The sequence below is a fragment of the Coptis chinensis genome, chromosome 2 (genome assembly GCF_015680905.1).
Source record: "Coptis chinensis isolate HL-2020 chromosome 2, ASM1568090v1, whole genome shotgun sequence".
Lineage (NCBI taxonomy): Eukaryota > Viridiplantae > Streptophyta > Magnoliopsida > Ranunculales > Ranunculaceae > Coptis > Coptis chinensis.
This window is the reverse complement of record NC_141457.1, coordinates 58,705,672-58,777,760: the sequence shown is the minus strand read 5'-3', so window position 1 is coordinate 58,777,760 and position 72,089 is coordinate 58,705,672. Positions and strand designations below refer to the sequence as shown.

At 36.0% G+C, this 72,089-nt stretch overlaps 1 protein-coding gene, 1 long non-coding RNA gene and 1 other non-coding gene across 4 annotated transcripts; 1 reads left to right on the top strand and 2 right to left on the bottom strand.

Moving 5' to 3' along the window:
• Positions 1-15,876: 15,876 nt before the first annotated feature.
• On the bottom strand, positions 15,877-15,985 carry LOC147516850 (small nucleolar RNA R71). Its single transcript, XR_015214605.1, has one exon. It is a non-coding gene; the product is annotated as a small nucleolar RNA R71 (small nucleolar RNA).
• Positions 15,986-27,943: 11,958 nt separating this feature from the next.
• Positions 27,944-31,279, bottom strand: LOC147516849 (uncharacterized). Of its 2 annotated transcripts, XR_015213752.1 has the most exons (5): positions 31,155-31,279; positions 30,910-31,044; positions 29,463-29,644; positions 28,326-28,394; positions 27,944-28,245 (listed from the first exon to the last, which is right to left on the bottom strand). It is a non-coding gene; the product is annotated as an uncharacterized LOC147516849 (long non-coding RNA). The 2 variants fall into 2 exon arrangements; XR_015213751.1 differs by having other exon boundaries at positions 27,944-28,394.
• A 24,824-nt stretch (positions 31,280-56,103) lies between these two features.
• On the top strand, positions 56,104-59,378 carry LOC147516848 (uncharacterized). Its single transcript, XM_086589327.1, has 3 exons — positions 56,104-56,200; positions 56,874-58,501; positions 58,609-59,378. Exons 2-3 carry the CDS (start codon positions 57,436-57,438, stop codon positions 58,710-58,712), a joined length of 1,170 nt encoding a protein of 389 aa, XP_086445453.1. The 5' UTR covers positions 56,104-56,200; positions 56,874-57,435; the 3' UTR covers positions 58,713-59,378.
• The last annotated feature ends 12,711 nt before the right edge of the window (positions 59,379-72,089 follow it).

Sequence of the window (72,089 nt, the reverse complement as noted above, 5' to 3'; positions counted from 1 at the left end):
ATGACACCAGAGGTCGCCTTTTTCAAGCCTAGTCAAAGTCAATTCGGGTAGAAAATAAACCGAAAAGTCAACAGAAATTCAAATAGGCATATCTTTGGACTCGGGCCTCAGAATTGGTCCTACTTTATGTCAAAACGACCGGCTCGGAATAGCCTTTACAATGGACCCATCCCTGCCACAATCAGAGCTGAAAAAGTAGACGAAAAGAGTACTGAAATAATTTCCAGCAATTGTGGCCTTTGTAGACTTAACCTAATGGACTTTGGGCTTACTTTAGAGGCCTAAAGTCTCCCTTTTTGGCACATGCATGAAAATGTAATCCTAACCCTCTCCTATATAAAGAGGGTTAAGGCTAAACATATTCTCTCTTTCCTCTCTTAGTCTCTAATTAGGTTAGTTTAGTTGTAGTTTAGTTTAGGGTTAAGTAATTAGGGTTTATTCTTGTAGCCTCCACCTCCATTAAACCTCCATTAATAAAGCTTAGTTTTATTCAATTTATTGTTTCAATGTCTTTCATTTACTATTTTGATATTTTTCATCCAATGAAACAAGGCTAAACCTCCATTAGAGGAGGTTTATGAAGTCATGTGAGGATGATTGGTAATTAGTTTTGTTATTGTTTTGCAAAAGAGTTTCAAGTTTGATTTTCATGGTTGTTTAGAGATAAAAACCATAAGAATTGAACTAGAGTTTAGAGCCACCATCAAAGAGATTTGTGGTGGAGTTAATCTCTAATGCTAGTGGAACCTTGATCCTAGAGGACTTGGTGTTCACTAAGGATCAATAGGCAATTCGATAATCAACCTAATGGTCAATCGAATTGCGTGGTAGACTGAATATTCTCTATACCCTTTTATCATCATTATATCTACTATTTTGTCATCTTATTTATTGTTTTCATATCATTATTACTCTCTCATTAGTGAAATAGTTTTTTTGTCTAACTCGTTACAAGTACTTACAAGCAAGAGTGGTTCGAACACGACTACTCTCCTTTTCAACTACACATGTTTTAGAGAGTATAATTATAACTTGATTAGAATGATTTTAGCATGTTAGAACTATTGTTTTCACATCATAATTTATTTATCTTGTCAAATGGCGCCGCTTTCCATCTTGCCTTGTTACGTATAGCGTGTTTAGCATAAGCAAAACTGTTTTCACTATTCACAAAAACCAACACTAAAAACACTGTTCATATTTTTTCACAATTTTTCTGCTACTGCTCGAGAGCATATGAGTTGCTCAGCCAACTCCCTACCCTCCCGTGACCTGGCCCTAAAAATTTGAAACCACAGTTTTAACTCACAAGCGCGCGTACGCCCTAAAATTGCCTTCACTGAGCACGACCCGCGCCCAATATAACTAAATTCTAAGCACGCACACGCCCTAGGTTAATTAGCTTAAATTAATTTTTTTAATATTATTTCCAATCTTATCACAAGAGTACATTACAATACTCATATGCTATCAACTACAAAATTTTAAAAAATTATTTTTCTTCATTCTAAACGGTGTCAAGAAAACTGAAAGAATTTGGGGTTCTCTAATTAAGGAACGTGCACGCACAGACAACCTCCCTCAAATTCCTAAGTGACTTGGCCATTGGTTTGATAAAAAATACAAAAAAATTAATTAATCCTAGTTAAATTTGTAAGCCCACCCACTACCAAAGCCCGTTTCATAGGCCTAACATTCAGGCCCAACACGAAGCCCATAGTAAAAAGCATTTTCCTAATTCTTAAAATTTTTAAAACTAATAAGGTTAATCTTTTTACAGGACTTCACAATCCACACCGTGTACCCAGACCAATACTCGTATAATTGTTCAAGTACCATAGACGTGCTTCAAGGCTGTTGAAGACGTTATTTATACGCGTAGCAAGGATGCTCTAGGTAACACCTATATACATCCTCGAATCTACTATCAGAGGATTATATTTCTAGTAATAATCAGGCTATTTTTGCATACTCATTAGGAATTGCCTATTAGACTTAAAACTTGCATAAGATTAAGATCTAGTACGCATAAACCTGCCTTATTAGTTTATCATAGACGCAAAAATAATCGCCTATCTAGAAATTCACATATCACCACACATATAACGCCTACACCCACCCTAACTACATCTGTAGCAATAAGTGGAGAAATAGCAGAGAGACCCCTTTCTGATTTTTATAAGGCTTTGAATGATAGACCTGAGTCCTGCATAATTCTTGCAGATACTACAGGAGATTTTCGAATCCGCCCAAATATATTTAATTTGCTACCTGTTTTCCATGGGTTAAACCATGAGAAGCCTTATCAACACTTATGCAGGATACAACAAGTTCTTACTATATTTAATCATCCTAACGTAACACCTGAACAAATAAAGCTAAGGGTGTTTCCTTTCACCCTAGTTGGCAAAGCAACAACTTGGCTAACATCACAAAAGCCAAACTCTGTCGACACAAGGGAAAAACTAGTTAAATTATTTATGAAACAATTTTACTCGCCATAGAAGACTGATGAAATGTTATCATATATTCATTTCTTTCGCCAAAAGCCTCAAGAATCCTTTTCTGAGGCTTGGGATCGTTTCACTGATCTTCTAGTAGAATGGCCGCATCATAATCTTGGTAAAGACACACTAGTTTGTGTCTTCTTCAAAGGCCTATCCCAACACTATAAGGAGACATTAAACATCATGAACGGAGATAATTTCTTTAGTAAAGGAGCCACATATGCCTATAACTTCTTAGATAATCAATCCAAGAAAAGTAACAACTGGGGAGGTAATGATTACTCCCGCTCCAATACTTCTTTTTCAACAGTTAAGGCAACCAGTATGATTGAGGTAAAACCTGACCATGAACTTAAAACTCTTATTGAATCCCTCTCTGTGCATAAACAAGAAGTGATACCCACTCCAGTCATGAACATCAACTCCCCTCCAAGTAATGTATGTTTTAATCCCAACCATACCAATTCCTTTAGTCCCTTACTCTACGGTTCACCACCACCACAACTCGCAGATAATTACGTTTTCACCAACCCTAACACACAGTGGATGCAAGACAATAATTATAATCAACAACAACAACCTACACCAACAGGTATTAATTATCAAAATGTTAGGCCCACTACAAACTTCCACCAATTTAACCAACATCTAGGACAAGGTGATTTAGGCGACCAGAATAGAAGTTTCGTGCCCGTGACCCAGAATGATCAACATCAAGACATGACCACGCACCAAGCCTTAGTTCCAGTCACTCCACCTGTTAAACCATCTACAGAGGACGTAGTAGTGACCTTCCTGGAAAAACAAAATCAAATTATGCAACAAAACTCCAACTTGATGAAAGATTAGCATGATCAAAACGCTAACATGCTACAACAAATGATGCAAATGATGCAGTCTTTGTGCTAAAAGGTTATTGACATGTCTCCTAACCAAAATAATAACCAACAAGGCGTGTTTTTCAGGTCAAGTTGTGCCTAATCCTAAGTTAACAAACACTGTCTTCGAAGTAAACAGTATTCAAAGTAAACCAAGGGGACCTACATGCAGTCACTACCCTTCGTTCAGGTAAAGTAGTTGATAACCAAGTGACTATGCCCCCTAAAGATCACCCGCAAACTAAGAATGAAACCATACCAAATACTGTCATAGAAACTGAAGACCCTACAACTGTAGAAGTACTAGTTTAACCACAACCAAAAAGAAAAACCTTACAATACCCCATAATAGAAATTGATGATCCTACACTTGTAGAGGTTCCAATATGGAAACCTAGTTGGAAAACGGCAAAAGATAAAAACAAGGTTAATACTTATGTTAACCCATATGCTAAGTATAGAGAAAAATCACCGTTTCCCGAGAGACTAGTTGTGCCTAAAAAGGACGAGAATTTTGATGAGATTAGGAAAGTGTTTAAAAATTTGACTATAAACTTACTTTTTCTAGATGCTATAAAAAGTCTACCTAGACACGCTAAGTTTCTAAAAGAGTTGTGCACCACGAAGAGGAAAGCCAACATACCCCATGAATCCTTTTTAACTTAACAATATCCCTCTTTATCTGAACATAACAGAATTGTTAAATATAAAGACCCTGGTCGTCCAACTGTACAATGTACCTTAGGCGATAACTTCATAACAACTACACTATTAGACCTAGGGGTGAGTGTTAACTTACTCCTTTTTTATTTATATAAACAATTAGGTCTCCATCAACTTAAACCAACCAAAATGACTTTGTAGTTAGCCGATCGTTCTATTAAGTATCCCAAAGGCGTAGTTGAAAACATTCCAGTTAAAGTTCAGGATATTTACTACCCGGTTGATTTCGTTAGTCTTGACACCGAAGTTGCTCATGATTTTATTCTCATCATCTTAGGGCGTCCTTTTTTGGCAACTGCCAATACCCAAATCAATTACCGGGATGGATCAATGACTCTTTCCTTTGGAAATTTGTCTGTAGAAGTTAACATATTTAGACTCAAGCATGGACAACTAGGTTTTCCTATTGAAGGAGAAGTGAAGTCCATTGAGAGTTTTTACTCTCACATTAGTACTCCCACACTAGTAGATACCCTTCTTAGGGAAGGAGATAAAGATCATAATTTCGAGTCCTTGGACATAGATGAAATAGAGGAAGATTTCCTTCGACTATTTTGTAACCCTTCTTTGCCACCTCACAAGTCCCCTCCTATTAACATCCATTCATCCCTTGATACCATGACGGAAGAAGAATTTTTCACCCTCTATCCCAGTGATTCTTCTAACCCAGCTATTAAGAAATGTCTTACATATCTCAAAGCCCCTGATAATATATAACTAAGAACACTAGCTGAGCACCATTCACCCACCTCACATCTTTATTCACCTTCCATCACCAATGTTCCCTGTCCTCCACCTTTTCAAAGGAACCTTGAGTTTTCACTTGACCTTCTTGCTTCTCCTATGTTTCATGAATTTCTAAGCCCATCTGGTAAGGAAATAATCCCTAAGGACAAGCCACCCAATCCTTTCATTTTCCAATGTGAGACAGTACAGCCATACCCTTTCAAAATGTATCTATATCCCACATATATTCCACAACCATCCAATTTCTCACGATCATTCACATAGCCACCATTTTATTGGAGGAAAGTGAAGAGAGTACACGCTCGATTAAGTTCTAGATCAATTAGATTTCACTCTCATTCTGCTAAGCCACGCTATAGGAAATCTTGGTGCTTGACTCAGTGTATTCTTTGGTGTACTCCATTTCACTTCATATTTCATGGGAATGCACCCTTCATGTAACTCACGCATTCATCTCTTACACTTTTTCTCGTTATTTGAGTAGTGTTTCTCTATGGAGTGAGTTTCATTTTTATTTCTTCATCGTAATTTTGTTTTTCCAAAAACAAAACATATAAAAATTAAAAAAAATTAAATACATAAATATATATTAATAAGTCTAGGGAATCTGACTTTAAAAGACCCAAGATTTGTACAATACCACCTTTCTGGAGTATAGGCCAAACAAAAAATTTCAAACTTAAAAAATATTTTCAAATTTTGTTTGGGGGTGGCGTATTTTGGTATTTCATTTCAAAACTTTTTGCCACCGTTTGCCTGTCATGTTTACTCCAGTAGAGTCTACATTAGTTAGTTACATAATTTAATTGTGATATTGATTTATTCCATGAACCCCCTTCTCCCAAATTGTTTGGAGGAGGTATATTTAATTTTATCACATTGTACGTTCACGTATTCAAATTGCATGTATAAATATCGAAATATAAAACCTATGGGCCTTGTTGATTTAATAATGTAATTAATTAGGTATTTAATTTCGTTAAATTTTACTATTTTGCGGAATTTCGGAAGCTAATCTTATAGGAGCCATGATATGCGCATGCTTGATTTGTGAACGTATGGTATTATTATTTTATTTATGAGTCCGCTTACGTCCCAAGCGCTATTTATTATTTCATGGAACTCATATAGGAGTTGCATATATTTTTATTCCTTTATATTAGTATAGATTAATCTTCTTCTTTAGGTACTCCCATTTACAAGCACGTTTCTATGGTACTCTATATCCTTTATTTTCATTCCATACTTTGGGGACAAAGCATGATTCTGTTTGGGGTGGTATAGAAATATGTTGTAAATGTTTAAGCACATATTAGGTTGTATATTACGTATTATTTGTCGTATAAAAAGTATAAAATCATAATAATAGTTTATACTATGCACTTAGTGATAATGGTATTGTTCCCTTCTCCATGATGATATTAGTCTAGAAATCTCACGTAGTACTTGAATTAGGATTTAATTTTTGAAACTTATATTAATATGTAGGTAATAGTCATTGCATCTTTTCTTGAATATCTTGTATGAGCATCTATGATTGTACTTGGTAGTATTTTTTTGAGACCTAGGTTATAGTACTTAATCTATATCCAATGAGCACCAATCCTAAAAGCCTCATATGAGTGAAATGTCTGAGTGATGACACAAAGGAGAAGTAAAATCCGAGTAGAGAAATCACACATCCACTTGCTTGATCACCATACCATATCCTAACCGAGAATTTAGGCCATTTTTGGATCGATATAGCCAGAAATTCTGACCTAAGTATATTTTCCGCTAGTCACCCCACTAGGCCTTTCATTAGCCTTTTCCACAACCACAAATCCTTTACCCAATAAAACAAAATAAAAAATAAAATTAACCTACCTATCTGGATAAGTCTGAGAAATCGGATGAGTGAAGAAAAGATAAGAGAAAAACTTGTGTAAACAAAAATTAGTTAGTTGCTTTAAAAGAAAAAGAAATAGAAAAAAGAAAAGAAAATAAAGCTTCCATCCAAAGAAAATAAAAATTTAAAACTCCAAAAATCAAAGGAGTTAAAAGCCAAAACAAAAGGGCTAAGGATGGAAACAAAGTGTAGAAGCAAAGTAAGAACATGGTTTTCTCTAATTAAATGTAATTGAAGACCCTATTATCTCAGACTTGTTTATTTGAATATCCATTCCGTTTCTTCTTAAACCATCACCTCAGCCCCATATCACCAAATAAAGACATTTAGCTCAATTATGATTAATTTGGTATGATAGTAAGTGGTAGATGTGTTTGATCTATCTCGACTTCCTTAGATTGTCATTGAGATTGTGAGAAAACATGTGCCCACTGCACACTGAAGTTAGCAAACTTGAGTGGAAAAATCAGAGTATTATGTGTCTTGACACATTCCTTGTGAGAACCTACTTAGGCATGCTACCCAAAAGTTTCAGAAACGGACCTGCCATTGCATTTCATAGCATAGTTCCCTGTATAGTTGGTTATCTTAAGATGATTTGATTATTATGCATGTATTAATTTAGGAGTTAGATTGATGATCTTTTTTTAAATGCTAGTGAGATGTATAGATATCTGAGATAAAATTAGGAGACAATTACTTTTATTTCTTAGTCGTTGTAGTATAAATGAAGTTTATGAGTATCTTCTCTGAAAAACTCTCACAAGGCTATAGCTCACTAGGGAATTCCTATTGGTTTAAAGCCTTATTGCAGATGGTCAATGCAATCGTACTCTGCGAAACGAGATTAGTTAGGACCACATTTTTGGCCACTTATCTGTTTTTGTTTCTCATATTTGATTGAGGACAAGCAAAATTTTGTTTGGGGGTGGTGTGATAAGCACCCAAAAGTGTAGTTTAAACCCCTTAATAGTATTATATTTAGGCTAATTATGTTTATAATAAATAAAAGTTAGTAATGTTTTTGTGTTTTTGTGTATTCTAGGTCTTAAAGTTGTTTATGTACTTAAAGACGCCATTTTGCATGGAAAACGAGTCAAGATGATTGTTGAGAAAGTTCTACGTTTAAAGCCCAAGAATCATGAAGAAAAGCCTTTTTCAAGCCCAGTCAAAGTCAATTCGGGTAGAAAAAGAACAGAAAAGTCAACAAAACTTCAAATAGGCATATCTTTGGACTCGAGCCTCAGAATTGGGCCTACTTTATGTCAAAACGATCGGCTCTTAATAAGCTTTCCAATAGACCCAACCCTGCTATAATCAGAGTTGTAAAAGTGGACAAAATGGGCACTGAAGTAATTTCCAGCAATTATGGCCTTTTTAGACTTAACCTAATGGACTTTGGGCTTACTTTAGAGGCCCAAAGTCTCTCTTTTTGGCCCATGCACGAAAATGTAACCCTAACCCTCTCCTATATAAAGAGGGTTAAGGCTAAACGTATTCTCTCATTCCTCCCCTTAGTCTCTAATTAGGTTAGTTTAGTTGTAGTTTTGTTTAGGGTTAAGTAATTAGGGTTTATTCTTGTAGCCTCCACCTCCGTTAAACCTCCATTAATAAAGCTTAGTTTTATTCAATTTATTGTTTCAATGTCTTTTATTTACTGTTTTGATATTGTTCATCCAATGAAACAAGGCTAAACCTCCATTAGAGGAGGTTTATGAAGCCATGTGAGGATGATTGGTAATTAGTTTTGTTATTGTTTTGCAAAAGAGTTTCAAGTTTGTTTCTCATGGTTGTTTAGAGATAAAAATCATAAGAGTTGAATAATGTTTAGCACCACCATCAAAGAGATTTGTGGTGGAGTTAAACTCTCATGCTAGTGGAACCTTGATCCGAGAGGACTTGGTGTTCACTAGGGATCGATAGGCAATTCGATAATCAATCTAATGGTCAATCGAATTGGGTGGTGGATTGAATCTTCTCTATACCCTTTTATCATCATTATATCTACTATTTTGACATCTTATTTACTATTTTCATATCATTATTACTCTCTCATTAGTGAAATAGTTGTTTAGTCTAATTCATTACAAGTACGTATAAGCAAGAGTGGTTCGAACACGACTACTCTCCTCTTCAACACATGTTTTAAAGAGTATAATTATAACTTGATTAGAATGATTTTAGCATGTTAAATAACCTATTTTTACATCTAGTTTATTTATCTTGTTAATAAGTTCAAAGTATTTGATTGAGGTTCACCATAAATTGTTTAGAACTTGGATAGGATGGGAGTTGTGAAGGAGAAAAGGTAGTATTCTTTAGCTTTTAGGACTTGTTTTTGTTAACTCTATTTGTATTGAATAAACACTTTGGAAAAAAACAATTCAACTTGAATGACTGAAAAAAAACTTGAAAAAAACTTGTTGATTGAGTGATTGAAAACACAAACTTCAAAGAAATAACTTGATTGAATTGAAAAACATAAACTTTGAAAGAAATAACTTGATTGAAATGAAGAACAAATTAAAAGTAAAACAACTTGAATGTAAATGACTTGAAAAATAAATCCTACATTACTCCTACATGACACTAGAATAAGTCTAGCTTAATTACTATCACAATTCAGGGCTAGGGTGATGGTTTAGAAAGAAAATGGAAGGGAAAAACAAAAATATGATAAGTTGAGAAATTGGGTTTTTAAGATACTTGTAACTAGAGAAGAACCTCGTTTTGTTCTTTGCTTCCGAATTGTGATTCATTTTTTAGCCCTTTGGCTTTATGACTCCATATGATTTTGAAATTTTTGGAGTTCTAACTTTGCTTTTGTTTCTTTTTGTTTTTGTTTCAGATATCGTCTCCTTTTGATTTTCAACTTTTAGGAGATTTGATTTCTAACTCCTTTGAATTTCTTTGGAGTTTTGGTTTTTGATGGGTTTTTCTTTTCTTTTCTTTCATTTCTTTTTGAAACAACTAACTGATCTATTTTTGTACAAGGTCTTCTCTTCTCTTTCTCTATTATCCATCCAATTCTCAACTCGTTAGCTGGGTAAGCTTTTTATTGTATGTTATAACTGGTCAGGGATTTGTGGTGAAGAATAAAAAGGCTTTTAGAAATTAGAGAAGGCTCAAGAGGGGTAACTAGAGGAAAAACTATCTTGTTTGGGTTTTTAACGTTTATTTGGCTATATCAATCCAAAAATGGACTAAATTATATCCTAGGATATGGCATGGTGATCAAGCAAGTGGACGTGTGGTCTTTCTATCCAAACATCCTTTGTGCCATCACTCAATAATCATTCAGATGAGGCTTTTGCCTAGATTCTCATAGGATATGGAACTTAATTGTACTAACCTTGGTCTCGAAAACTCACTGTTATATACAATCAAATGCTTATGCATGCCATTTATGAAAAGATGCAGAAACTATTGTACGTTGATAAGCACCCAAAAGTGTAGTTTCAACCCCTTAATAGTATTCTATTTAGGTCAATTATGTTTATAATAAATAAGAGTTAGTAATGTTTACGTGTTTTCGTGTATTTCATGTCTTGAAGCTGTTTATATGCTTAAAGACATCATTTTGCATGGGAAATGAGTCAAGATTATTGCTAGAAAAAGTTCTATGTTTAAAGCCCAAGAATCAAGAAGAAAAAACATTTTTAAGCCCAGTCAAAGCTGGGAAGTCAAAGTCAATTCGGGTAGAAAAAGAACATAAAAGTTAACAGAACTTCAAATGAGCGTATCATTGGACTCGGGCCTCGGAATTGGGCTTACTTTATGTCAAAACAACCAGCTTGGAATAAGATTTCTAATGTACCTAGCTTTGCCCCAATCATAACTCTAAAAGTAGATGAAAGGGGCACTGAAGTAATTTCCAACAGTTGTGGCCTCTTTAGACTTAACCTAATGGACTTTGGGCTCACATTATAGGCCCAAAGTCTCCCTTTTTGGCCCATGCACGAAAATTTAACCCTAACCCTCTCCTATATAAAGAGGGTTAAGACTAAATAAAACTTGACTACTCCCCTATTTCGTTTAGTTGTAATTTAGGGTCCTCTCTCTCTCCCTCTTTAGTTTAATTTAGGGTTAACTAATTAGTTTGTAGTGTAGCCTCCATTGAAACCTTTCAATAAAAGCTTTAGTTATTAATTTAATTCTTGTCTTTTATATTATGTCTTTATTTTATTATTTAGTTAGTATGATTCCAATGAAACAAGGCTAAACCTCCATTAGAGGGGGTTTATGAAGCCATGTGAGGATGATTAGTTCTTAGTTTTTCACTGTTTTTGCAATAGAATTTCAAGTCCTTTGTTGTGAGTTTCTAGAGATAGAACTTATAACAAAAGGCTAGAGATTAGAAACCCTATCAAAGAGATTTGTGGGGGTGCTAATCTCTCATGCTAGTTAGACAATGACTATAGAGATGTAGGTTGTTTGCTAGGGATCAAGAAAGGCGAATTGATGAGAAAACTAATAGCCAATCGAGTCGTATGGTGGATTAACTTCTCTCTAATCTCTTCTCATCATTAAATCTACTATTTTAGCATTTAAATTTACTTTTTTCATAGTCTAAAATATTACTCTCTCATTAGTGAATTAGTTTGTTTAGTCTAGATTCGTTTTAAATACGTGTAAGCAAAAGTGGATCAAACACGATTACTCCCATATATCAACATGTATTGAGAGTATTATTATATATTAATTAGCATATATTGAATAAATTACAAACAGTGTTTTCAGTGCTTTGGTTAGTGAATAGTGAAAACAATTTTTATAATCTAAACATGCAATATGTAACAAAACAAGATGGCAAGCGGCTCAAACACGACTACTCCCATATATCAACATGTATTGAGAGTATTATTATATATTGATTAGCATGTTTTAGTATTGTTTTTATCTTATCAAAAATTAGTTATTATATGTATATTAATCTAAGTTTGAAGAATGAATCCTTACTCTATTGCTATAATGAGACTTCAAAACTTTTTATTCGTCATGGAAAAAGGAAACAAGACTTTTAATACTAAACAAAAAAATCTTTTTGGTCTTTTTTCGGAATTTTTTTTTAAAGAAAGGAAGAAATAAACTACTATATCTAATATAACAAATGTCTAGTTTTTGCAAAATATTACTAAACCACCCCCCAAATAAAAATATGATTTGTCCTCAAAGTATGAAGAGATAAGGAAAGAGATTACCATAGGATCATGAGCAAAAACGACGATACACCTATATTATGTTCTTCATGATGAAAATATGTCACCCTCAAATAAGTTTGGGGCGTGGGTTGTTTGATATAGAACGAGAAATACATGGTTTATTGTATTATGGATAATTATTCTACTATAAACTTTTTGGGTTTTTGTATTTTTGAAAACATATGTAATGCAGAAAAAAGAAAAATGGAAAATTTTAGCATGATGTATTTGTATTACCTTCTACTCATATACCAAATTCCACAAGAAAAACAAATAAAACAAGCAAACAATATTAAAATTACTACTAGCTATAATTATACATAAGTGTTGAAAAGAAAACAAACTGAAAATAAAACATAAACTATAAACTATCTATACGGACACTAGGGAGCTACCTAGTCAAAATCTGTGCGTGACTCATCACGACGTTGAGAAGATCCTTCTCCTTGCTGACATCGGGTCCTAGGGTGTCTATTGCTACGCGGGAGTGCATCTCTAATGTATGTAGTGTCCTTGTGACACTGTGCTGAAAATGTCGCTGCTCATGCTAGAAAGACTATTGCTCCTCTCTGAGGTTCTGCTAAGCCGTTCTAATAACTTGTTGACCTTGCCTAAGGTGGTGGATGGTGCTAGTGCAGAATCCTATGGGCCTTATGGAGGAAATGAATTATGTCCATGGGCTGAGTGAACTGTCGAGTGACACCTTCAATGAAGTAGTCTACTCGGTAGGGCGTGCTTGCTCGGCAGCAGGTGGATGCCAGAGTTTCTGGACTCAGTGGGCATAGATAGGACCTATAGTAGTGTCTCTTAACTCTACTAGAGTGTTTGTAGCATCAAACCCCCAGTGCTGCATGATCCTAGTAACCAGCTGATAAGTGCTCAAAAGTAATGATTTATAACCCCAATTATGTGTATGTTAGTCTCCATTTTATATTTAAATATTCTAATATGATGCAATTTGAGTTTTTGCAGGTAAAAGAACCTAAATGTGAAATATGGAGGGAAAAGAAGTCAAACAAGTCAAAAAGGAGTCATTGGGAATTACACTAAAGGCCTAGGGGCAAAAATGTCATATTTGTCTCCATAAGTGCCAAGCCTAATGGGACTCTAAAAGAGGATAATAATTGAGTTAGAAGAGTCTTCAATCTAATCTCAAAGCCTTAATTTCGACTTCATAGGAAGATGAGATCAACATGGAAAATAAGTCAGACTTTCACAAGAATTAGAAAACCGAAAGTCACCGCTTTAACTTGGGAAATAGCCCTTGAGGGCAAAGTGGGCCCGCCCAACTTCGGTCCAACCGAATCTAACTTTTCCAGGATTGCTTCTAGAAAGATTACAAAGAGTTTGACACCAAATAAACATAGGATTCGGATCTCTATCCGCATCGAGCATGTAAGCCAATATATAAGGCACAAAAATCTCAGTTTACATCATCTAGGAAATTTAGTGTTTGCATCTTAGATCTAGAATTAAGAGAGAAGAAAGTTCAGACCTTTTCACCATTAATAGCTATAAAGATTATTCCTTTTCATATTGTGTTCATAGCAAAGTATGAGGGGCTAATCTCCCTTCTTTTGGGAGGGGAGATGAAGCCTTTTTCGTATGTTTTAGTTTAGTTCTTCTTCTATCATGTTTTAGTTTAAATCCCTCATTGAGTTTCTTCTTATTCGTCCATTGATCTAACGCTCCTGTGGAGGTTAGGAGGTCTTAGAGTAATTCAAGATTGTGTAGAGCCAAATACCACAAACCCTAGATTCTTTTCTTCTAGTTTTTAGTGTTCTAGTGTGATGATTGGATTCTTTATGGCACCTCAATTAGTTGTATGGTTAATGCCACATGTGGATTTTCCATAGCACCTAGAGTTGTATATTGAATGACACTTAAAGCACAATTTAGTTAGATAGAAGATATCATTGGAGATTGAAGAAGTATTTGATGGAAAGATAGAAAGCACGTTGAAAGCCACATATTATCATCATGGTTATGAGCATAAGGTTTGTAGGTATGGTGAGTTTCTATTGGTGATTTATATTAAGCATGATAGGTAGATCTATTAGACTAATTCTATGATTTTGGTGGATTCATCTCTCCCAAGATATTCTCTCTCTTGATTCATATTTATATATTTAATTTAGTTTATTTTATGCATAGCTTAAATCTCAAATCAAATCAACTATATATTAATTATTATTTAGCCACATTTTTTACTTGCATCCATTAGAGTAATTTAGATTAGGAATTTCTATTATCATCACTTAGTTATTTAGAGTAGGATTGATACCTTGCTAGCCACTACACTAATCAATATATATTAGGCTAATTAAGATTTGCAAAAGATACGTAACACAAACAACGACATAAATAATAACGTGTTGCGTGCTTTTTCAATGGCGCTGCTGCCCGCTCTAAAGTGATTAGGTGATATAATATTTAATTTAGTTTACTTTAATTTAGGAATTCATATAGTATAAATTGCATATTTAGCATAATTAGATTAATTTAGCATACTTCAATTAGATTTGCATAGTAGAAAGTATTTTCAGAAAGTTTAGTGTTTGTTTAACAGAAAAGAATAGTACAGAAAACATATTTATAAATTGCAAAAAATTCTAAAATTTTACAGAGTTGATCTGTACAGTATCGGTAATTTATTGAAATTTTTTGGAATTTTTAGTACTTGTCTTACCTGAGTACTAACATCGTCTTTGAAGTACTCCGTTTTCAGTTTTCAGGACGCAAGCATCTGTAAAAACAGTCGAGCAGAGTTATTTTCAAATTATCAAAAATTCTAAATTTTTTACAAGAGGAACCTCAATTCGTCAGAAGCTTCCCCTAAAAATTTAATTATGTTTTGACCTGTTTTGACCACTTAACTAGTTGCTTGTTTTCAGTGTGTTTCTGCAGCTTTTTAGGACCAAGGTCTCTGGAAGAACAGTCGAGAAGAAGAATTTGTAAACCTTCAAATAATCCAAAATTTTTACAAGATCATTCCTGACACGTCAGGAGACTCCAGTAAAAATTTCGTAATTTTTAGTTCTCTTTTACGTATTTATTCAATCAATTGTTTACAGTGTGTGCAGAAAACTTCTTCACTGGACTCTGCAGGATTTAACAGTACAGAAGAGGGACTTAGCAAGCTCTGATTGCTCTGAAATTTTACAGGCTACTTTCTGGACGTATCAGGTAGCTTCTATAAAAATTTCAAATTTTTTGGACTTGTTTTGCTTGCTATAACAGTAAGTGCTTCTCTTCTACCGTGAATCCCCTGTTAGCGGTTTCATAATTAGCATTAATAGTTAGCATCATATAGTTTGATAATATAATTTAGTTAATTAAGTGCATATTAGATTATTTTACATAGCTTTATTATCTAGTGCATGAAAACTTGGTTTTAAGTGATTAAGCCAGAACGCGTTTAATCGGAAGAGCTAATTCTTGTAACAATCTTTCAATTCTGGTTTTGGAAGAGACCACACCATCAAACTCAGGATCTGATTCTGATTCTGAAACACACACACCACTAGTAAACTTAGAGGATACACCAGAGAGAGTACCATTAGCCGCCATGGCTGATCAAATAACTCTTAGCACCTTGTTTCAACATATCGCGGTTCAACCACCAAACTGCATAGTGATGCCCGACAATAACAATAACTATGAGATTAAGCCCACCATTCTTAATATGTTGTCAAGATATTATGGAAAAACAAATGAAGAACCGTATAATCATCTAAGTAAGTTCTTGAGCATATTAAGTACTTTTAAAGCACCTCATCTTTCCCCTGAAGAGACTAGATTAAGGTTGTTCCCCTTGACTTTTGAAGATGCCGCACTACGTTGGTATAGATCCCTACCCTCTAATTCTATAACTACTTGGGAGCAACTATCACAAAAGTTTATGAAACAATATTACCCTTTACGTAAAACTGAAGCCATGCAATTGGCTATTTCAACTTTCAAAGGAAAACCTAATGAAGAGTTTCATACAACATGGGATAGATTTAATGATTTACTTGTCCATTGTCCACATCATGGTTTTGACATACTTAACATCGTACATTACTTTATAAAAGGTCTTTCACCTATGAATCGTCAGTTAATTGAATCAATGAATGGAGGAAGATTTACTAGTCTTACTCCTGATGAAGCATACACTTTTTTGCAAAACTTTTCTGAGAGTTCTAAGGATTGGGCCAATAGTAGTGACCATGAGGACATGGCACGGGTAGATAGGGGGATAAGTTTTAATAAACCAGGTATGTATGAGGTTAGAAATGATAGTGATCAAGAATTAAAAGCCACACTAGTTAGTTTAACCACAGGAATCGAAAACTTAAACAAGAAATTTGATTCATTCACTTTGAACCCTCCAATGAATAATCAACCTCAACAAGCAATGAGTGCTAATCAATTTTGTGAAAGTTGTTTCGCCACAGACCATGATACACTAATTTGTCCAGTATTTGTTGCCCATAACTTTAGTAATAACTATAACCAAGATCCACGAAATAATTATCAATGGAGACAGAACATGTCTCCACAACAAAACCAATATGGTTTTCAGGGTTATCAAGGGAACAATAGGCAACAATACATGAATAATAGAGGCGCAGTAGTACCTTCTCCACAGTATTATCCACAACAACAACAACAACAACAACAAACAAACATGAACAGAGAATTAGCTATTGATCATATGGCTAATTACCAAACCAAACCCAACACCGCAGATGAAAGCATGAAAGCTTTAGCCACCAAAACCGAGAATGAATTCAAAAGAATTGACCAAAAAATTGATATTATGGCTCAACAAATAACTCAACAGATAAGCCAACAATTCAATCAGATACTAGCTAGTCTAGCCGAGAGACCCGAAGGAACCTTACCAAGCCAACCTGAACAAAATCCAAAAGATAGAAATGTTTATCAAGTTGAAACCACCCCTTCATCCGCACCCACAGAGGCAGTTAACTCAATATCTACCCTTAGGTCAGGAAAGAAAGTAGATAACAAAGTTGACATACCTGATTCTGATGAAGTTGTTATAACAAAAGATAAGGAAAAGCCAGTTGAAACTGAGAAAACCAAAGAGCAGGTAACTGAAAAAATTCCACCCGCACCATTCCCCTCTAGGTTAAAAGATAACAAAAAGGAAGCACAATATAATGAGATCATGAATATTTTTAAAAATCTACATATCAATATTTCTTTTCTAAGTGCAATTAAACAAATGCCTTCCTATGCCAAATTCATAAAAGACCTAGTAAAAAAGAAAACAAATATCCCAAAAGAAGTTTTCCTTGCACAAGGGTGTTCATCCTTTCTACAGAACCAAGCCGTAGTAAAACATAAGGACCCCGGTAGTCCTACAGTTATGTGTAGAATAGGAGACGACTACACTGATCAAGCATTATTGGATTTAGGTGCTAGTGTGAATTTATTACCATACTCAGTTTATAAACAGCTAGGGTTAAAAGACTTGAAACCAACAAATGTTAGACTACAGTTAGCTGATAGATCTATTAAGATTCCACGAGGAATAATAGAGGATGTGATTATCAAGGTCTCTGATTTTTATTACCCCGTTGATTTTATAGTTCTTGACATTTTACCTACAAATGGAAACCAAATTCCTATCATCTTGGGTAGACCATTCTTAGCTACAACAGAAGCTTTAATTAATTGTAGGAATGGGAACATGTCCATCACTTTCGGGAATATGAGAGTAGATGTAAACATCTTTACATTATTTAGAAACCCTGACGATGATACGGAAAAGATGGATGATCTATGTGCAATACACACAATAGTAATAAAAGTTTTAGGAACACTCACTACAAAGATCCATTTTTATCATGTGTACCACAATTAGGCATGAATTATAACAAGGATAGTGTTATACACCAGACTAATGCATTGCTAGATGCAACCCATCCACTAGACACTGGTCAACCTCATAAAAAAATAGAAAACATTCGAGCATCTTTATGTCAAGCTACTTTTAATTGTAGATTTATCAAAGATTTAATTAAGATGACTCGCTCTCTACTAAAATGTATAGGCCACGCATGGAAAAGAAGAAAGATAAAAAGAGCAAAAATTGGATTACAAACAAGTTTTAAGTCTAGGGAATCTGACTATAAAAGACCCACAAATTAAAAAAAAAAAAAAAAAATCAATTACCTAAGCTAGTTAGGGGGGTAACCTTAAGTTTCCCCCCTCTGTGTCGGCTGGCGACATTAAACGTAGCGCTTATGGGAGGCAACCCATGTAGTTTAAATAGATAGTATCTCATGACAAGAAAATCGAACAAAAATAAAATAAAATAGATGCGTACCTGAACCTGTGCTGAAATATAAAGCTAAAGAATTCGGTGAGTTGATGATTCTTGAGCTTTTTATATTTCCAACTGTGAATAGCTTTCTCCAAATCCAATTCAAACAATGATAGAGGACTTAGGATAGTCCAACATAACCCAGTTCGTGCAAGGAAAAAGAGGGAGAGTGCGATAGATTTTGGAATTCGAGTTAAGATAGGAGTTGAAATCTACCCAGCGTCAGGAAGCTGTAGCTTCACGATTAGGATTAGTAATGACGTGGAGCACTTCTGAAAGTTTTCCTATAAAGCTATATTTTGTAGCATCTCTTGCGTTCACTACATCAACACTTTCTACATTTCTATATTTTCTATCCCATCACCACAAAAGGTTCGGGAAGGAGCTTTAAGTATCAAGAGCACGTAGAATTAATCTATTTTTACTCGTTATGGTATAGTATATGGAAGAGTTTACGTAGAAGTTAATTTTATTTTCTACTGTCATGGGATTAGTTGTTTTTAATTTCTTAAAATATCAATAGTTTATGGAGTGAGTGATTAGTTTTTATGAATAAGAATGAAATTGATATGAGCTTTGAAATGTATGCGCGACACATATATATGTTAAGTTGTGCTTTAGTAAGGTGGAATTCTTCTCCATTACGGACTAGATCTCTGTTCCTGACTAGTAAGTTAGAATCCCACCTTGTTTTGAATCCCAATCCTAGTCAAACTCTCTATAATCGATTTTGGGCCTAAAAAAAAAAAAAAAAAAAAAACGTTTTCTTCTTCTTCCAGCCGCATCCATCACAAGTCGCATACTTCCAGCCGCACCCTTCACAAATAACAACCACCTCATCACAATTTAACTCCACCCATCACCAGACGCACACTTCCATCCCTATCCAAAACGTTCAACACTTGCTCACCGGCAAGATCGACCACCGGTCAATTACTAATTTGGACGTCCTGATTAACCGCGATGGATGTATCACCGCTCAGCTTCGATTATGGGTGGTTGAAATTCGCGATTTGAATTAATTTTTCAGTTTTTGTTGGCTGTTGATTGAGGAGAATGGGAAAAACATGAAGGTATTAATGGGTGTTGAACTGTGAAGAAGGAAGGGTGTTGTAGTTAGGCTTGAAAAATTCCAGAGAAACAAGTTTTTTTTGTACAGGACGATTTTTTTTTGGTTTACTGAGCAACTGTTTGCAGTATTGTTCCAGTAGTGTTGTTGTGTTATTTTACCCTCTGTTTGGCCATACGCATTACGAAAGCTCGAGGATAAGTTCGCAAACAGTTGCACATGGCAACTAAACGATAAATTCACGCAGAACTCTGTTAAGGAGAGTTGTTTGATAACAATGCCATGAACTGATTTTTTTTTTAAAACAAGAATGCGAAAATCGGGGTTGGGACTGTCTCTTTTATTCTAAGGGTGACAAATGTCCTGAAGATATATTGTTTGATGTTTTTATGATTGTCGAATCGATTATGAGAAGGCGAGTGGCCTGGGAAAATGGAGTTGTATTGGGATAATCAATCCGAGCTTATTAACTGATTTTCTGGTAGAGAAATTTGGACTATCGCAGTTCTGCATTTTCTTAATAATTATTTTTGATCACTCGTGTACTTGATTGTCTAATATAGCTTTATTTATTTTACGACCAAGACAAATCTTGTATTCCATGCAACAATGAAACTATTGATTTAAGCTATTATTATTATTATTATTATTATTATTCATTGTTTATTTTTTATTTTTATTTTTCAATCGTGTCATTTGTACATGTGACTCTTACATTCCACTCTAGTACCTTTTCTTTGTCTTTTTAGAGACGTATAACTCTACGAATTGAGCATATGACAAATATTTAGTCGTTGTAGTAATTATTGATCCTTATGAATCATCACTCTTATTTGTCTTGTTAAGGATATAAATTCTACAGATTTTAGCTGATGTAATTTTGCACGCATTTAAGGTAATATCCCTCCTTTTCTCTGATTATTTCAATTATGGTAAGCTTTCAATTATTTTATTTAGTCATTGAGAGCCTAATTTAGTTAGGGGGGTGAGGATTAAAATTTTGCAATATTTTAATTACAATATTTGGAAAGTTTATATGTGAATTATGGTGATTCTAGGTGAAAAGTATATTTTTATCGTTTAAACTAGCTAATGAAATAGGAAATTATAAGTCATGGCCAGGATTAGTAAGACTTTTAGACTAAGTTTCTATTACTAGAAATAGATCTCACTGATAAAAGTCTTAGTCTAGAGTAAGTTCATATAATACACCACTAGAGGAATTTCAAATGAAAAAGCAACTTAAACTTCTACCAAACTAGATGATTAGTATAGAGACTTGACCTGTGAGACTTGAGCCTTTCAATTTTAATTTCTTGGAGAGTCTTTACGTAAATCTGAGTCCAAGTTGACTCAACCATTTTTCAGTGCTTAAATTCGTTGTGTAGTCTCATTTATTCTTGATTTGGTCAATCACGAGGTGGCATCAACTGGGGAGATAGCCATTAGGTCTTGTAGTCTATTCAAAGCGGAATATCATACTGATAAGTCAAGTAGTAAACCAATAAGCCTTTATCCCACCTAGTAGGATTATCATGTTAACCACTTTTGAGTCTTATATATTAAACCTTTTATTCTTAAACCAATCATCTTAAACCTAACTCCAGATAAGGAGTATATCCCATATTATTAGCTTTACCCATATTTCTGAGGATTTCTAAAGAACTAAAGAGAAAGCTAGAACGAAGAAGATTTTGAAGGAAATTTTACCAAAATCAAATGAAGAAAATCATTCCTTTTGCTCAAAGAAAAAGAAAAAGAAAAAGAAAAAGAAAAAGAAAAAAAAAGAAATAAATATATATATATATATATATATATATATATATATATATATATATATATATATATATAATTGAGCAAAAGTAGTGATAAAGTTCAAGTGTTGCAGTCTACAAGTGAAGAAAATTTCCAAGAAGGTCAAAAGCACAAAGTCTTTAGTATATTCTCAGAAATTTTTGAATCCTTTTTACCCTTTTCTTGTTAACCTATCCTAAGCCCGGTTTTAATACCCAGACTTATCACTAAAGTATGATATGAAGTGTAGAATAGGTGAGAGGATGCTAAAGTGAAGGACCCGACACTTCAAATGTGATTGACATTCTTTCCATGAGACTTTATTTATATATTTGAAAATTTCCGTCTTTCTGACTAAATATGTGGGATGTTCTATTTTTTTACTCATTTCCCTACATATGGAGGTAAAATAGAAAACTTATTTGAGAGAGACTTTCTTGTGAGTGTATGAAATGGTGAGATTTGAAGTCAAAATACTAATCCAAAGGTAAGGTAGAAATTTCGTTACTTGGAAAAGAGAAAGGAATCAAAATGGTTAAAAATGAATAAGCTCTAGTTAGGATGATTAGTCAGTCTTTTCTATCTTTATGATCATGGGTATGATAAGAAATAACTTTTTGATTTAGACATTTTAACTGAAAAAGTTGTTTTATCTAGATTTCACCATAGTTCATATGTAAAATTGATTTTGTGGGTATATCAACTGAAAACCCTCACGAGGCTATAACTCGTCCTTTAAGGGTAACTTAAAGGTTTAAGGCTTTGTTGCATATGGTAAATGCAACCGCGATGCCTGTGAAAGTGAGTTAGTTTATTATTTAATTAGTATTGTTAGCTTTGAACACTTCTCTAGTATAACATATATTTGCTAAGAGACTAGCAAAATGCTAGTTGGGGGTTGTGATAAGTGCTCAAAAGTAATGGTTTATAACCCCAATTATGTGTATGTTAGTCTCCATTTTATATTTAAATATTCTAATATGATGCAATTTGAGTTTTTGCAGGTCAAAGAACCTAAATGTGAAATATGGAGGGAAAAAAAGTCAAACAAGTAAAAAAGGAGTCATTGGGAATTACAAACTAAAGGCCTAGGGCAAAAATGTCATATTTGTCTCCATAAGTGCCAAGCCTAATGGGACTCTAAAAGAGGATAATAATTAAGTTAGAAGAGTCTTCAATCTGATCTCAAAGCCTTAATTTCGACTTCATAGGAAGATGAGATCAACATGGAAAAGAAGTCGACTTTCACAAGAATTAGAAACCGAAGTCGGCCGTGTCGTTAAGTCGCACTTGGGAAATAGCCATAAGGGCAAAGTGGGCCACGTCCAACTTTGGTCCAACCGAATCTAACTTTTCCAGGATTGCTTCTAGAAAGATTACAGAGAGTTTGACACCAAATAAACATAGGATTCGGATCTCTATCCAGACGAGCATGTAAGCCAATATATAAGGCACAAAAATCTCAGTTTACATCATCTAGGAAATTTAGTGTTTGCATCTTAGATCTAGAATTAAGAGAGAAGAAATTTCAGACCTTTTCACCATTAATAGCTATAAAGATTATTCCTTTTCATATTGTGTTCATAGCATAGTATGAGGGGCTAATCTCCCTTCTCTTGGGAGGGGAGATGAAGCCTTTTTCGTATGTTTTAGTTTAGTTCTTCTTCTATCATGTTTTAGTTTAAATCCCTCATTGAGTTTCTTCTTATTCGTCCATTGATCTAACGCTCATGTGGAGGTTAGGAGGTCTTAGGGTAATTCAAGATTGTGTAGAGCCAAATACCACAAACCCTAGATTCTTTTCTTCTAGTTTTTAGTGTTCTAGTGTGATGATTGGATTCTTTATGGCACCTCAATTAGTTGTATGGTTAATGCCACATGTGGATTTTCCATGGCACCTAGAGTTGTATATTGAATGCCACTTAAAGCACAATTTGGTTAGATAGAAGATATCATTGGAGATTGAAGAAGTATTTGATGGAAAGATAGAAAGCACGTTGAAAGCCACATATTATCATCATGGTTATGAGCATAAGGTTTGTAGGTACGGTGAGTTTCTATTGGTGATTTATATTAAGCATGATAAGTAGATCTATTAGACTAATTCTATGATTTTGGTGGATTCATCTCTCCCAAGATATTCTCTCTTGATTCATATTTATATATTTAATTTAGTTTATTTTATGCATAGCTTAAATCTCAAATCAAATCAACTATATATTAATTATTACTTAGCCACATCTTTTACTTGCATCCAATAAAGTAATTTAGATTAGGAATTTCTATTATCATCACTTAGTTATTTAGAGTAGGATTGATACCTTGCTAGCCACTATACTAATCAATATATATTAGGCTAAGTAAGATTTGCAAAAGATACGTAACACAAACAACTACATAAATAATAACGTGTTGCGTGCTTTTTCACCAGCACTAGTAGAGGGGTGCTCACGCTCTGGTAGGGGGCGAGCCCGAGCTAACTTGGTGCGGCTAGGGTTTGGGAGATTTGAGGACAATGATTAGGTCGGGTGGATGCGAGTTATATATACGAGATGAGGGCACATGCCTTTTTAAGTTATTTTGAAATTTTGGCCCAAGCCCAAATGAAATCAAGTAATTCCGATCATGTCCTTAGTACCTACTTCAAAAGCCGATCTGTGCTTCGTTACTGGTCCGATCCTAACCTGTGAGGTACCAAAACGATCAACATCGAAAATCCTACGCAAAGGTATAGGGTACACTCACATCTAACAGTGCAGTGGATGAAAAAAAATAAAGAAAATAACAAAAAAGATCTTTAGGGAAATATATACAAACAAAAGAATGAAAATTTTTAATTCATTTTTTTGGGTTTTGAATAAGTTTGGACTGAAATTTTAAAAGGTGGGTCGTTTTAAGTCAGATTCCCAAGACTTTGAAGCTTTTGAAAACTTAAGTCAATCCCAACCAGATGGTTAGATTAATCTCTTCAACTGTGCTTGCGGCTGGCACATGAAAACCTTGAAAATTGAATTTTCACTATGAGGTTAAAGACCGGGACAAGTTGGTGTTTGACAGTTCGAGCACCAACCTTCTCTCATAGCTCGTCTCTTACGTGTGTATGAACTCTTACCCAAACCAGGAATGGTTTTTGGTATATGTGTCCATATCTTCAGTTGTCGTTCCCTAGGAAGTGCTTGCACATGATCATTGAAACTGATCCATCTAGTCTTGCTAGGTGGAGGGTTTTTGTTCGTAACAGAAGACATTTTTTTTTAATTTTTGAAGGTTTTTAGAAAGAGAGGGATTGAGAAAGGGAAAGATTTTGAGAAGGGGGGAAGTTTTTTTTAAAAATTTGTACAAGTTTGAGTCTTTTAACATCAGATTCTCAAGACAAATAAAGAGGTGGAGGCAAAAGGTAGAATTAAACATAGAATAGCATCACTTTGGGTTACTATATTTGTTTAATTCTCGTTTAGAGACGCCTCATCTTTTTTTTTTCAAGCAAAAGATATCTCTAACCATATAGAGGTTTTGACAAGAAGATAAAATTATACGTGAATCCGGGATCATTTTGGTTACTCCGGGGCGTATAATTTTCATTTTTATATCTTCTAGTTTTGAAAACTATAGAGAGGTGTTTTAATATACTCGTACTCAAAAGTTGTGATTCTAAACACTATTTTTTTTAAAATAAACCATAACAAGTAATCTCAAGCAACTTTCGTGTCAATTATGGGACAAACCCAATCTAGACAGATAGATCTTCAGCTACACGAGTTAGGAGATTTATTTATTACGCAAGACATAGAATGTCCTGACCCGTGCGAATAGCACGGTGATATAGGACCCTTAGTAAGCAAAACTGATCTCAAATTGCCCCTAAATTGCGTGGTTCTAAAGGTTAGTCTATGTAGAATCCATTACCCATTTTGTTTTTTGGAAAATCACATGACTATTGATGTATTGAGAATCTAGCATTAATAGAACAAAGAAAACAACTGTTCTGAAATAGTGGGAGAAGGGTTTTTCTTTTTGGGTTTTTGTTGCTAAATTACTTAAAACAATAACAGAAAAAGAGAAAACTACTATGAAAAATTACTATGATCAGGAGAGTGATCCACCCAATAGAAGGAAAAGATTTTTGAATTTAGGTGACTCAAATTGCAAACCATCCCATGGTTTGGCCTCCCTAGATCTTCCACCTCTTGTTTTGCAAGTAGGCAAATCTAGTGAAGAGGACTAGCTCTATTTCTAGATAATCTAGTCTCTCCTCTCCTATTCTATAGTTAGCCCTAGTTAAAGCCATTTAAACTAGATTGTAAGACGAAACTCGAAACAACTAGAAATCGCCCACGTGAATTAAAAGGGCTCTAATTGCCAACCATCCCATGGTTTGGCATGCCTATATATGGTGAAGCATGCAAAACAACCATGAAAAGTAACCGTAAGACACCTCCACTCAATCACCATCTCACCTGTACTTTGTTTCACATCTCTTTTTTATAGAGGAAAGACTACTCAAGCGTCAATAGTGAAAATTGAAGGAAAGATCTTATGTAAGACAGAAAACAAGGAAAGAAAATTATTTTGAAAAAAAATGTAAAATAAAGAAAAGAAATTTTGTATACTCTCTCTATAGGGTCACACTTACTCAAACGACGAGTAAAAAATGTTTTACAAAGAATATGCGAGATATACATAGACTAAGGCTCCAACACTTACAACCACACACTCCAAATTGAGTGTCTGGTTACCTTATTGATGTATTCCCTTTAAAGCAAAAGGTGGAATGGAATGGGGAAGGCATACATCATGGAAAAAAGAATTTAATCCTCGTAGATAGAATGATCATGAAAGAATTTTTAGCGCTCCAGCTTCGTTCACATCAGTTGTTGTTTCAAAGGCTGTGTTTGTTGATTTAGGGTTTGTGATAGCTTGTGTTCCGGGAACACACCTTTTTGGGTTTTGTCTTGGGCTAACAAGTTCAATTATTGTTACATGGATGCTAGGATTTGAGTTTGTTATTGCATGACAGATAGCATTATCTCCGTGGGTTTATCTGTTTGGACACTAGTTGATGGTGTAACTGGAACAAGATCTCTTTGGTTGTTAACATGTGGATTTTGGTAGTTCTGGTTAAAATGGGATGGAACCAATGCTCTGTTCTGATTATTATAGGTACATTGTCCTTGTCTAAATGTATTTGGTGGTTTATTGAAACCTGGAGGTGGTTGGATTTGTTCATTATTAGTCCATGCGAAGTTTGGATGTTGTTTCCATAGTGCATTTGGTATATTGAAAACACATACTTCTTCTGGTTGAAGTGATGATAGGTTTGTGATTAAGGGACATGTGGTATCTATATGATTTAAACTTAAACAAAAATTGCATGGTGAGGTATTTATGTTCATGACAGGATGGGGAATTTGGTCTTTTTGTTTGGTTGTGAGGGCATCTATCTTTCTTGTGAGGCTTTCGATTAAAGTTTTGATTTCTAGATTGGATTTCACCTCAAAAATACCGCTAGCCTTAGATGTATTGGCACTACAACAGAAAAGACATTTAAAATCACTTCATAAGTGATGTCAAAAATATACGACATCACTTTTGCAAGTGATGTAACTAGTGGCGACATGAAAAGTCAGGGTTTTCCACATCACTTTTTAAACAATGTCCACAAGTGATGTTACTTCACATCACTTTTTTATTGATGTCCACAAGTGATATTATAACTTTGCATCACTTTTTAATCGATGTCCACAAGTAATGTTATAACGTTTAACATCACTTTTTAAGTGAAATCAATAAGACCGATTAACATCACTTAGAAAGTGACGTTTCATTCAGATTCCAAATTACTTGTAAAGTGATGTGAAATAACTCTATAAATCACTTTATAAGTGATGTCCCATTTATCAAAATAAAAAGAAAATAATAATAAAATAATAAAAATAAAACAAAATTGCCAATATCATCCCAATATAATACCATTTTCCTAGTCATTTATCATCAAATAAAAATAAAATGTATTTTAAAATCACATTCATTACACAAATATCATCTTCAATTACAAATATTACATTATATACAAAAAATTGTAACGAGGCAACATATACCAACAAAATCTAATCTGCAGTACCGAAATGAGCCAAAGAAAACCACAATCACCCAACCAAGAACCTATCATAGCCTGGCTTGATGCAATCAATTTAATCCAAGAACCTATCACAGCCTAACAAATCATTCTACAGTATGAAACATTGTACTAGAAAATCAATGCAAATTTTATAAAAAGAAAATAAACATACGGAACATCTGCATCATATAGTACCTGAATGACAAAGGAAGTTCTACAGAAGACAGTTACTTGTGTTCAAAATCAGGGCATGCCCGTTGCCAAAAGCTAGTTAGAGGTTGAGTTAAAATAAAAACGTTGTCGTCCATTTTCTTGCATCACTAGCTGAGTAATCTAAAAATTGTGTTTGCCCAGAAAAAAAAACATTTCTAAATATGGAAGGTCATTATGTTGCATTCCAAATAATTAAACAGTAATACAATTTAAAGAGAAAAAAAAACATGATTCTCAGATTGTTGGTAAAAATGGAAACGTGTAAACTTGTGAATTCCATAAACTCACCTTCGGTAAAAATGGAACACATGCAAGGCCCATCGACTAATCTCAGAAAGCACAAGTGAAGTTAGATATGATGAATTTGACAAATATGCTAATTTAAAGAACATACCATATTGTTGCACATATGCATCGTACCTTGAAGATGAACAGAAGAGCCTTTTGGTGGTAACTTGAAAGTGAGGGATTTCGATGGATTCACATAAGAGAACTAATAGCAACCTAGTTATTGTAAATCACAATTAAGAACTAATAACAAAAGATAGATAGTATAACTATTACAAAATCCAAATTTCAGCTTTTACCGTAGAATAGTAATCCTCTGACATTGCAAAAGATGGCCGAAGGTCCATAGGTAGCTCATCCATTGACTGAATGTGCTGACCACTATCACTACCTGCACATGCACCTTCGCCATGTGATCTTGACAAGCTTAGTTGATTGCGCTTCTGTACATGGGGATCCAAAGCACCCATGATGCCTAAGACCTGGAGACACTGCCATGATATTTAAGACTCTAAAAGTAACAGAACTAAACACTAAATACGATAATCTCACAAAAACATACCTTTAGCACTTCTCTTTGAGTTGACCAGGCCAACTCACCGTTCAACAATTTCAAGAGTAAGCCAAGCAACTGCGGATACTCATTATAAGGAGCAAACACGGAGTTGTTAAATCATTCAAAGCAGTACTTGAATAAACTAACAAAAACCATGTATTCTGGATTTCTCGGTCAAATTTCTACAGGTAGTAAAATATTGTTCTGCAAATTAAGGAAAAAATAATGATTGACCAAGATCTACTGCTAATAGGAAGGTTCCAACAGAATCTTGATTTTGGAAAGCGAAAGGTTAAAAGAAATAGGTTAATTCCCCCTGACAATTTAAATATTACGTATTGATATAACTATAAGCCCCTTTACATCCACACTTTGGTTTATATTAGATTATGAAACCAAAAAGTGTTACCAACAAGAAGATGTCCATCTTATACAACTTTTATCACATACTTATGAGGATAATAAAAATTACCACAAAAATTATAAAAATAACCTTTGGTGTAGTAAGACCTGTTTTAGTATTTTCCTTAACATTCTTTCATGACTTTGGTGTAGTAAGACCTATTTTAGTATTTTCCTTAGTAATAGAAACAGTACATGTAACTCAATTACATGTCACACTTTTCTTCAGGGATGCAGTACGCACACGTAGCAAACTCTCTGCCTCTTCCTACTAGTGGAGGTGCCGCCTCCATGGAAACATGTGGCAAACTCCCTCCCAAGTTAAAACCAAGTTACACATGTACATATAGTAACATAAATACTGCACTAACGCATCTCATGTGGAGAACTTGGGGAACTTGACTTGAACAATAATTCAGTCACACAAACAAGTATTTAGCAACAAAGCTAGACCCACTAAGTGCATACAAACTAGCACCAATAAATTTGCTAACATCCAAGAAATTATTTATCAACAATTCCTTGTCCTATATGCTAGTGAACAAGGCTCAAACTAATCTAAATCTAGCCAAAAAGATGAACTGAGAAGTTCATGTTAATTGGCATAGTTACTTACAAAAGAATCACAACTTAATTCATTTAAAGCAAGCAATCTAAATGGACATAATTCTAAGGCATCACTTCAGATATTTCCAACTTTAAAAAATTGGTTAAATAACTAGTGTTAGTTTAAAAGTCAACTTGCACATGGCCAGTAGCAGATCATGCTGCACATCCGTGAAGATTTTGCTCCATTACTCGTATGACATTCACACAATCACATACCCTTAATGTATGAACATGTGTTACCGTTGCAAAAACAATGAGCTGATAAGAACAATGTAAGATCACATCTACCAAATGACTTGCCAAACATAAACAACCTGATACAAAAAGAATGCCTTCAAAGCAGGAGTCAGAGCATCATTCATTTCATCTTTTCTAGCTTACGTCCAAATATTCCACCAACACAACATAAAAATAAAAAATAAAACTACATGTCAAATTACAATACAAATAAGAATTAGAAGCTCATAAATAAGAGAAGCTCGTAATAAAAAAAATAGAATTTATCATAGAAAAATATTAATATAACGAATGAACATAACTGAAATTTTATAAGAGCATGTGTTGACTCATTTTCACCTTTGAACTGACAAATTCAAAGGCTAATCGAGCCACAAGAACATGTTAACAAAGTGAGATTTGGGGAACAAACCCAAAAAGTTGTAAAAAAATAGGTAAGGTAACCTAAAAAAACACAATTCAAAACCCACAAAGGCAAAGAACTACTAATTAAATGAAATTGAACAACAACTAAAGTATGACTAACTCAAGGAAGATGAAGCAAAATGGAAAAATCAAACTCAACTAATGCAGTACTAAGGAGCAAGTGGCAGACATCTTTACAAAAGCTCTACCGCGAGATAAGTTTCACCTATTACACCACATACTCGAAGAATCAGGAAAGTACATCAAGGAGGAGTGCTAAAATTTGATGCACTTTACTAGAAGGTTAGAGTTGTTGTAGATTTTTCTAGACAATAAATCTGGAGATATGTAGATTACTTGATGTAATAAATATCTAGAAAGTGTAGGGACTAGAGATAGGATATATTTGGTAAAGGGAGTTTCTACTAAAATGTTAGAAAGAAGCCAGAGAGTCTTATGGTCTTCTATATACTTGGATAGCAAGTGCTCCAGAAATAATAAAACTCCATTGTTCTAATAATGTCTTGCTTCTGCTTCTTGTTGGATTAAATCCATATAAATTCCCATAAGTTATTCTAAGCATTTTCAATATGCATATTTTAAATAAATGCTCTGTGATATGGTTTTCAAGCTCAGTAGTCATTTACTAAAAAGGCCTGTAATTTCCCACAAATTTAAATATCTCTGTTCTTAGCTCTAGCAAATAAGCACCAATAGCAATCTACGAAGCAGAGTTGTTGGTAAAATCTACATCAAACCGAAAAGGCAAAATGACAAAGCAACATTTTTTAAAACCAACTTGAAAAATCGATTAGTATGTTGAATTAGGGCACTCATTGATACCACTTTTAGCCCTAATTTGCACCAAATTTCAGAAATTAACACACAATTGTTCTGGAATTTTCAAATTTCAAAAAGAAAGTGAGGGACAAAGTACCTTCATAGCTATTCCTGACATCAAAATTTCATCTTCAGATGAGCTGCCAACAAGAAACCAATGACTCGTTCTCGAACATCACTTGTGAATATGTTGTGGATTTGCAAGTAAATCTGAAAAGCCCAAAAATGAACCCTAAACAAAATGGAAACAAAAAACAAATCGAACATAAACACGGGTGAAACCCTAGGTTCAAGAAAGTGAGAAGAAACATAGATGAGATAAGAAAGAAAGAAGTAGCATACCGTGGGTGGGAGAGGTACGTGGCGGCTGCTGTCGGTGTGTTGAGGTTAAAGACGGCTAGGGCTTTTTGGTGTCATGTTTTTTTTGTTTTCAACTTTAGGGTTTTCTACTTTTCGATGAGTGCGAGATGTGAAAAACTCCCACTTAAGTTTTCCTTTTTTTCCGATCTATTTTTTCTTTTCCTCTTTTTACATTTATCAATTTCTAACATATCGAGAAACTTCACTAAATATCTAAAGAAATGTTAGAGAATAATTCAAGTATTTCACCAACGGTTGATATTATTTCTAACAGATTATAAATGTGAGTAACTTGCTAACGGATGAATAAGTGTTACTAATAAAAAAATCCCAACTATTGCAAAATCACCCAAATGGTGTAGTGAAACCTTTCAATGTTGTAATCGATTAATATCAAACTCATTTGCACGCGGAAATCTATCTCCGATATCAGTTTAATGAAAGATTGTAGGGTTTTGGAAAATAAAATACTGAAGATCATCTCTAAAATCCCCAAAATTTAGAAGTGAGGGCGTGTTCCATTCTTAATTTTCTTCTTCGTATGTATTAGGTCTTATAAATTTATGGGCCGGACCTTGCTTATGGGGTTTAAGCCTTTTGGGTATTGGTGGTAGTTTTTTATTTTCTATTTTTCATTTAAGGGCGGCTAGTCTAGCAAACCAGCGTCCACCCTGTTTTATTTATATTTAACCTAATTTTTTAGATAGTTTTTTTCTAACTAATTAATTTAATTAAGAAGTATATTAATAATAATACTTCTGGAAGTCACATTATAAGTGATTTCGAAAACTTGGCAAATTTATTTTTAAAGTGATGTTGAATATATAGACATTACATCACTTTATAAGTGACACGGTGAGTGACAACACCTTTAAAGTGATGTTGAATACATAGATATTACATCACTTTATAAGTGACACAGCGAGTGACGCAAAAAAGTGTTACTACATCACTATCTCGACATCACTAATTAAAATGATGTTGTACAACTCTACCACATCAGCTTCTGAAATAAGTGATGTTAAAAAAAAATGTGATAATTATTACATCACATGCTAAGAAAAGTGATGTCATAGTTTTCTTATGACATCACTTCGCTGAAAGTGATGTAAAATTAGCGATGTCATATGTCATATTTGTTGTAGATAGGTTGGGCTATTCTGGAATTGTTTATATCGCCCCAATGGGTACTCTTTTCAGCTTGGTTTTCAAGAAAGATTAAAGCTTCAGTTGCACCTTTATCCAAAAAATTATCATTACTCATGATGTCGATGGTTACTTTGTGTTCTTGGAGAAGACCTTTGAAAAAATATTGGACAAGAGTGGATTTTTCTAGTTTATGGTGAGGACATGAATGAAATAGGTAAGAGAATTTATCCCATGCTTCAAAAAATGACTCACTCGAACTCTATCTGAAAAACTGTATCTTGCTTCTTATCTCTTCTGTTTTTTTCGGTGGAAAATACTTCTTCATGAAGGAGAACACAACATTTTCCCATGTATCAAAGGAATCAGGCTTCTGAGAAAGAAGTCATGCGTGAATCTTACCAGCTACAGTAAATGGAAACACTCGTAGGTTCACTTAATTGATCGTCGGTAATGCCCTGATGGTGAAAAGTGTTGTATACTTCATGTATCCATCATAGATGTTCGTACGATAACTCGTGTTCAAACCAGTAGAATATAGGTAGAAGATTGAACACATTTGGTGGAATGCAAAAATCGCTCACGAACGGTGACTGTATACAAGATGGAGGTCCATCTTGCAACGGTGTGTAGAAGTTGGAGAGTGGCTCTTCAGCTTGCACTACTTCGTCGGCCATCTTAGTAGGTGGATGACGAGAAATTTGAGATTGCTTAGGTCGACATGCTCTCCTACGTGAGTAAGTTTTATTCTCGTTAAACCTTGTAGTGCCTGAACACAGTATCATGCACTTTTAGCAAGATCGCAAAACTATCCTAACATACGTAGACTATGCAGTGTATGCTCAAGCAATCGAAATTAGTTTTTGCAAGTTTAGAGTTTTGAAAATCTTTGCTGGGTCTATAATTTACTATGCCCTGTGCAAAAGAACAATTAGGCGCGAGAATGGAATATATCTACTACACGGCTCAGAAGAGTATGCAATCATTTCACCAAGTGGTGTTCTACCAAAAATCTCACTCACGATGAATCTGGGGGAGGGGAGTGAGAAAGGTAGTTGGTCCACCGGAATCTGGTAACTGATTACTCTAAATCCTCGTGGCTATATTTTTTTCCTTTTCTGGAGGAGCGTGACTACTTTAGGCTTTAGTTGATTGATTTTAATTTATTTGTTTGGTCTAGTACTTTAAGAATCAAGTAACATCCGATTTATCTACATTGGGGAATGACTTCCCAATGGCTGTTATGTGGCTCGGGTTCAACCTTATGCTTGAATTGAAATTGCAATATGGAAATTAAAATTCAAACAATCACGTAAGCGTGCTTGAGCACACAAGGTATCCTCTTACATGGGCTTCAAGGAGGTTTAGAATTTACCTCTTAAGCCGTGCTTACACACTATTTGAGGAGAAGGCGACATTGGTTGGCGCATAATCTGAGAATCAGGCCCAACCGTTCAAGTGTTTCCTATTTTAGATTACAAAAAATGTCTGCTTAAAAAGCCCACAATTCGGGTTTTTAGTAATTAAACAACTTTGCCTTCAAAGGCCAAAAACATAAAAGTAAACTAACACTACTACTAAGACTAATATATTAACTAGCTTAGCTAGATTACATAGATTAACTAGAGTTAATCATAATTAGAGTGTTGATTACCAAGTTGATTCAAAGGTAATGAAAACTCTAACTCTTGGTAAGTTTACAACTTCAACCAAGTACTCAACTCATGTTAATCTACATAACTAACAAAAACTCATTTTTTTTATTTTTTTCATTTTTCTTCTTCTTCTTTTTTTTTTATCTCTATCTATTACAACAAATTTCACTGATTTATACTACTTGATAAGAGCCCAAAACTGAAATTTCAACCCTTTAATAGTATTATATTTAGGCTAATTATGTTTATAATAATTAAGAGTTATTAATGTTACGTGTTTTTGTGTATTCTAGGTCTTGGAATTAATTATGTGAAGAAATATGTCACTTTTGTAAGAGAAAGGAGTCAAATTGCTTGCTATAGAAATTATATGATTAAAGCCCAAGTTTCAAGAAGAAAAAGCCTTTTTAAAGTCTAGTCAAAGTTGAAAAGTCAAAGTCAACGTGAGTAAAAAAATAGAATAAAAGTCAACAGAACTTTCGCAGGCAATATCTTTGGACTCAAACCTTGAAATTAGGCCTATTATATGTCAAAACGACTGGCTCGGAAAGAGCTTTCTAATGGTTTAAGCCTTGACCAAATCAGAGTAGTAAAAGTGGACGTAAATGGTGTTGAAGTAAATTCCCACAGAGAAACCTTTTTTGGACTTAAGTAATTAGGTTTTGGGCTTGATTTAGTGACCCAAAATACAGCTCCAAAACCCATGCACGAAATTGTAAACCTAACTTTCTCCTATATAATGAGGATGAAGGAAAAACTCTATTCTCTCTCCTCCCATTAGTTAGAATAATTTAGCTCTCTCTCTCCCCTTTCTTTAGTTTAATATAGTTTAAGTAATTAGGGTTTATAATTGTAGCCTCTATAAAACCTCCATTAAAATACCTTTAAGTTATTATTATTATTCAATTCTATTGCTTCTCTTTCTATTATGTCTTTTTCTCATTCTTTTATTCATGATAGTCCTATGAATCAAAGCTAAACCTCTATTAGAAAGGGTTTCAATGAAACTTTGATGAGTACTTGATTTATTAGTATAGAATTGTTGGTTAGAACTTCAAGTTTAGGTTTTTCTTGACTTAGAGATAAGAAGAGTTTAATCTAAACTAGATAATAGTGAGTTTGCCATGAGAATGGGAATAAGCTTTCTCTCATACTAATTAGTTTATGACTATAAATAGTATAAAGTGATTAGGGATCATAAAAGGCCTAACATTTATGTTTGAACCTTATATGAAAACGTAGGGATTAAGGTTTGCAACAACTATGTTAGCATATTATTTTTTTTTGCTAAAAGGTAATTGATTAAAAGAATAATTTGAAAAGATACAAAGGAAAAGAATAAATAGAGAAAAGTTGTCTAGTGTGAGTAACATCATATGTGCACCCACCTATTACAGCTCAAAATCAATAAGAGAATCGAAAATAGGTAGTGAAATGGTTCTCCAGGTTTCTCATGAAAAGAGGCCTTGTGTCCCACCATTTACTTTCCCCCCTTTGTAGTGCTGCTCCATGTCTCGAACAACTGTCCGCTCCTAAGTTAGTTTCTCGCCATGTTGTCGTTACATTTATCCATTTGGCTTTCTCCTTCAGCTGGCTTCATTTGGTTCTAACTTTCCAATGCACTGTGTCCTCTTGAAAGGCTTTAACCACTGAGGAAGAATCCGATTCAACCCATATATATTTCCATTCCAATTCCTAAGCTCTCTGAATCCCTTCAATAACCGCAACAGTTTCTGCCATATAGTTAGTAGCAATACCTAAACCCCCTGCTGCTGCCCCCAAGAATTCTCCTTTGTAGTCCCTTAGTACTATTCCCCAGCTTGCCATACCTGGATTTCCCCTGGAGCTTCCGTCTACATTCACTTTTAGGATCCCAAGTGTTGGGGGAAGCCAGTAGCATTCGATAATTTGAGGAGCTCTTCTGGCCTTATGTGGAAGCTGGAAGGTGTGCAGAGCTTTCATGTCCTTCATGCAGTTATTCATAGTACCTGATGAACAATGGTAGGCTCTGATGATGGCTCTCCTGGCTATGAAGCAGATATTTGAAAAACTGGATTTCTTCTGTTCATATATCACCTTGTTCCGATTTTTCCACAGACTGACCATGCAAGTCAGCGAGCAAGCTTTCCACATATCCAAGATCAATGCGCTATGGTGCTTGCTTTGTTGCATAATATCATTGAAAGATTCGATACTTGATCGAATACTGAAAATTTGTCGCGCATGATTCCAAACTCTTTTTGCCAGAGGACAGTGGTACAAAATGTGATCGAGAGTTTCTTCTTCCTGCTTACATATACAGCATCGCGAAGCAAGCTGCGTCTTCCTCTTTTGTAACTGATCATATGTTCTCGATGTCCCTATTACTAGCTTCCATGCAATGCCTTGCGTTTTAGGAAGTATCATGGCGCTCCATATGAACTTGCAGCCCTTATGTTTCACTGCTTTCTTCCTGATGTCCTCATGTGCTGCTGCTACCGAAAATAAACCCTTGCCATCAGAAAGCTATACTCTCTCATCTGCCTTAGAGTCATTAGGTTGTTGGAGAGAGAGGGGGTTAATACCGATTGCCTGAAGCACTTGTGAGAAGGTACCTGAGAATTCCCAATACCGACCCTGAATGAACTCCTGTAATCTTCCTTGGAATTTCTTGATATCTTTACTTTCAGCTGGGAAGAAATCACAAATGGCTTTTTGCTGTAACCAGTTTTCTCGCCAGATATTAATAGAAGCCCCATTACCCACTATCCATCCATGAAGTTCGGTCATTTCCTTAAGAGCCCATCTGATACCCCCCCAAACTGTCGATGTCTTGTAATTGGTCTAGTTGCCAGATCGATTTGTGTATTTTCCTCTCATAAACTTCGACCAGTCATTCTCCTCTGTAAGCAGTCCCCACGCTTGTTTCATGAGCATGGAGAGGTTGATATCTTTTAGTCTCCAAATGCCTAGTCCACCTTCCTCTAAAGGTTTGCAAGTTTTTTCCCAAGACACCGTAAAAGATTTTCTCTCAGCCGGGTTACCACTCCATATGAAATTCCTGATGATTCTCTCACATTCTTTGATCACTGATTGTGGCCATCTCTAGATCACCATATTGTGGACTGGAATACTGTTTAGAACATGTCTCGCTAAAACAACCCTTCCTTGAAATGATAGCATTTTCCCTGCCCATCCTGTCACTCGTTTCCTAATCTTGTCCACTAGCGGTGCCAGTGCCGCCTTTGTTACTCTACCCATGATCAATGGTACTCCAAGATATTTCTCCGGTAAGCTCCCCTCTTTGATTCCCATTGTTTCCTGAATCAAATCCTTCTTTCTGCTTTGCATTGGGCTTAGAAAAATCTTGCATTTCTCCTTATTTATGAGTTGTCCTGAGGTGTCTTGATACTTGTTAAGAACCTTCACAACTTGCTTAATACATCTCATGTTTGCATTGCAGAAAAGAAAAATATCATCCGCAAACATCAAATGTGAGGGACTACAGTACTTGGAGTTTATCACCATATGTTGTATCTTTTTCTCCAGAACTAGTCTACTTATGCTTCTGCTTAGGCAATCCTCCGCAAAAGCAAAGAGCATATTATTAAAGTGGATTTCAATCTCCCTATTCATCTCCATATTTTATTCAAGTCATATTCAATTGATTTAATTAAATTAGTATAAGTTAAATTCATATATTTAGTTTCGTAGTATAAATTCACATCCATAAATATTGCTCTCACCATTGTTTCCTTGTGTTTGAGTAGTTGAATTCGTTTAAGTCTAGAGAGTTAAGAGTGGAACGATTCTGTACTCTATATATTGCATGAATATATATGTGAGAGTAGGAAATAAATAATTGATAACATAAAAATAAGTTAGAGAAATCTAGTTGTGTGTTTTTACGGTTTATCAAATGGCTCCGCTGCCATCTTAAACTCACTCAAAACAAGAATTTAATTGGTTGAATCCAAGGGGTAATCCCCCACTCTCTACCCACCCACCCTTCTAATTTTTCATTCTTGTTTCTCATATTTTTGTTACTATTCAAACTTGATATTCATTGTTTTAAACTAAGAGCGCGCCCGCCCTCCCTTTTGCCTTGCACAGAGCCACCCGCGCTCCCTTAAGACTGTTGACTCACAGTGAAGAATACTGCAGTAAATGTATTTTTAAATTTCTAAAAATTCTGAAATATTTTAGGCATAATTTTTAAGATGTTGTTGATTTACTAGAAATTTTTCTGATTTTCCTAGTTATTTTACCTAGTGAACTAATACCATCTTTACGCTGCTATATTTCAGCTTTCAAACCGTATGTTTTTAGAAAAACAAACGAGTAGGGTTACTTAGGCAGTTCCAAAAATTCTAAACTTTTTACAGGAGTATATATCATAAGTCAGGAGTTTGAATTAAAACTTTGAAGAGTTTTTTATTTGGTTTGACTACCTAACTAGTAGATTGTTTCTAGTGTGTTTCTGCAGTTTTGCAACACTTAATTTCTGGAACAACAGCCAATAAGAAGGGTTTGTAGAACTCCAATTGCTCTAAAATTTTTACAGGAACACGTATGATCTGTTAAGAGTCTCTAGTAAACGTTTGGCAATTTTTGGCTCTATTTTGATTGGCTAACCATTCAGTTGTTTGTATTGTGTCCGAAAACTATTTCACAAACTTTGCAGGGCAGTAGAAGGACTTTCATAACACCGATTGTTCTGAAATTTTACAGGCTACTTACTGGACGTCTTAGCAAACTACTATAAAATTTCAAAAATTTTAGAGCACGCACGTGCCCTATTATACCTAGATTGGAGTGCGCCTGCGCCCTGACCTCTAGTAACATAAGTTATGCTTTTCTTCAGTTTTCTTTTACATTGCGCACGCGCCCTTGTTACTTTATAATTGAGCGCGCCCGCACCCCTCTAAAGAAAGCCCAATTTATACAGGTTAGTTACAATGCATATTTTCATTGGAAATAATTACGGGTTTAGTGTTCCAAGCTTCTACATAACACTGAGATTCGTATTAAAGACGTTATTCATCAGCGTAGCAAAGTGGCATTCAGGTTCTCCTCCTTTCACTCCTCATTTCTTCTATCATAGGAGTTTAATTCTAGTATATCAAGCTTTTGTTTGATTGTTGTTCGTGTTTCTTTCATATTGGACTTAGTCTTGCATGAGATTAAGGTCTGGTAAGAGAAAACCATCTAATGGTATCTATCGTAAACGTCAACACACAAGCCTATCTAGAATATCACACACCACATCTGCAACAATGGCTAAAGAACCAGAAACTCCTCCCTCTGATTTTTACAATGCCCTGATCAATGGACCTAAGTCGTGCATCATTCTTGTAGACCCAGTAGGGGATTTTCGAATTCCCCTAAATATATTTAACTTGTTACCAGTTTTCCATAGTTTAGACCACGAGAAATCTTATCAACACATGCGTAGGATAGAACAAGTCCTCACTACATTCTATCATCCTAACGTAAGTCCGGATCAAGTTAAACTTAGGGTGTTTCCATTCACCCTAGCTGACAAGGCGGCGTCTTGGTTAACTGCCCAAACACCAAACTCCATGGACTCATAGGCTAAACTTGTTCAATTGTTCATGGAACAGTTTTACCCACCACTGAAGACAAATGAAATGCTTCAAAAGATTTATTTCTTCCACCAGAATCCTCATGAATCGTTTTCAAAGGCCTGGAATCGTTTCACTAATCTTTTCATTGAATGCCCGCATCATAATCTTGCGAAAGACATGCTTGTTCGTGCCTTCTTCAAGGGGCTTTCACATCATCATAAAGAGGTTCTAGATATCATGAATGGGGGTAGTTTTCTTAGTAAAGGAGCCTTAGAGGCTTATAAATTCTTAGAATATGATAAGAGCCTAAAACTGTAGTTTTAACCCCTTAATATCATTACATGTAGACCAATTATGTGTATAATAAATATGAGTTAGTATTGTTTACGTGCGTTTATGTATTTCAGGCATTGGAGTCAAATATGTGAAGAAACATGTCACTTTTGCGAGATAAAGGAGAAAAGGTTGGTTGCTAAGAAGTTCTATGATTAAAGGCCAAGATTCAAGGAAAAAAAAGCCTTTTTAAAGCTCAGTCAAAGCTGAAAAGTCAAAGTCAACGCGGTCAGAAATAGAGCAGAAAAGTCAACAGAACTTCCGCAGGCCATATCTTTGGACTCAGACCTTAGAATTGGGCCTATTATATATCAAAACGACCGGCTCAGAAAGAGCTTTCTAATGGTCTAAGCCTTGACCCAATCAAAAGAGTAGAAGTAGATAAAAAGGCTGTTGAAATAATTTCCAGTAGAGAAACCCTTTTTGGACATATGTAATTAGGTTTTGGGCTTGATTTAAGGGCCCAAAACATGGCTCCAAAGCCCATGCACAAAATTATAAACCTAGCCTTATCTTATATAAAGAGGATTAAGGCATAACTCTCAATATACTTATATTTAGATCAATATAATTAATTAGATATAGATAGTTAGAACTTAGACTTAGTTATTAGTTTAAACTTAAGTTACTTATTGTTTTTCATTACTCAATTAGATTAATAAAATCTAAGTTTGTTCTTCACGATATCTTCTTCTTATTTATATATTAATGATAGTCTAATGACTTCTAGCTAAACCTCCATTAGAGGGATTTGATGAAGCTTGATGTGTTAGTTAGGATAATTGCCTTGTAAGAGTTTTACTCTAGTAGGTTAGTTGATTCGTCATGAGAATGGGTTGGACTTCCTCACATGCTAATTATTAGTTGGCAGAGATTGCCATGAGTAATTAGAGATCAAATACTTAATCTTATTTTATTAGGATTGTGTAGACACCCCATTTTTGCACCCCAGGCATAATTCATTCACGATTTTGCCTTGAATTAAATTTGATCATATAAGGTGATTTGCTTTCTAAAGTCTTCATTTCTACATCAATCTTCTTTCTTTTCATCTTCTTTTAGCGTCTTTAGACTCTCCTCATCATGTTCTAGCTATGGCTGAAGTTTCGTTGCTTTCTGAGTTTTGAGATGAAAAAAATGCCCCTGTAACCCTTTGGAGCCCAAATCTTGTTTTTTCCACTCTTTCTTTGGATGAGATTATTTCATATTTAAATTCCCCTTGAAAAATCTTTCGAGATGAGTACAAGCTTGCCTAGTTTCCTTTTGGATTTCAGAAACCCTAATCTTGCCATATCCCGCTTTGAAATTTGGCCAGGCGCTACTGCTCAGGTCTGGTAATATTTTTTGGAGTAAGATTTCGACCCAAGGGTATTTTCAAGAGTTCATGGACCTTCCTAATAGATTAATTAACAATTTTAGTGAAGAAGAGTTTTCCTAATTTTGACCCGGTCAAAAGGAATTTGCAGCATTGAAAATATGGTCAAAATGGGCCTTTTTTGTTGGATTTGGACATATTCTCATGGGCTGTGGATCCATCTCGAGTTGGACCTTTTCATTAGGTTTTCTAGCCCATTTTCAAGCCTCCAAAAACCTAGAGAACCTTCCTTATTTGTTTGATTTGATTTGATCCATAAAATCAAGAATATTCTAGAGAATATGCCATTTTGGAGCCAAGTTTGGAAACCCTGGATTATGGGCTCATTGAGGACGTGTAGGGTTTGATTTTTTGCCCTAATCCATCTGAAATATCCAAAGATCAAGGGCCAAGATCGTACCCCTTATCCCACCTCTTGAATCAAGGGCCAGATTTAGGAGGTGCAACCAGAAAGAGATCAAGCCATTGGATTTTTCTTCATCAATACTCAGCCATTGGATCAAACTCATTACCATATTTGAATCCACGCCCAAAAGCTATAAATATGGGTCTCATTCACCCACAAAAAATAATCTAGAGCAAGCTAGAGCTAGGAATTCGGAGTTAATAATCTGGACCTCTAGTTATTCAGAGCTAATAGCCTAGTAGTTTTCTTTTCTTGAGTGTTCTTCTTTTTTCTTTTCTAGTTCATCATTCTAGAGTAAAATTTCTTTAGTTTAATCTGGAGTTGAAGGTAAAATTTCAACTTTGAGGTTTTTCTAATGAAGTTCTTCGTGTTCTTCGTCTTTAGCCTTCTTTTCCGCTCTTTTCGATCTTGAGTGAAAGCTTCTTTTCACCAAAAGTTGTTTTTTTCTCAAATCACCTATTTCAATCCAAAAATCACAGTTGTCAATTCCAAATCAAGTTTATCATCATCATTCATCAACAATCAATCAATCAATCTACAATCAAGTATGAGGCAACATTCCAAACAAGGTGACATCTTTATTTTCTCTTTTATTTTAATTAGTATTGCATATTAGGATTATTTTTTTTTTTTTAGTTTTACTATAGCATATAGTCATTGCTTTTAAATAATTTAGTGAAGATCATCCAACTTGGTAGATTATTTTTCAAGCTTTCTTCGTTTGCCTATCTTAAAACTTTGCACCTCAATAGAAGTAAGGCTGGTTTTACCAGGCGATTGTGAGTGCCTAACACCTTCCCACATCGTACCTTGACTCCTGAACCCAATAATCATCTAGTTTTGAGGGCTAGCCCTTCACATAGGTTTTACTCAACTTTTCCTTGATAAAGTTAGTGGCGACTCTAAAATCAATTGCATAGACCTAGGTACACATTTTTGTGCGTACAGATTGCAATAATCTACACTAGCATATTAGGAGTACATCAAGTGGATTCAAATCCCCCTAATCCCTTCTCCATATTCACATTTTAATATTCAATTATTATAGTATAAGTTAAACATCTTATTTAAGTTCAATCGCCATATTAGTATAATTTTAATTCATTTGGCAGAATAGATTAAACTAGCGGAAACTTACGTTTAACAAGCTAGGAGTGGAATGAATTCTCTACTCTATATATTTCACGATAAACGAGAGTAGATAACTTTGATACATAGCAAACCATAAGCATTTAGTTTTACTTATTCATAGCATAAATAGTTAAGAGTAGGTAAAACTAGTGTTTTACGTTTTATCAAATGGCGTCACTGCCATCTTAATTCTATTTAAATTCATTTCCTTTAGTATTTTCGTCCCTACCAAAACCCTATTAAACCCACCACCCTTGTTTGGTTCTAACTGTGTTTGTTTAGTTCAGAAATATTTTTTTCAGAATTCTACACGAAGCGCGCCCGTGCCCATAGTAAGCTATCTCGGGAGCGCGCACGCCCTAAAAACACTGGACATTGGTTCAGGCAAGAGCGCACCCGCGCCCTTCTACACCTAGTTCCAAGCGCGCCCGCGCCCACTTTTGAATTAGCCCGGTTTTCACAGGTTAGTTTCCAACTCACTTCGTTCAAGTTATTCATTGTTTCCAATTTTTTGAATACACTGTGATTGAGTATACAAGACGTTATTCAAACACATAGCAAGGAGGCATTCAGGTACTCCTTCCACTCCTCGCCTCTCTTGTTAGAGGATTTTTTCTAGCATATCAGGGTTGTTTGACTATTATTAGTGGTTTGTTTCTTATTGGCCTTAGCCTTGTATGAGATTAAGGTCCAATACTAGTAAACCATCTTCTGTTATTTATCGCAAACGTCAACGCATTAATATATCTAAAAATACCACACATTACACCGCACTAATGGTCGAATTTAAACAGAGACTCCTCTCTCTGATTTTTACAAGGCCCTTAACGATATCCCTAAGTTTTGCATCGTTCTTATAGACCCAGTGGGGGATTTTCGAATCCCCCCGAATATATTTAATTTGTTACCAGTTTTTCATGGGTTAGACCATGAGAAGCCTTATCAGCATATGCGTAGGATAGAACAAGTTCTTACCACATTTCATCATCCTACCGTTGGTTTGGAGCAAATTAAATTGAGGGTGTTTCCTTTCACCCTCGCCGATAAGGCGGCATCTTGGTTAACTGCCCAAGCGCCTAATTTTGTAGACTCATGGGCCAAACTTGTTCAATTATTCATGGAACAGTTTTACTCACCGCTGAAGACAGATGAAATGCTTCAAAAAATTCATTTCTTCCGCCAGAATCCTCATGAATCCTTTTCAGAGACCTGGAATCGTTTCACTAATCTTCTCATCGAGTGTCCACATCATAACCTTACGAAAGACACGCTTGTTCGTGCCTTTTTCAAAGGGCTTTTACATCACCATAAAGAGGTTCTTGACATAATGACTGGGGGTAGTTTCCTTAGTAAAGGTGCCTTTGAGGCTTATAGGTTTTTAGAAGATCAATCTAAACGTCAAAATAACTAGTGGGGTAATGACATCCCCCGGTCCAGTAATTCTTCTTCCACAGTTAAGGCTGCCAGTATGTTTGAGGTTAAATCTGATCCTGAGCTGAAAACTTTAATCAAATCTCTCACTAAAAAGGTAGAAACCATTTCTGTCCAACAACCGCCTACTCCGGTCATGAACGTCAACACTCTTCCATGTAATTTCTGTTACAACCTTGAGCATCCCGACTCCTATTGTCCTCTAGTCTATGAACAACCATCTGCTCAAACGGACAATGTTTGCTCCATTAATAGCGAACCTAACGCACCTTGGAAACAACATCCCAACTTCAATTGGAGAAATAATCATCAAGTTACACCTCCAGGGTTTAATAATCAAAATGTTAGGCCAGCGACTAATTACAACCAAGCTCCACTGAGACAAAGACAAGGACAAAGTAATTATAATAAATATAATAATAATTATAATGCTAATAGAGGTATCATTCTGGTTAATAATAACTATCGCAACTTACCCATTAATAATCAACGTGAGATAGTTCCAGTCACACCACCTGTGGCCACTACACCTTCACAACCAGATCATTTCGAAGCCTACATATGACCTTGCCTCTTCTTTGTGTATGTAGATGGTGTATAGTCGTTGAACAAAACAGAAGCGTATCAAAACCTAATTATCCCTTAATAAGTAAAGGACGAGTAGAGTATCGTTCCACTTTTAAGTATATGTTTATATGAAGGACAGGACTGGAAAGAGGGTTTAAGGGATTAAAAACTATGATTGTAGAGATTTTAGATTCTAATGCTAAACTAAACTAAATTAACTAAACTATTGAGAATTTATAAGAGAGGGAATTCAAGAGATTAGAATCCACCAATACTTTTAATCTATGACCTTCTGCTTCATGGTTGTTCTTAGAAGTAAACTATAATTAGGCAATCGAGCGAGTGCCGATGCCCTCTTGGATAAAACATCGTTAACAATTAACTCTACTTAAGGTTGTTCCTATGTTTATGCTATTAATATCTTCTTTCCTTTTATGTAAGCTCGGGCAGCCATTCAATGTATTACCGAGAGCAACATCAAAGAGTACTTCCTAATAGGGCGGTCATTCAATGAATCACCACTTAAGGCAAACACAAAGAATACTTCCCCTAGGCAGCCACTCCCTGAGCTACCCCTTCTTAGGCAACACAAAGAATACTTCCCTAACTCTAAAGAACTATACTACTAGAAGAAAAGTAAAGGACACTAGCATGATATTAATATTGCAAAATATAAACCCTATTCTATACTTCCATCCCCCGGTGTGGGCAATGGAACTAATAACTAAAAACATAAAGAACTAACCTGATTAAAGAACACCATGAACCAGAAGAATCATTAAACCTTAAGCACTGGCTTCATCTCCTCCCTTGAAGGAGAAGATTAGCCTTCCATAAAGAAGGAAGAACACGAAGAACGAGGAGAAAAAGTGTCGAAGAACATAAGACTAGAAAGACTAATTTATTAAGACTCAGCTAGTTAAAACCGATCTTTTATTATTAATCTCTCTCTGCCTCAAGTTCTGGAGACAAGAGTATAAGTGAATTGGCCAATTACATGAGGCACTTAGGTCCTCTATTTATAGAGGTTACAATGAGCTCTAGAAGCATTCCAAACCGTCATTTGTTTCCTAATACAAATAGACTTCTTTTAGAGTCCAACTTCGTCTCCAAAATTGAGAAGAAATTGGCTACAGTGTCGATCCATGCGTCTGGACGCACTATTCATGCGTCTCAGACGCATTAGCCGATTTTGTATATTCTGCTCTATCCTTCTATCCTCTTTTGCAGGCTTTGGTCCAAGTAACGAATCCTTTGGTCTTGGGCTTCCAAATAGGCTTTAAAATAGGTCCAAGTCACATCTTTAATAGCTCCAATTCCTTGGCCTTCTCCATGGTTGTCCACGGGCTTCCCATGTGATCCTTAATGCTCTGAATTGCTTCGTTTTACCCCTTTTTCTCTAATATTCTACAAAACTCTCTTTTTCACCTGTAGAATCTTAAAACATAACTTACAAACACTATTAGTCCACTAAGATAGCTAAAAAAGAGGCATAATCGAGGGTTAAATAACACTTTTTGAGCACTTATCATAACTCCCAACTAGCCTTTTGCTAGTCTCTTAGCAAATAAGATAAAAAAAAATAGATAAGTGATCAAAATCACATCCTAATAACAAAAATAAAATCCTAACTCATTTTCGCAGGCATCGTGATTGCATTTACCATATGCAACAAGGCTTTAAACCTTTAAGTTCCCCAAAAAAGACGAGTTATAGTCTCATGAGGGTTTTCAGGTGATATACCCACAAAATCAATCAATAGCATATTCAAGAATGATAGTATTTTTTAGAGAGAGAAATTCCTTACCCACTTAGTGCTTACTCCAACAGACAGTCTCCATTGCTAACTACATTGTTGCAAATACTCATAAATTATGATAGGAGATAGTAAAAATTGACAAAATTCTTAATCAAGACTTATGTGTGTACTTAGTCAATCTCCTATACTCTCCTATCCAAGAAACAGAATCCCTAGTTTGCCATAGGTAGATAATCTCGACTTTCAATCCTCACCGGTCATACTCTCAGAAAAGAATCTCTCAGAAGATGGTCTACTATTTTACCTCATGTATGTGGGGAAAAGAATAATGCATACGAACATCCCACATACTACCTTGAAAAACAGACTTCTAAATAAAAGTAGTCTCATGGAAAGAATGTCAATCACATATGAAGTGTCGGGTCCTTTACTTTAGTATCCTCTCACCTATTCTAGACTTTGTACCATACTGTAGTGATAAGTCATGGGTTGTAACTTGGCTTGGGTATTGGTTTATGAAGGAAAGGTAAAAAGGATTCTAAGGTTGTTTCTAAAAAACACTAAGGGTTTTGCTTCATTCTTTGGAAGATTTCTTCAAATTATGTATTGCAGAGAAAGTTCGTCCTTTGTCTTAGTTTTTCCATCCATTCTGTTCAACACATTTTTTCTTTTTTCTTTTTTTTTTAAAGTTTAGTGGTATATCCCTGATTAGTACTGGATATGCTTTTCCACTAGCTTCTTTCACTTAGAACAGAATGATGGCCTTCATTGTATCTCTCTGGTATTTCCTTGTAATATTCCTTTTGTGTTATTTCTTCCTCTTTGTGCCCCTCGTATTCTCAGAAACATATGGGTATGGCTGATAAAGATTTTGGCTATACTTCTTGTCTGGAGTTGGGTAAAGGGTTAAGGGTTTTATGAAAGAAAATGGCTTATTGTAAGGCTCAAAAGGGTTTAACATGATGGTCCTACTAGGTGGGATAAAGGCTGAATGGGTTCACTACTTGACTTATCAGTATGATACTCTGTTTCGAATAGACTACAAGACCTAATGGCTATCTCCCCAGTTTATGTCACTTCATGATTAATCAAATCAACAAATAATGAGACTATATTATAACGACATAAAGAACTGAAAGATGTTGAGTCACTAAGACTTGGATTTTTCATAAGAACTCTCCAAAGAATGGGTATAAAGCTCAAGTCTCACGGGCTAAGTAAAAAAAAATTCTACTTCCAGTTTACTAGGGGTTTAAATCTCTCTTCTAGCAAAAGTACACAAAACTGACCAAGTATTATGGTGGTGCCTTCATAAAGAATTCTATCAACAAGAACTATGTCCAAACATAATAAATAGTCTAAGCGGCAATGAAATCAATAATATTAACTATCTATCAAACTCAACACTAAGCAGTATAGAATATATATCCCAGACTCATCATTAAAATTCATTTTTTCTCATGCTTTTGATATAGAAACAAAAATATTTTTGTTTTTGAAAACTAATTTTCAAAATTCATTTCTCAAGTACACCCTCCCCCTACTTATGCATGTATTGACCTCAATGTATAAAGAAGTAAATGAAATGGATGAGAAAAAGGTAGGATATTACCATTGATGCCGAATATCAAAATTAGTTCAAGAAACAAATTTTTAGGTATTTTTACGTTAGATCCCCAAGACGTAATGTGAGTCTTTTAAAGTCAGATTCTCAAGACTTTTAAGTCCTTTATAGTCAGATCCTCAAGACTTTTGAGTCCTTTATAGTCAAATCCTCAAGACTAGTATTCCCACCCACTAGGTTCCACTTTGTAGGAATTCTTCTGATCTCTCTCAGCATGTGATTGACAAAAGTATACCTTGTACCAACAATTTTCTCTTAATGGCTGTAACCCAGGACAAGTTTCAGAATGGCAATTCTTACAGCAACCTAACTTACGCACTCTCCTCTTATGTGTAAATGTACTTTTACCGAACCCTACACGAGCCATAGAAATAATCTTCCGTTGAATGTCAATAGGGAGTAAATCCCATAAACTAACAGGTGGGGAATACTTAGGTTTCCATCTCAAAACTGATCTTTCGACAACATGCTTACTTCCTGTAGACATTTTCGCTCGATCTACTATAATTCCTTCCTTTGAAACTTGGTGACCCAGCACTATCCCTTCCTTTACCATGAAGTAACACTTTTCCCAGTTCAGAACTAAGTTGGTATCGCAACAACGTTTAAGGATTAAGGAGAGATGATGCAGACAATCCTCAAAAGGACATGTGAATGTGGTCTTCTCTTGGTCCTCAGGGTGAATATGGATCTGAAAATATCCTGAGTAACCATCAAGAAAGCAGTAGTAAGCTTGTCCAGCTAATCTTTCTAACATCTGATCAATGGAAGGCAATGGAAAATGATCTTTCCTCGATGCGCTATTCAACTTCCTGTAATCGATGCAAACTCTCCATCCAAATTAATCCGGTTGGAATCAACTCATTGTTCTCGTTCTCGATTACTGTGGTTCCAGACTTCTTCGGCACAACTTGAACTGGACTAACCCATTGACTAACAGAAATAGGGTAGATAATGCTGGCATCAAGGAGTTTGACGTCCTCTTCTCAAACTACTTCCTTCATCTTCGGATTAAGCCTCCTCTGTGGTTGCTTAGAAGTCTTGGAATCCTCTTCCAAATGAATCCTATGTTGAACTATCATAGGGCTGATCCCCTTGATATCATCAATTGTCCAACCTATGGCTGACTTGTATTCCTTTAAAAGTGCTACTAACCTGGATTCCTGCTTCTTAGTCAAATCTGATGCAATGACTACTGGGTAGGTTCCCAATTCTCTTAAGAAAACATATTTGAGTGTAGACGGCAAAGGCTTCAATTCCAGCTTAGGCGGCTCCTTCTTAAGCTCTTTAGATGGTCCATCAGGCATAGGTGATTCAAACTTTTCTCTGAACTTGCTATCATCCATGATAGGTGATGAATCCAAAATCGCATTGATTGCCTCGACACTAAGTTCCTCACAGTCTGAGTCTGTCAGAGCTTTCAACAACTCGTCAGCAGGATATGAATGAGTCAGATAATCCTGTGCTAACGCTTCAATCATGCATACCTCGTTCACAGCACACACCTCCTGTGGTTGCTGTAACGTATGGAAGATATTGGTTTCGACTCTCATATTACCAAAGGATAACATCATATTACCGTTTCGACAGTTGATGAGTGCATTTACAGTGGCCAAGAATGGTCTTCCTAGAATGATTGGTATCTGCCTACCAGATGTAGGTGTTGTGTCGAGTACTATGAAATCAACCGGATAATAGAAATCTTCGATCTTGACTATGACGTCTTCAATGATTCCTTTAGGTATCTTTACTGATCTATCTGCCAACTGTAAAGTAACATCAGTCGCTTTAAGATCCTTCAAGCCTAACTTCTCGTAGACGAAATATGGTAAAAGCACTACACCAGAACTGTTAAAATACGACAAAATCTTTTTAACCCAAACGACATTTGTCATCTATCGAGCGGTTCCAACACAAATAAGCGTCGTGTCCTGTCTAAAACCGTCGATCGTACATCTAGAATATCTGTTCGGAATTTACTCAAAAGTAGTCAAAATAGGAAATACGGTTTCTTCCTCCTCATTTTCATTTTCCAAGTTTCTCTGAGATTTAAATGGCGAAAACCCTAGGGTTTTGATTCACTTATTTTTCCTCTACTCAATTCTTCATCTTCTCTCCCAAACTCCCAATCACTTTCTCTCTCAACTTGCGTTGTTTTCTTTGGTTAACGGAAACATGAACAACGATTCGTAAGTGTTCTTCTTTCCATGGTTGTTTTCTTTCAATCAATTTCGTCAATTCACCTATTTGTTCAAGTAATGTTAGTTAAAATATTATTTAGAACTAAGAATCGCATAATATATCCTAATTATAACCTTTAGTTTGGATTAAATTTATTTGTCTCATTTTCAGAATTGCAAATCAAATTTTGTGATTGAATGGAACTCAATGAAATCAAATTTTCAAGTTTTTATATAAGACCTAGAAGAATTAATACACATACTAAGTTGAAGCTCACAGAGAAGATCGATTATCGAATATTCACGAGAGAAAGCTTGTAGCCCTGGTAAAACAGTTCTTCTTCCAAGCTAGGTTTGATAGAGAGTATTGATGAAGAATTTATTACAATTTTTGACATATGTGTTGTCTGCTGATTTGGCATATGATAGCTGTTCACAAAAGTCAAGATTGTGGATTCCAAATCAAAGGTAATGCCCATCTAGTCGATAACACACTAGTACCAACAGCATATTTTGTAGGAAGACAAGAGAGAATGTAATGAAGAAAATAGCTAAGACATCAAACCTTGAATAGGTATGGTTTAAAGTTGATGTTTCTAAGAAAGTAATAAAAATTTGTGTTGTTTCTAATAAAAATATGCCATGGATTTGACATATGTGCCATTCACCAACAAAGCAACAATAAGTCTTTGCTTATTAACTCAAAGGGTAACTTGTCATGTGCATCAGGCAGGCAATTAAACATTTAAACCCCTTGTGAAGCTTTACGGTGTACTTGTCTTTCTTGACAGGTTTACCAGCACGCAAGTTCCGTGATTCAGTCACTGGTGGAGGAAGACATTAATGTTAAGTTCTTGGTCCAGCTGGACAAGTTGATCCGCTTGCTTGAGACTCCAATCTTTTCTTACCTTAGACTGCAGGTGCACAGCTTATTTCATTTTGTGTAATCTCCAAAAGTTGTGTTTACATTTGCAATTTTTTGTAATGGTCTATATTATTTCAGTTTTGTAAACCACATTCGACAAGGCTAGAGATACTGAAATGAGCTGATTTTTTCCTAATTATATTGGAATCAATATTGATTCCAATATAATTAGGGCTCTTCAAGCTAGGTTCTTACCTGCTGTACAAGTTCCTCAGGTCCACTCTTAGCATCTGCACTTTGTTCATATCATTGCGTCACTTTTAAAAAAATTCGATATTCCACTCCAACGGTCCAAATATGCATGCACAAGTAATCTTGAAAAAGGGAGGGAAGATATGGTATTGTGGATGAGAAGGATCCTTAAATCTTCACTTTTGAAAATTGAAAACTTTGTCTTAAACTTAAAAGAGGAGATGGGCAGTGACACAACATTTAGTATAAACAATCTTTTCATATCTTATCTTCTCTTTTAGTACTACTATTACTGCAGACTTCTCTTGTAGTACTAGTGTACTACTACTATACTAATACTTGTATGGCGGAAATAGTCGAGAAATCTTCTTCAGTGAGTTTCCAATCTCCCGTGGCGAAGATGGGGTCACAGAGAAGAAGGTGTTCAGATAGATTATGTTGTTTCTCTCTCTCTATGAATGAGAATACAATTCCAAGGGGACGATGAAGAATGTTCCACAAGGAGGTGAAAGAAGAGGAATTTTCATATGCAAATACAAATTGTCTTTCGTCAGACATTCTACGGTGTATTTGTTGCTCGTCTTGCTATAATGGTAAGTTGGATTTCTTTGTTGGTTTTTATGCACGTTTAGAAATTTTATCAGCAATGTGGTCATCAGTTGCACCGTCGCTTGTTATGTATTTTTAACCAAGTTAAGCTCTTTCATTCCTCTGAATGATCTGGTTCTGAAAGGTTTACCAATTCATATAAGTCTTAAATAAATTGCACTCGTCCCGTCTACTAGTAGTTCGAGATGCCAGATGTTTTGTTATTAAGAGAGAATATTCCGCTTCTAATTTTAATAACTGAGCCTGTGATATTTGTGATTCTACAAGTCTGTTGATGAGAAACCCATTATTCCTCTCTAAATTTTAATGCAGGTCATGCTTGCGATTTTAATTGGGATGCTAACCGTACTAACGTGGCACTTCACCAAATCCTATACAACGAAATCAATAAACACCTTAGTGTATGGCCTTCGTTACGAACTTCTACAGCGTCCCATATTGAGGATGTGGAATATATTGAACTCCACTGTGGAAATAACACAGGCTCAGTCAAGCTTTCTGAATTTGTTATCGACAAGATGATAGTCCATTGATGCAAGCAAAGACATCTTGAGGTGGATCTTGATCCATGATACATTTTACCAACTTCTTTCTTTCTTTTTCGCTCGTTTGTTTGTTCGTTTCATTAATTATTTTATTCTGTTTTTTGGCTAGAGTCTCATGAACACCTTTCTAAATCATGTATTCCTAGCATTCATTTATTGAAGAGAATTGTGGTATGTTCACATTTTGCGGTGTTATGAAGTGATGAGGAATGTGACATGGGCCCTCTTTTGCAAGTCGAAGGGCTCTCAATGCTATAACCATTAGATACAAAAATGGTGTTGTCCAAGCTTTCCATAGAGACCACAGGGAGTAACTATATCGTTCTACATCTACTCAACTTGTAAACTCTTCAAGATTATCGATCAAGGTTGGGGCCGACAACATCATAACTCTGCAGTTTGGTATCGTGGAATCACTTGATCCTATAACTGGTGAGACTAGAGGAAATCCCAAACCAATCCCACCAGATGATCTAATCAACATTGCAGGGAATATCGGAAGTACCGATGGTGCGGCTTCTTGGCATGTGAAAGTAAGCAAATTTACTGATTCGCCATCATTATCTGCGGCATTGCCTATCAAGGACTCTCCCAATGGAAGTATAGTAGCAGTTGTAGGTGTTACTACAAAGACTATATAGTGTAGGTCACCTGATGAAGGAACCGGTAGAATTCCACAAAGGGATATATGTACCGACTACTCAAGAGGGGAATGTAATGCGCCACTTCGACAAATGCTCCATTCTTGAGAAATTTGTCTAGCGGGCCTAAGCTTATGGCTGCTTGTAGATTCGGAAGATCGAATCATAAGGTTAGGAGCCAAATGGTTGGAGAAAGCTTTTGGGAATCATTCTAGCCTTAAACACGAGGTTCATGCAGAGAATGTCAGTGGGACATCAAAAATATTACATTGATTCATTCTTTCTAAATCTAAAGAGACTTCCTCCTCGGTGAGCTTCAACAACTTATTAGTTTATTCTTCGGTCTTGTAATTCTTGTTCCTCAAAGTGAGGAGAACTTGATAAGTGAAAAAGTACCAAAATGCATTGATTTTGATTTGTTTTTTTCTCCTTTCTATTTCTCAGTATGCGGTGGGGGTGAGTAGTAAGTGAAAATGTGATTTCGGTTTCAATACTATCGAATTTTTGCCATGGGGAACCTTATGAGAAGGTAAGGACAAATCAATATTTGACGAGATTGAAAACTTCTTTGGTTTTCCACAACTCCTAGTGTCATGCCTTCTTGCGTGGTTTTACCTATATAGATAAATTGGTTATTACTTCTTTATTATCCTTTTTGTTTTTCCCTGAAACCTTCATTTAAATCGAAGTTACTGTTTATTCAATCCTCTATTGAGATTGCAGCTATTATCGAGCCCCTATGGAGCCATTTTTGAAATATTTTATCATAGGGCTAAATTTTCAGGAGACGGACAAGATCGCGGTGAGTCCGATTTATTCTTTCGGGGCTCATGATCACTTAGATATACAACATTTCAGCTTCCATTACAATGCTGCCACGAAATAGCAAAAACTCTGATCCAAATTCATTGTACTTGCATGTAATTGGGTTTTGCATTCACTAACTATGCCAACGTTTAAGATATTCTTAGGGTCCTATCAAAGTCACTTGGTTGATTAGAGGCATTGGCGGATTTGCGGCTTCAATAGGATTTTATGTATGGGGATGGAAACTAACTCGGTGCCTAGGCGGAAGCTTACTTATATGAGCAATTCTAGAGGATTGGCCTCACAATTGTGTAATCTTGTGGGCAACTATGATCATGATGACTAGGTTGAAACTTCCAAAGGCCAAGTTGCCATGTTTTCGTTGGTTCCTTGATAGGCATAGGCATTGGGACGATCCTTGGGTGAGTTTTACAAATATAATTACACGTAAATGACTGCTCTTAAAGACCTCTAATACATTATTTTCTTAAGCATTCTATGGTTTTATTTTGGCGTAACGTGAACTGGAAGCTCTTCATCAAATTCTTATTTGGATGGGTGTTCACCATAGTATTTTGCAGTGTGGGTTGCTTGTGGAATCTACTCCTTCACAATATTCTCCCCCCGCCTCGTAGTCCCCCGATTTTTCCTTTGCCACATCGATATGGACATAACATTCAATTTACTTTACATTAATTTGTTTTGTTTCTCGAATCTTTGCTTATACTTAGGACGTTATACTACTTTGGTTGTTGAATTGGTCTTAGAATCAATCTGTTGTGAGAAGCTCATTGATTGATTGGTTAGCTTTAATAGAAATGCCAGATTAGTAGATTACTGATGCAATGTACTTGCAGATCTTAATTACACGCATGCCTGTGGTATTGTTAGTGGGTTGTAAAAGTACTAAAAAAAGCTGCAATGGTTTGTTAGTAGGAGCTGAGTAACTTCTTGATGGGAACCTTTAACTGTTGTTATTAGGCTGAGATGCTGAGTAGGCTATAAAATTGTTACTATTCCATTTGATGATGGATGAGGACTGGGCTTTGTCTATTACTACACACTTCAAAAGGCACAAGTATCTGTTTATTACTGATGCTATTAATGCTACAGAACTGTAGGGGCATTTTTTGGCCCTGATTCGGCATTTTTTTTTAAAAAATGAAAAACAAAAAACGACACTTGTCAAGTGTTGTAGAAAAAAAAAGACTGCAAAAAAAACGGGTCACCATACGACACCCAAAAGTGTCTTTTTTTTTAAAAAATGACACCCAAAAGTGTCTTTTTTCAACAGATATGGTGTAGTGAAGATTCACACTGGCACCCAAATCTAATAAAGCTTGCTCCTCCAAAGAATCTCCAATTCTACATGTAACAGTTGGGCTTCCAGGATCTTTTAATTTCACAACCGCTAGATTCTGTAGGTACGATGAACATCTTTGAGCGATAAAAGCTTCTTTTTGAATGTTGGTTTTCTTCTTCACTAGATCTTTCACGAACTTGGCATACGAGGGAACTTGCTTGATGGCAGTCAAAAATGGGATATGAATATGCAAATTTTGAAATACATCGCAAATCTCCTTGTATTGGTCATCCTTCCTGGTATTCACTAGTTTCGAAGGAAATGGTGCTGGCGGATTTTTCAATATCGGTTCTCTTCTTTCGGCTTCGGTTGGCTTGGTAACAGATAGTGGAGTGACAGGTGGAGTTACTCGTGATGGCTTCTTCTTACTTACGTCCACAGTAGTTCCTTCAACTTCTTTTGCAACAGTTTCTTTAGCAGGTGGCACCATTGTCACCAAGTACGGCGTTTTTTTGAATAAAATGCGTTTAAAACCCGTTAAATTGCCAAGGCGTCTTGTATACGTTTTGAACCCGAGTTTTTCAAAATATCGCGTTTAAAACGTTTGAAACGCGATTTAAACGTAAAAACTGTATATATCGCGAGATTTTGAAAAGACCGCGTTTTAAACTTTCTTATCTGTGGTTTTGTGACTTTTGTCACTTTTGTTTAGAAAAAATACAAAAAAAAAACCCCCCGAGAAGGCGAGAAGGCGAGAACTTTACCCAAAAAAAAAACCCCGAGAAGAGCTCCTTCACCAGTTTCACCACCAGCACCAAGTCACCAACTCAAGGTTAGCTCTCTCTCTCTTGCTCCTTGGCGTCCTTGCTCACTGAAAATCTATACCGTGTCTTAATTTTTATTTTATTTTTTAAAAATCTTTTGGTAAGAACCGAGTATGAAAGCTCACTACATTCCTGATTTCCTGATGCTATATCGTGCTTCTTTTTCTTTTTCCTTTTTCATTTTTTTGGTATGAATTATGAAATGAGCAAGTAAGCTCACTAGATTCCTGATTCCATATCGTGACTTGGACGATCATGTTATCCGTAATTGAGGATCTACTTATTGAGACTGAAGCACTTCAATGGTTTTCGTTTACACAGAAAAAATGTGTTCACATGGTTTCTTCCTTCTCTGGAGTCATGGGGGCATGGGGTTGTGAGGAACTGAGGAGTCTGAAATACCTTGAGGGTTGAATTGTTGAAAGGGTGCGTACGACCTGTGAAGTTAGATCAACCTGCGAAAATGTATATCATGTTTTAAATTTTTAATATTAGCAACCACATATAAAGATCGATCTTTAGTAATCATACCAGTGTTTTTGTTAAATATTTTACACATGGAGTCATCAGTCTCCTCAGTTCCTAATCTCTATCTCTCATGAATTGCAATAATTGTTGTTGTTGTTATAGAACTACAGTTTCAAATTTGCAATCTTTTGATTCTTTTCTATGTATTTGTAGATATGCTAAGGGTTAGAGATCCATTATGGGAGTATGTTGAGTCAACAACACAAAAGAAGAACAAATGCAGATTTTGTCAAGTTGAGATATCTGGGGGAATAAGTAGGCTGAAGTATCACTGGGTGAAAATGATTGGGCATGATGTTAGTCCTTGCACTGCTGTGACTGATGAAGCGATGGAGTTGGCACTTAATGTCGTAACCGAAATAGAAGACAGGCCTCGTGTTAACAAGAAAGCTAAAGGGAGTAACTCCAAAGAAGGAAACACATCGTCAAGCTTCAATTTCGGATCTCAACAATCGGTTTATAGGGCATCAGGACAGTCAAGCACCGTTTCCCACCAACCGAAGGTTTTGGAACTACTGAAAAAGAAGGAAAAGGAGGTTGCTGATGCTATGGGAGTAAAATTTCTTGTTGCAAACAACCTTGCATTTAATATTTTAAGATCACACGAATTAAGAGAGTGGTGCCTAGCTATTGGGAAGTATGGTGAGGGGTATGTGCCTCCTGGAGTGAAACTGCGCGGACCAAGATTCTAGGTTCATTGAAGGATGAAGCAACAATGTATGTGAAAAGTGTCCAAGAGTCATGGGAAGATACGGGTTGCACATTGATGTCAGATGGTTGGACAGATGCTAGAAGAAGGCACCATGTTAACTTGTTAGCTAGTAGCCCAAGTGGAATCGTGTTCTTGAAGTCCGAGGTTGTCAAAGAAAAACAGACGGGAGAATATCTCGCTAACTTCATAATGAGCACCATGGAAGAAATTGGTTCACATAATGTGGTTCAAGTTGTTACAGATAACGCAAGCAATTATGGTTCAGCTGGGGCTATTATTCAATCTCGTTACCCGCATGTTTTCAAGACTTCATGTGCAGCACACTGCATAGACTTGATTTTAGAGGATATTGATAAGCTTCCTTCTGTAATGCCAATCATGAAAAGTGCAAGAGAACTTGTTACTTTCTTATATAGGTCACCTGCCATTTTGGAAACAATGAGAAAGTTTACAGACAATCGTGATTTGAAGAAGACGGGAGCAACTAGATTTGCTAGCCAATTTCTTTGCTTACAATCTGTATTGAAAGAAAAAGAACCTTTGAGATTCTTGGTAAGCTCAAATGATTGGCAAGCTCATAAGAGGACAAAAGAGGATGATGCTAAAGCACTTGTTGAGGTAATACAATCTGATGCCTTTTGGATTAAAGGCAACGAAGTGGTTGCAATTGTTGAGCCTATTGTGAAACTACTTAGGATGGTTGATGGAGATGAGTGTACATTGGGATACATATATGAGGGCGTTATTAGAGTCAAGGAGTCGATAAAGGTGATTCTCAATAATGATAAAGATAAGTATGACCCTTATTTGGCAATCATTGAAAGGAAACGAATTCAACGCCTTCATAGCCCCATTCATGCAGTGGCTGCGTATCTCAATCTTAAGTTTTACTATGAAAAGATTGTTAAGATGGACAGCAAAATTAGAGATGGTATGAGTAAGGTGAGACAAAAATTACTTACAAGTGAAGAGAGGAAAACCTTCACTGGAGAGATAAATTTTTATCATGCAAGACATTCAAAGATTTTCACCCCAATGGCAGTTGATGCTCTATCAAACACTCATCCTCGTACGTAAAATTATTTCATTATTAATTTGTTTCTTCTTAGTAACTATTAGATGTTGATTATATTTATCTATTTGATTGTTACATTAATATTTGTACATGCTTTCTAGGCTTATGGTGGGATATATATGGTGGTGATCTTCCGGTCACGCGTAAGATTGCTATGAGGCTTCTTAGTCAAACATGCAGTGCATCAGCTTGCGAGAGGAATTGAAGTCCCTTTAGTGCCGCACAAACCAAAAAGAGAATTAGATTGGAGCCAAAAAGATTGCATGACTTGGTTTATGTTAGGATGAATCTCCATATGCAGAAGACTAGTGCGAAAAAGACGGAAGATAATCTAAAACCGATTCAACTAGATGAGGTTATAGCTTTTCCAGATGACCCGACTCCTGTAGTTGGAAATGATGTGGAGAATATTGTTGATGGTAGTGATATATCTGATGATGAGGAAGATGTAGATGTCGAGGATGGTGGTAATGGTGGTAATGAGGCTCCTGTTGAAGCAGACACAAATAATGAAAATGCGGATGATGAAGAATTTCATCGTTTAATGAATCGTATTTGAATGAGATAGTTTTGCATTTGGCTGGTCTCTCCGTTTGTTTTGCTTGCTTTTCCTATGTCAGTATGACTGTATGAGATCATTTTTCTTGTTTTATGGTTGGGAAACTTATAAATTGTTTCTTCTATTTCTTATAATCGCAGTTTGTGGCTTTGTGCTGTTTTTTTATGATAATTGTTTTTCTATGGTTACCATTTGTGCTGCTGGGGCTCTACTCTGTCATTCTTTGTGGTATGTTGATTTTGGGGTGTTATTATTCCGCGAATTTGTTTTGGTAAATCAAGCTATGTTTTAAATTTTGGGGTGTTAATGTGTTATTAGCCCAACATATGCAGGGAGTTAGGGACTAGTTGTGTTAGAAATGTGCTGCCACTGATGTTGTTGTCAGGAAAAGAGGCATAAGACTTGCTTGTAGGTGTGTGGTCTGTGGCTCTGTGCAAAATCGGTGAGCCTCTTTGTTTCTTTTGGTTATTGTTGGCCAACTTTTTATATATATATAATATTCAGGAAAATTTCAACTGAGGCCCGATACAAAAGAAATGGTGATTTATGGTTCAATAGCAAAAACAGGGGAATAAGGTTGAAAGCTATTGTTTTCCATTTCGGCAGATTTTGAATGAAAAAATTGGGATATTGCCGTTGAAGAGTTCCAATGCTCTGTGAAATGTGAATACTGTTCAACACTAGTCGAACTAAAAAGTGATGCCGGAAACAAGAAAAGTTGTCATAGTATGGTCTGACTAGTGCTTGAGCTCGCACTGAACCGAGCCAACCTTCAATCCATCACTAAAAAGTTGAGCCCATACTGAACCTCTAGCTGAAGAAAGGAGTGAAGCCTGAAAACACCAAGGCTGTGTTTAGTACTTCAGTTTAAGAAATTACGATTCTAGAAAAGCCAACCACAACATCTAGATGGCACCCCGTGAGGGCGTAAACTTTTCAGAGAACATGCGGATTGCTATTGATAAACTGCAAATAATGCAGAAGAATCACATGCTTTGAACTTGCGACTTTGCAGTGGAGCTGATTTTTTCCATTGCTATCCCAGAAGCAACTAAAACTGGCTATACTCAATAATGCAAATGGAAAGAGGAAAAAACATAATTTATGTATACCTTCTACCATTACCTGTAGTATTTTTTTTGTTCATTATTTTTTCCACTCCTATATAAAATCAATCTCCTTACCTATAGTATTTTTTTTATCGTTTCTTACCGTTTCTTTTACGTTTTATACGTATTATACGTTTTAAACCCGTTTTATTGTTTTAAACCCGTTTTTTATGCCCTACGTCTTTTTACGCTTTTTTTTCCGTTTTTTTGCCGAGACGTTCTGTTTAAAACACGAACTAAGTATTTTTCAAGTACACCGTTTTAAACCCATACCGTACTTGGTGACAGTGGGTGACACAACACTAGATATATCTGGAATGTTAGAACTGGGTGGGATGGTAGGGACATAAGTTACCTTAGGCTCCGCAGAATCTTTTCCTAGTTCATAGACAATCTTGTTATCAACTTTCTAGCCTGACCTCAGAGTGGTGACAGCATTAACTTGTTCATGAGTAATCTCCAGGTTATCCACTTGCAGGACACCTCTTCCTTTCGGATTTGGCTCCAGCCGGCTTGGTAATGCTCCTTTCGATCTTTCCGTCAAGGCGGCAGCGATTTGCCTTATCTGGCCTTGAATGACACTAAAGTTACTCTCCAACTTCTGGGTTCTTTGATTTGTCTGTTTCAGCTCATTGACAATGGTGGTGATAGCTTCTTCCAGATGTGGGATAACTGTTTTGCTCGACTGAGGCGTAGGGGCAATATATCCACTCATAAGATCTGGTACTAACTCTCTGTTTGTGTTGGCCTGGTATTGCTGGTTCTGGTATGACTGTTAGTTTCTGTATGGTTGCTGGCGGTCTTGGAACTGATACTGGTTATTTTGAAACTGATTTGACTGATTTTGGAATCCTGGAGGAAAATTCCTCTGATTTGTATTTTGTGTCTTCCAATAATTTTGTCCCTGATTGAACTGGTTATTTCTTCCTAAAGAGTTAATACTACATGCCTCTACATTAGTATCCAGATAGTACAAACACTCTTTAGTGGTGTGGCCTTCATCAGAACATAGCTCACAAATGGCATAACAAGGCTTGGTTGGTTGAGGTTTAGCTTGGAAATTGTTTGGTTTTGGAGGATTCATAGAGAACTTATCAAACTTCTTGTTCAGAGTTTCAAGTCCTGTTGATAGGCTTGCCATAATTGATAGCATTGCTTGATTTGGGTCTTCTTAAATTTGGTTGCCAAATTGCTTCGGCACCCCCTCCACTCTAGCTACTTCCTCGTTGCTAGTACTCCATTGTTGAGTGTGGCTTCCTCTCCATCCAATGATGTAAACTTACCTTGATGCATTGACTGTATCATCTGCTTGTTCATAGTAGAAAGTCCTCTAAAGAAAAAATGAGCCAGTGTGCTCTTATTATAACCATGATGTGGACATGAGACTAGTAGATTATTGAATTTCTCCCAGCTTTGATGATATTCTTGATCACCTTCCCTTTGAAATTGCGATGGCTTGTCTGCATGGCATCCGCGCTTCCGGGGTGGGTAGAACTTGTTCATAAACTTTGTTCTCAACTTCTCCCGGTTGTTGATTGAATTGATCGGTTGTGCAGCTTAACCATTCGATGCTTTACCTTCGAGTGAGAGTGGAAAAAGAATTAACTTGATACTCTAATCCCTGATATTCTGGTTCTTGAAAGTTTTGAGGACTGATAGAAATTTGTTCATGTGAACATAAGGCTGAACATTGTCTAAACCATTGAACTTTGGAAGCATAGAGATTACTGATGCTCTAAGTTCAAACCGGTTAGCTTCGCCTCTGGAAAAACAATCTTTGCTTGGGTGGGTCTCCAATGATTGGTGAATAGAAATCACTCAGCTTCTTTCTCTATTGTGCTTGCATAGGTGGGATAGCTTCAGGATTATTGGTGTCCAAAACACCTCCCTCATTGCGTGCGGCCATTGTATCAATCTTGTCTAGTATTATTGTGAGTCAATTGTTAAACCTTGTCTACTGTTGTGTTCTTACTGGATGATGATATGGAGGACGGGGCATACACTAGAAAATGTTATGCGAAAATAACAAAAAACTATCCTACTATGCTTGAATAGTATGCAATTATTCTAAGTTATACTAAAATGTAAAGCTATTTTCCTTCAACTGGGTTGGGCTTTGCAGCTAGTATCTCGCCCGTTGTCTAAAGTTGTCTCTTCTAGGGTTATGGTGAATCACTTGGATTTCTTAAGTACCACTGCCCACAGACGATAGTCCGTTTGTCAAGATTCAGACAAGAAACACTAGAGTTTGATGTTTCGCTGTGTTGGCTTACAACTTCAATTGTTGAAAAGGTCCTAAATGCAATTATACTAGAAAGCAATAAAACTAAACTATGATGCAACTATACTAAGAAAACAATAAAAAGAATGAAGATTTGACTAACCTGGATGGTAGATCTTGTCTTCGAGATGTCCTTCAAGCTTCTTTCTTTTTTAAAAGGATAGATGATGCGGCTAAAATTACCTCAAGATCCAAAATTATAATATTGAAAGAAAACATTAAACATAAACAACTTAAAACGGCAGCAGCGCCATTTGACCTTGCCTCTTTTTTGTGTATGTAGATGGTGTATAGTCGTTGAACAAAACAGAAGCGTATCAAAACCTAATTATCCCTTAATAAGTAAAGGATGAGTAGGGTATCGTTCCACTTTTAAGTGTATGTTTATATGAAGGACAGGTCTGGAAAGGGGGTTTAAGGGATTAAAAACTATGATTGTAGAGATTTTAGATTCTAATGCTAAACTAAACTAAATTAACTAAACTATTGAGAATTTATAAGAGAGAGAATTCATGATATTAGAATTCACCAATACTTTTAATCTATGACCTTCTGCTTCATGGTTGTTCTTACAAGTAGACTACAATTAGGCAATCGAGCGAGTGTCGATGCCCTCTTGGACGAAACATCGTTAACAATTAACTCTACTTAAGGTTGTTCCTATGTTTATGCTATTAATATCTTCTTTCCTTTTATGTAACCTCGGGCAGCCATTCAATATATTACCGAGAGCAACATGGCGGCCATTCAATGAATCACCACTTAAGGCAAACACAAAGAATACTTCGCCTAGGCAGCCACTCCCTGAGCTACCCCTTCTTAGGCAACACAAAGAATACTTCCCTAACTCTAAAGAACTATACTACTAGAAGAAAAGTAAAGGACACTAGCATGATATTAATATTGCAAAACATAAACCCTATTCTATACTTCCATCCCCTGGTGTGGGCAATGGAACTAATAACTAAAAACATAAAGAACTAACCTGATTGAAGAACACCATGAACCAGAAGAATCATTAAACCTTAAGCACTGGCTTCATCTCCTTCCTTGAAGGAGAATATTAGCCTTCTATAAAGAAGGAAGAACAAGAAGAACGAGAAGAAGAAGAGTCGAAGAACATAAGACTAGAAAGACTAATTTATTAAGACTCAGCTAGTTAAAACCAATCTTTTATTATTAATCTCTCTCTGCCTCAAGTTCTGGAGACAAGAGTATAAGTGAATTGGCCAATTACATGAGGCACTTAGGTCCTCTATTTATAGAGGTTACAATGAGCTCTAGAAGCATTCCAAACCGTCGTTTGTTTCCTAATACAAATAGACTTCTTTCAGAGTCCAACTTCGTCTCTAAAACTGAGAAGAAATTGGCTACAGTGTCGATCCATGTGTCTGGACGCACTATTCATGCGTCTCAAACGCAATCAATGCGTCTGGACGCTCGATCCATGCGTCCCAGACGCATTAGCCGATTTTGTCTCTTCTGCTCTATCCTTCTATCCTCTTTTGTGGGCTTTGGTCTTGGGCTTCCAAATAGGCTTTAAAATAGGTCCAAGTCGCATCTTTAATAGCTCCAATTCCTTGGCCTTCTCCATGATTGTCCACGGGCTTCCCATGTGATCCTTAATGCTTCGAATTGCTCCGTTTTACCCCTTTTTCTCTAATATTCTACAAAACTCTCTTTTTCACCTGTAGAATCTTAAAACATAACTTACAAACACTATTAGTCCACTAAGATGGCTAAACAAGAGGCATAATCGAGGGTTAAATAGCACATTTTGAGCACTTATCAACATGCAGGCTAACCAACAGCTTTTACATTCCATTACTCATTCTAACCAACAGGTTTTATAATCCATTAATCATTCCATCCAACAGTTAGCCCAAGAGAAAGCCCCTCCAAAAGGTGTGTTTCTAGGTCAAGCCATACCTAATCTTAAAATGTCAAACACAGCCTTTGAAGTAAACAATAATCCTAGTATTGAAATTATAAACATAAGTGAGTTAAATGTCATTACCACTCTCCGTTCTGGCAGAGTGGTTGATAATGTCGTAACTATGCCTGTTGTTACCCCACCTGTGGTCATTGCACCTGATATTTTACTAGATACTGATGTAGTAACTGACGATCCTACTCCTATAGAGGTACCAGTTAAACCTTAACCCAAGAGAAAAGCAGCCAAGGTTAAAACTTCTATTGATCCATATGCTAAATATAGAGAGAATCCACCGTTTCCCCACCAGAGATTAGCCATGTTACACAAGGATACAAACTTTGATGAGATTAGAGAAGTTTTTAAAAATCTAACGATAAACCTACATTTTCTTGATGCTATTAAAAAATTACCACAACATGCTAAGTTTCTAAAAGAGTTGTGCACTGCTAGGAAGAAGACCAATATACCAAGAGACGCCTTTTTAACTGAACAGTTCCCAACTCTATCTGAAAATAATGGAATCGTTAAGTACAAGGACCCTAGTCGTCCTACTGTACAATGCACCTTGGGAGATAATCACACGACAACTACTCTATTAGACCTGGGGGCAAGTGCTAACTTACTCTCTTATTATTTATATAAACAAATAGATTTAAAAGAGATGCAACCAACTAAAATGACGTTGCAATTAGCTAATCGTTCTATTAAGTATCCTAAAGGTGTGGTTGAAAACGTACTGGTTAAAGTTCAAAATTTATACTACCCAGCCAACTTCGTTATCCTAGACACTAAAGTCGTTAACGACTCTGTTCCCATCATTTTAAGGCGTCCTTTCTTGGCAACTGCCAATGCGCTCCTAAATTGCCGCGATGGTTCGATGTCCATGTCCTTTGGTCATCTTTCTGTTAAGGTAAATGTGTTCAAAATGATGAAATAGTTACCGAAATCGTCTATAAATGGGGAAGTTAGCATGATCGAGAGTTTAGCTCAAGATTATTTCAAAAACACGTTTCCTAATAACCAGATGCACAAATTCCTTTCTTTTGAAAGTTCCAACTTCGACGATGACTCCCTAGAAGTAGATGAAATCAAGGAAGATTTCCTTTACCTCTTTTGCAACTCTTCTTTGCCACCTCGCGAGTCCCCTCCTATTGATATCCATTCTTCCCTTGACGCCATGACAGAAGAAGAATTTTTCACCCACTATCCCAGTGATTCTTCTAACCCACCTATTAAAGAATGTCTTGCATATCTAATAGCTTCTGATAATCTAGACCTAAGAGCTCTAACTGAGCACCATTCACCCACCTCACATCGTACTACCACTCATTCACCTTCCATCAATGTTCTTCACCCTCCACCTTTTCAAAGGAACCTTGAGGTTATCCTTAACCCTCTTGTTTCTCCTATGCTTCATGATTTTCTAAACTCTCTTAGTAAGGAAATACTACCTAAAGAGCCACCTAATACTTTCATTTTCAATTACATAATTATACCAACCAACGTTACCAATGAGTTTTGTGATAAACCCACACTCTCATTTCTTCCATTCCTTAATTCTAAAATTCATCCATATCCACCATATCTTCCACTACCATCCATTTTCTCACAATCATTTATTGGGCCACCCTTTCGTTGGAGAAAAAAGAAGACTTTGCATGCTAGGTTAGGTTTTAGAAACATCAGTTTTCACTCTCATTCTGCTAGGCCACATCATGGGAACTCATGGTGCTTGATTGTGTTTGGATGTATTTTCTGTGATACTTAGTTATGGAAAGATCCACAACTATTTCGATTGTTGATATATGGTAAACTGCATATTATGTATATATATCTATTTATTAGTTAAAGTCTCGAGTATCTGACTATAAAAGACTCATTTTATTATTCGGTGTACTCCATTCCACTCTTATATTTTGGTAGTACACCATTAAGGTAACCGGGCCCTCCCTTTGAAGTGTGTGGCTGTAAGTACCGGATCCTAAGTTCACGTTTAACATAATTCACGCTTTCTACTCTTGCATGTTTTCTCGGTTTTTGAGTCATGTTTCTCTATGGAGTGTTTATGTTTTTATTGCTTTATTGTTTTCCTTTTATTAAACTTATTCATAAATTATTAAAACCATAAAAATAGTAATCTAGCAAGTCTCAGGAATTTGACTTTACAAGACCCACGTGTTTAAACAAATTTTCTAAACCATGTTTTCAAAATTTGTTTGGGGGTGGGGTGTTGGTCTTTCTATTCTTGTTCACTCAACTTCCTATTCTTGTTGATTATGCCGTTAGTCGTATTTTGATTCAGGTTGACACTATCTATGAATTTAGATTCTTTTTACTCACATAACTTATATTATGCACACACTTTAAGGCATTTTCTATTTTCTTATGTGTCAGCCACGGTTAGATTTAAGTTTTTTATAGATCATTGGATTATACTCTCTTTGATGATCATTTTCATAGCTCATTCGCAAAAATCGGACCGTTAACGAATCGGGTATTTCAGTTTTAAGATATACAAGGCATGGGACAGGATGGGTATTATCTGATTTGTTTTGGGCTTGGGCCCGAAAACTAAAAAAACCTACGCAGTCATGTGCCTCGCACGTGACCCCCTTTTAAAACCCAAATCCCGTTTTCTTCTCTCTTCTCCGCCTCCACATCACTTGACCCTCACCGACATTTAACCACCTTGTGCGCGCACGCCCTCTGACAACGCATATTAAAAGCGCCCTCGCAGCCTTACCTTTACACAGCTACCCCCCAAATTTGAACTGAGTCATTCTCATTCATAACCCAACTTCTCCATCACCAAAAAATTTAATTCCAGTCGTCATGAATCCTCGAACCCCAAAAATCCTTCCAGAACAAATTTTCACTAGTGCTCAGTTTACACCTTTTTTTTATGCAGAAATGCATGTTAGGAAGTGGGATAGTTTGTGGTACTCAACTGATGATTTTTATTATCCGGATTTGGTTTTGTCTTTTTACAAGAACAGGAAAGTTGAGGGTGATAGGGTTTTTGTGGATTTGGATGATGGTCCGAGGGAATTAACTAAAGCGAGGTTGGCTGAGATTATTGGCATTGAGGAGAGAAAGGTTGTCCTCACGATGCAACAATCTCAGTTTGGGGGTATAACACCACTGATGACGGAGACAGTCTTGGAAGGACGATACAATGTGAGTTCGCATTGTGTTCGTCAGAAGTCTTTGAAGAGGAACCAGCTAGCCATGGCTCAGTGGGTCAGCAGGAACGTCATTGCCACCACGAAAGTCAGTGACATCAGTTCGAATTGTTTGCACGTTCTATGGACTCTGCAGACCCGAAGGTATGGGTTTTGTTTGCTTGAGTTTATAATTAATGAGATTATTGGAATTTGTGGTACTACCGCCGCTTTCCCCGTTTTGATAACGAAGGTAATGTTGTTGTGGGGATGTGTGTCGAGTTCGGATAAGGTTATGTTGAAGGTGCATGAGAATGCATGGATTTATAGAGAGTGTGTTCAGAAAGATTGGAATGTGCTTGAAGTGTTGGCTGCTGAAATGGAGTCGGAGGAGGACGACGATGCTGCCTGTTTTGATGCAGGAGCTTTGGAGTCAGCTACTACTAATAGAGCCCATTTTTCCTTACTTTATCGGGGCCTGCGAACTCTCCATACTCAGTATGAGACAATTCGAACAGGCCAGTGTTCTCTTGATGACCTCTGTGAATCCATTCAGACTCAGCAAGGCACACTTATCAGTAACCAAGCCAAACTTCAGGAGTCTATTCCGTTGCTCAATGATAGTAACCAGGATATCCAGGATAACATGGAGTCTCTCTCTGTATAATAAGGAGCGTTAGGAAGCCATGGATGTGTTACTGGAGCAACAGCGAAAGTTTCAAGTTGAAGTTTTACGTCGCCTGCCCCCGCACGAGGGCTCTTCTTCTGACGAATCTGGGAGGCATGAGCGTTGTCGACGAAGGACGGCTGATTCTGGCCCATCTTCGTCTCGTGGCTAGTGTTATTGTATTATTGTTGTGTTAAGTTATTTTTCCCTGTTTTTAGTAGATTTTGATTCCGACTTGTTTAGTTAAGTAGTTAATATTTTAATCCTGTATTTGTTAGTTTTTAATTTGAAGTTATAGTAATTTCCAGCATATGCTATGTTTTGTATCATGAATCCCACCCTTCCAATTTGTTTGTGGGTGGACTTATTTATTTTAGCAATGCCTCTAATCATATCCATGTTTTTTTATATATTATTGCATGCTTGATAATGATTGGATTCTGTGTGAATGTTGCTAATTTGGTGTAACTAGAATTAGTTTGTGTTGTTTGGTGCAACCTCAAGGAGTAGTGATTAGATGATTGCTATTTTAATTTCAGCCAAAAAGCTATTGGTTTGGTTTTGGAGTATGCATCTGGTTTGTTTCTATTTTGGATTTAGAAATTTTCTTTTTCCATCTTGTTGCCTAACTATTTGGGCAACTTGTAGAACTTAGAAACTAGTTCTTTATAAATACAGGGTTCACTCTAAACTTAAAACCTCACCTCTCACTTTGCACATCTCACTTTTATCTTCACTTCACTTTAGAGCACTTCTGGTACACGGAGCGCTCCTGCGCCCTTACACAGGCAATCTTAAGCGCGCCCACCCCAAAAACACTAGAACTCTCGTCAAGCAAGAGCACGACTGCGCCCTTCTATAGGAAAGTTTAAGCGCGCCTGTGCTAAAAACACCATAACTCTTGTCAAGGAAGAGCGCACCTGCGCCCTTACACAGGCAATCTTAAGTGCGCCCGCGCCTTAACCTCCGCAGTCACTTCCAGTTCTGATTTTTTGTGGGTTCTTCCGAGGTTGTTTCGAGCAGTTCTAGAGTGTGTTTGTTTGATATGAAGTATCCTAGAATCATTCTAGAGCAGTCCTTCGAAGACTTGTTCGCAAGCGACACCTACGGGTCCTGGTTCTGCGACTTGATCATAACGGCGGGATGGCAACCTCTAATGGTAAGCTCTAATGAACTTTATTCTCCTGCGCTTACTTCTTATTTCTATGACCATTGTAAGTTTTTCTATCGCATGGATGGAGAATAAGTGTTCTCCGTCACCATTAAGGATGAAACAATGGATATAACCAAGTTCGTATTGGCGTTTGTTGTTGGGTTTTCTATGCCTGCTGAGATTCAAGACTCATGGGGCTATTTGGTTGATAATTTCTATGCCTACAACTATGAGTTTTTACATGAGACCTATGAGGCAGGAATTGTCCGTGTAGAGGACCAAGGGCAATATAACGTATCCCTTGGTAGCTTGTCCCTTAATGTGGGCACGGTGATGTTTTTTATCATGCTAAACATATTACGGGAATGGCATTTTTCTTCTGCGAATGACACCACTTGTGACGTTTTCCTTGCTCTAGCTAAGGGACGTATGCTCTATGACCTTCCCAAGACCTTAGTGTCTAGTTTAGCCCGAGCCCATAGTATGAGGCATAAGTATCTTCTTATGCCTGTCTTAGTTTGTCGTATCATGCTATGTTTCTTTCTTGCATTTTGTGCCCGTTTCACGAATTAGATTGGGGTTGACATTGTGAGACCCACCAACTGCATTATTCGCTCTTTTCGTGCAATGACTTGGCCGGGGTGGAGGCTACAACCTAATTAGGTTGCCCCTTACACCCCATCCGACCAAGTGGCGCTTAACCGGTTAGCAATTGTAGATGATAAATGGCATGAGGCCTGGCAAATTATCATGGTGTGGCAGGATGCCAAGGAACCTCAATTCTTTATTGAGGAGGACAACGTGTAAATGCTGGATATGAGGTAATTTTTAATTTTTGTTCGTGTTTGCTTATCTCCCAAGCAATTTATTTCTTGTTAACCCCATAATGGGTGGAACTCATATAAAGTTGCGACTGTTTTTTATTTATCTATATTAGTATGTTTTAAATTTGTTTTGCAGGTGTTCTTCAAGTTTCACGCGTTTCCATGGTATTTCCTACCATTCTTATTTTAATACTTTGAGGACAAAGCATGTTCTTGTTTGGGGGTGGCATAGAAACATGCATAATTTAAGGTACCTATTAGGATAATACATGTATAATATGCACTTGTTTTATAGTAAAAAAAATTCAAAAATATAAATAAAAAGTTTGTGCTATACAATTAGGAATATTGGTATTGTTTCTTTCTCTATGATGATAATAGTCTAGATATTTCACATTAGCTCTTATATTAGAATAGTTTTTAGAAATTTAGGTTAATATGTAAGTAATAATCATTGCATCTTTCTATAAATATATTGCATTAGTATCTATGATTGTTTGGCAGTAAGTTTCTGAAATCTAGGCTAGAGTACTTATTCTACAAATCTAGTGAGAATATAGCTTAAAGCCTTATATGAGTGAAATATTTGAGAAATGACACAATGGAGAAGTAAATTCTGAATAGAGAAGTCACACGTCCACTTGCTTGATCACTATACCATATCCTAAGCGAGAATTTAGGCCCTCTTTGGATCGATATAGCCAGAAATTCAAACCTATATGAAATAATTTTCTGCTAGTCGCCCCTCTGAGCCTTTCTTTAGCCTTTCATAAACCGCAAATTCTTTATCCTTTTACAAAACAAAATAAAAATAAAAATCAGCCTACCCATCTTTGAATGAGTCTGAGAATAGAGATGAAATGAAGAATAGGAAAGAGAAAGATCTGTGAAACCAAGAATTTGTTAGTTGCTTCAAATAAGAAAAGAAAGTTTTCATCCAAATAAAAGAAAAATAAAAGAAATTAAAATGTTAGAACTCCAAAAACAGAATCAAAGGAGTCAAAAGCCAAAAGAAAAAGGAAAAAATGGCTAAGGATGGAAACAAAGTGTAGAAGCAAAGTAAGAACAAGGTTTTCTCTAGTTACATAATATGAAGACTCTATTATCTCAGACTAGTCCTTTTTGAATATCCATTTCCTTCATTCTTAAACCATCACCTAATCCCCGCAACACCTAATAAAGAGCTCTAGCTCAATTTGGAATAGGTTAGTATGATAGTAAGTGGCAGATGTATTTGATCGACTTCGGCTTCCTTGTGTGTCATGGAGATTGTAAGGTAAAGTGTGCCCACTGCGCACTGGAGTGAGTGAAACTTGAGTGAAAAAATCAGAGTGGTTTTTGTTTTGACATATATGTGATGACCTACTTAAGGACGTTATTCCAAAGTTTCAGAAACAGACCTGCTATTGCATTTCATAGCATAGTTAATTATATATATGTTTATTCGTAGATGATTGATTATTATGCACGTATTAGCTTAGATTTTAACTTGATTATTCTGTATTCATTGCTAGTGAAATGTATAGATATCTGAGAATAAAGTAGGAAACAGTAATTTTATTTCTTAGTCGTTGTAATATAAATGAAGTTTGTGAGTACCTTCTCTGGAAAACTCTCACGAGGCTATAACTCGTCCACTAGGGAATTCCTAATGGTTTAAGGCCTTATTGCATATGGTCAATGCAATCACACTCGGCAAAAAGAGATTAGTTAGAACTCCATTTTTAGTCACTTATATTAATTTCTCATATTTGCTTGAGGACAAGCAAAATGCTGTTTGGGGGTGGTTTGATAAGAGCTCAAAACTGTAGTTTTAACCCTTTAATATCATTATATTTAGACCAATTATGTGTATAATAAATATGAGTTAGTACTATTTACGTGCGTTTATA

What these genes read in the sequence shown, in the direction of transcription:
- LOC147516848 (XM_086589327.1), top strand. Translation starts at nt 57,436, where the DNA reads ATGTATGTGAAAAGTGTCCAAGAGTCATGGGAAGATACGGGTTGCACA. An exon ending in TCTATCAAACACTCATCCTC is followed by an intron (nt 58,502 to 58,608) that starts GTACGTAAAATT and finishes CATGCTTTCTAG; the next exon opens with GCTTATGGTGGGATATATAT.